The 69289-nt window shown below is 36.4% G+C and overlaps 1 protein-coding gene across 1 annotated transcript; it reads right to left on the bottom strand.

Annotated features, from left to right (window-relative positions):
• Nucleotides 1-11699: 11699 nt before the first annotated feature.
• AKAP17A (A-kinase anchoring protein 17A) lies at nt 11700-44255 on the bottom strand. Its single transcript, XM_001362178.5, has 5 exons — nt 44003-44255; nt 41448-42224; nt 40375-40523; nt 15846-16086; nt 11700-13632 (listed from the first exon to the last, which is right to left on the bottom strand). The coding sequence occupies exons 2-5, from the start codon at nt 42207-42209 to the stop codon at nt 12715-12717; spliced, it is 2070 nt and encodes a 689-aa protein (XP_001362215.1). The 5' UTR covers nt 42210-42224; nt 44003-44255; the 3' UTR covers nt 11700-12714.
• Nucleotides 44256-69289: the final 25034 nt, after the last annotated feature.

Here is a 69289-nt window from a genome sequence, read left to right as displayed (position 1 = left end):
TCATTGTAAATGGTCCATTGATCTTGGAAGTAGGATTCAAATCCTGCCTCAGATACTGTGCATCTTTGAACAAATCACTAAACTTCACTGCCTCAGTTTTCTTATCTGTAAAAAGAGAAGCAAGGCTTTTGATATCAGAGGGAGGGAGTCAAGAATCTGAGGCACAAGAGGAAAGATCTTGTCAGAATGTTAAAATGAAAAGTGTTACACAAGAAAAGGAAGAGAAGGAAAAGGACAGCTATACAATTACAGCTTATAGACAGATTTGAGGCTTTCCCTAGAGAAGACACAGAAGTATTAAAGAGGAAGCAGCTATTTGTCCTTCAAAGAATGTTAAGAGTAGCCACACTACTCGGGGGGAGGGGGGGAAGGGGGGAGAGGGGGGAGGGAGGAGGAGGAGGGGAGGAAAAGAGAATAAATTATGTAAATATGGAAAAATCTAAAAAAATAAAGTTTAAATTTTAAAAAGAGTAGAACCACAGAGTTCAGGTGAGAGAAGAGAAGCATAGCATTATGTTCTGGGGCACCTATCCAAGACATGACAGAGAATCTTCCAAGACATATAAAAACATAACTTCACATATGGGTAGCATTTATATAAAGCTTTATAATTGAAAAGAATTTACAAAATCAAAATGGGCAAGTGGAGCAGCACCATTTATTAAGATGGCATATTTATGCAAGGAAATCTAAGAACCAGAAGAGGCTCTAGTGAAGCATCTCGGTGAAAGTTAATGGTAGGAGACACAAAAGGTATTTTGTCAGGTTATACCATACCAGAAAGAGGAATTTGATATGGAATTTGGGAAATAAATCTCAAGTCCAACATAGAGACAAGACATAATTGATACAGACAACTTCAATTTTTCAGATATTTGCTGGAGTTCTCTCTCAACTTAAAGCAGAGGAGCTAATCACATGTTGATTTACTTAATGATAATTTCCTCCTTCCAAAGGGACAGGAGCTAACAAGAAGAGATTTTCTTCTGGATTTGATTCTCAGTCAAAGAGAGGAAGTGGTTACTAGAATAGAAAGCACAGGAATAAGTGGATTTTTCCTTAAGGATAGAATGTTTAAAATATGTAGTATGCAACTATAAAATGCTTTTAGAAAAAAAAAGGTCTCATTTGTAATATATATGGAACTGATTCTAGTTCTAATAATAGGCATTCTTGAATAGATAAATGGTCAATGGGGAAAAAGAGTTTAAGGGATGAAATTCAGGTGACCAAAAAAATATGAAAAAATGTTCTAAATCGTTTATTAAAGCAACTCAAAGCATTCGCCTCATACTCGTCAGATTGACAAAGTTGACAAAAAGGAAAAATGACAGATGAAAGGAGGAGCTTTAGGAAAAGCAGGAACATTGCCATATTATGGGTGAGTGCTGTGACTTGCTCCAGTCATTCTGGAAAGCTATTTCTAACCATATCTTTTGGCCGAGCGATACTACTATTGGGCCGAAATCAAAGGTTAAAGAAAGAAGGAAAGACACGACTTACAAAAAATATTTATAGTGGCTCTTTTTGTAGCAGCAAAGAACTAGAAACTAAAAGGGTGCCCCTCAGTTGGGGAATGATTGATAAAATTATGGAATATGAATGTAATGAGATGGTAGTTTGCCATTAAGGAAAAAAAAAGCAGAGTCAGAAAGATGTGGGAAGTATGGGTTATTGCAGAGTGAGCAAAACCCAGAGCACAATTTATACAATAACAATATTGTAAAGACAAAAAAAAACTATAAAAATTTTATATCTGCCCAATGCAATAATCAACCATTGGTTGCAGAGGAATTATGATGAATGCTCTAAACCTCCTGACCAATTAGCAATGGATTCAAGATGCAAAAGAAGACATACTTTTTGGGACATAACCAGTATTTCCTCAACTACACAGATTTCTTTTGAGGGGTTTTCTTTCTTTTTTGCTTTCCTAATGAGGAAGGAGGGAAAATAAATGCTTGTTAATGAAAAATAATGATTTTTAAAAGAGGTGGAGGACTAACAATGGGAGATTCTATTCAGGATTTGTTTCTCATTAATAGGAAGAAACTAACTATATGTAGAGGGAGAAATTATAGGAACCTTATGGAAAAATGACTACTGCTTCCTAGATTTGAGATAAAAGAGCAGAAATGTAGGCATAGTCTGAAATGCGTATTTCAAAATGTTCAGGCAAAAGATAAGAAAGATCCCATGACCTTTGACTATAATTTGAGAAAGCTCAGAAGGAATGACATTATCAAGAATGGAATTCTGATGACACAAAGAACTATTTTAATGGAGTTTTAGGAAAAGTAAGATAAAGCCAAAGAAACAAATATTAATTCAGAAGAAATTCACCAACAAACTTTGCCATCAAAAAGAAATGCAGGGCAGCTACCTGGCCCGGTGGATTGAGTCAGGACTAGAGACAGCTCTTGGGTTCAAATCTGACCCCAAAGACTTCTTAGTTGCTAGATTCTGAGCAAGTCACTTCACCCTCTTTGCCTAGCCCTTTCCACTCTTCTGACTTGAAACTAATGCACAGTATTGATTCCAAGATAGAAGGAAAGGGGTTTAGAAAAAAGAAAGAAATGCATAGGAGATGGATGCTAGCTAGGGCAAGTAACAAAGTATGAAAATAAAAATATGGCATGATACTATAAAAATAGAAATGCAAAACTCAAAATGCTTAAAGACAATAAGAGTAATTTCTAAGAAATACTGTAAGAAAATAAGGATTAGAAGGAGGATAGGACTTGAGGTGAGGAAGATGGAGCAATGATAACGGACAACAGAGAAAAAAAAGACAGGCCTACTCAGTTAATATTGCTTCTAATTGCAAGGAGAATGATAGTTTCACTAGGAAAAGAGGGAAAGGAAATAAACATTAATATAACACCTACTATGTATGTATGTGCAAAGCACTGAACTAAGCACTTTAAAAATATCTCTGCTACAATCCTAGAAGGTAAATGCTATTAGTATCCCTATTTTAAAATAATGGAAACTGAAGCAAATAGAGGTTAAGTGTCTTACCCAGTCATAATAAGTGCATGAGGCCATATTTGATCGTACCTTCCTGATTCTGGGACCATTGATCTACTGCATCCCCTAGCTGCTTCACAAATAAAAGAACAAAAATGACAGGCAGAACCAATTCCTAAAAGAAGGACAGAGAGAGTAAAAAGCACCTATAGCCCTGGATGAATTCAAGTCATCTGGCCCAGATGAATTACATCCTGAGGTACTGAAAGATGTGATGGATGTGACTACTGAGACATGTCAGTAATACATCACCAAGAAACAAAAGAAAAAAAAAAGGAAGTTACTACAAGATTGGAGAAGGGCAAATATCTCAACTTTGTTTTGTTTCAGGGGCAGGAGAGGTACTGTTTTGTTTTTAAGGGAAGAGAATAGCCTAAAAACTCTAGTTCTAGGGCTTGATTTTTCTGGGAAAATTCTAAAATAGCCGATAAAAGAGATGTTTGACAAATACCTAAAATGGCAAGTGGTTGTTACAAAGAACCATAATAGTTTCCATCAAGAATAAACCATGTCCAAAATTAAAAATTAAAATTAAAAAAATAAAAAGAATAAGCCATGTCAGGATGAAAAATGCTATCCATCTCCAGAAAAAGAATTAATGGAGTCTGAATGCAGATCTAAGCATCTTTCACTTTATTTCCTTTGTGCTTTTTGCATATCCTCCACAACATGGCCAATATGGGAATAAGTTTTGCATCATCACACATATATAGCCTAGTTGCTTGCCATGTTGGGGAGGGGTGTTGGGAGGGAGGAAAAGAATTTGGAACTCAAATTTTTGGGAATAAAATGTTGAAAATTGTTTTTGCATGGAATTGGTAAAAAATAAAATTTCTTAAGAAAAAAATTATAAATAAAAAAATAATAGGTCATTTCAAACCAACTTCATTTACCTTTTTTGCAGCTACCAATATAATTTATCTCTTAGCAAAGCTTTTGATCATTTATCTCATGCTATTCATGTGGAGATGAAGAGAATACATACTAGATGATAAAACAATTGGAAGGATTCAGAACTGGTTGGAGAAGTGAAGTACAAGTAATTATTAAATTTTCAATGTCAATGTGGCAGGAGGTCCTCAGTGGAATGTCCACAGGGATGTGTGCTTGTCCTTATTCTATTTAGCATTTTTAATAGTTATTTAGTTAAAAGCATTGAGAACATGCTCATCAAACTTACCATGACACAAAGTTGGGATGGAAAACTAATACACTAATCCAAAGCAAATCTTAATAGACTAGAAGACTGGGCTGAATTTGATGAGATGAAATTCAATTAGGATAATTGCAAAGCCTTACACTTAGTTACAAAAATAAATCAGCTTTATTAGTACAAGACAGATGAGGTATGTTTGGATAAGTTGTTTCTTTTTTTTTTAATATCTGGGAGTGTTTTAGTGAACTGCAAACTCACTGAAATCCAAAGTGTGGCAGCCCAAAAAGTTGAAGACTTTCTTGCCAAGGCACACTCCCTACATATAACCATTCCTGTCCTCTTCTTGGACAAATTGTCTCCTATCTCTCTACTCTCTATCAGTCTCTAGTCTCTTTCCATTTAATTGCTCCTATTCTACTGCCTCCAAAAAAAGGTTAGGTCAATTCCCTAAAAAAGGTCAATTCCCTAAAAAATCCTTGATTAATGCTATAACCCTCTCAAACTACTGTTCTATATTTCTTCCCTTTTACAGTGAAATTTTTAGAAATAGTTGCCTATTGTCATTGCTGCCTCTTCCTCTCCTCTTGATCACTTCTTAATCTTTTACTTATGGCTTTTTCCAAAGTTACAAAAGACCTCAATTGTCAAATCTGATGAGATCATTTTTTAAGTTCTCATTCTTCTAAATCTCTCTGTAACATAATATCCTATATTTTATCTTGTCTCCAAGTTCTCATGATCCCATTCTCTCTTAAGTTTCTCTTACTTCCTATTTCACTTCTCACTTTTCTCTGCTGGATTATCATCCACACTTTGCCCCCTAAATGTGTATGTGTCACAAATGCTCTGAGTTCTTTTCTTTTAATTCTCTTTTCTCTTTTAGTGACCTAAGTTTTAATGTGTTTAAATATCACCTGTATGAAGATGACTCCCAGATTTAGATATCCAACCTAAGTCTTAAATTGCTAGTTGGTCTACTGCACATTTCCATTAGATGTCCTATAAGTCTCAAACTCAGTACCTCCAAAATGGAATTCATCATCTCTCCTCCCCTCTTTTGAACTTCCCTATTTCTGTCAAGGGCATCAATACCACCCTTCCAAATCATCCACCTCTGAAAACCTCAAAGTCATCCTCAGTACCTCTCTCTGTTTTTAGCATCACAACATTTTACTTTTGGTCCCTTCTTTTTATCAATATTCAGAATATAGGTACTTAATAAATACTTCCGATTGAATTAGTTGATTCAGTTTTTAAATGAGCAATATGATCACTAAGTCAAGCAGCATGAACATTTTAGTCACTTTTTAAAAAATAATTCTAAATTGATTTCCAGAATAGTCAGATCAGATAAAACACTTCTAAAAAGTATTTTTCCCTTGGTGAAGGCATAACTTTGGAGCTGAGCAGTACTGACTTTTTGTGGGTGAGACTATGTTAATACTAAGTGTGTTTAGATCAGATGGTAGGAGGGTACTATTTCTTGAAAATTATGAGACATCAATATAACACAAAGAAGTACATGGAGAGACAATTAGGCTAGGTAACTTGAAATGAATGCTCATTGTTTCCAGTTTGTAACTCACTCCAGCTGTGTCAATGAATGGAGAAAAGTCAATATGCCCTCAGACTAGAAGCCTAAATTTTAAAAGTGCAAGAACTTGAAAAAAGGCTTTCAGAATTAAAGAAACACCATCCCAATAGACCACAAGACTGGATGCAGGGGCTATAGAAATTAGGAAGCTGAACTTTACCCCCATGTTTAATTAGGTCCCATACACTATTAGTGCTGGCACGATATATATATATATATATATATATATATCTGTTGGTCCTCTTCTCTCTGGTGATATTTCAGTTGTTCTTTCAGTAGTGTTTTTCTTTTCTTTTTTCTCTATTTTTTAATAATTTTTTGTTTTTCTTTTTTTTTTATCTTTGTGACCCCATTCTGGGTTTTCTTGGCAAAGATAATGGAAATGGTTGCCATTTCCTATACATAGTTGCTACCATCAACCTAAATCAGGCCCTCATCATCTATCAACTCACTTCTCATCTCTCTCCATTCCAATCCATCCTCCACAAATATGCCAAAAATCATCATTTTTCTAAAGCATCAGTCTCAATGTGTCACTTGCCCAAGAAACATTATTGGCTACCCATTTCCTGTAGGTTTAAATGCAAATTAAATGCTTAGAATTTAAAATCCTGAAAAAACTGGCTCCAATCTACTACTCCAGGATTGTGTATTACTCCCCTTTTGAGACTAAACATTATTCCTCTGCCATCTACTATTATCACTAATAAACTCTCTCCATCTGATTCTCTCCTTATTTATTCATTCATTTCTCAACCATCACCTAGCTGATCATCCCATCCATGTCCCAATCCAATTCTTCCCCTGCTCCTTCCCTTGTGGCGTCTAGCATTCTTATTCCACAGTAAACAAATTTGCCTTTGCCCTAGCCCTCTTTTGCTTGCACCCCATCTGTTTGCCCTCAAGACTTGGCTTTCTGCAAATGATGCTACAACCTTGGCCATCTTATCTAGTGCTGGCTAGGCTCTGCAAAACCTTCACTTGATCTTATCATCCCATCAAACTTTTTACCTTCTTAACTATACTCCAACAAAAAGGTATGAATACCAACTGCCTCTATTTCCTTTCTTCTCACTTGGTTCTTAATGTTTGCAATCTGGTTTCCACCCTTTTTGCTTGAATGAAACTGCTCTCTCCAGTTACCACTCCCAAGCTTAGGGTAATTTTTCACTTCTCATGCTTTTCAAACTATGAGCCATTCACCTCTTGGAAACTCTTGTCAGCTTTTGATTCTTACTCCTCCATTATTCTGTTCCTAACTCTTCTATCATTCATTATGAGTCTCCTTTGCAGCTCATCATCCATATTAATGTCAAATGCTTCCCAAAGCTCCCTCTCAATACTCCCCAATATTCCCTCTCTTAGCAGTGTCATCAGCTCCAACTATCACCTCTACACAGATGACTCCCGGCTCTATGTATCCAGTCCCAGTTTCTCCTCGGTGATTCAGTCCCACATCACTAATTGCCTATTGTACATTTCTAACTGGACATCCCAGAGACATCTTAAACTGGGCATATGTGCTCACCATCTTTCCCCAAAAACCCACCCTCTTACAAATGTCTCTATTTCTGGTGAAGATACCACGTGGCATTCCTCTTGTATTCCAGGCTTTCAGCCTTAACATTATCTTCACTCTCCTTCAACCACATACCAGTTCCCAAATCCTGCTCTTCCCACATCACACATCTGACCCTCTCTCGGACTTACATTGCCACTTTAGTTCAGGCCTTCATTAGTTGTCATCTACACAATGGCCTTCTAATAAGTGCCCCCGTCTCAATTTTGCCCACTCCAGTCTATCTTTCACACGGCTGCCAGTCATTTTTTAAACATAAATGTGACCATGTCATTTCCCTGTTCAATAAACTCCCAACACTCCCTTTTATCTGTAGGATAAAAGGTAAATCCCATATCCCTAGCTTTTCAGCCCTTCCCAACTTGGCCCCAAACTATCTTTCCAGCCTCAATGCCACTTTGCCTTCCCTCATTCTGGGACCCACCTCCAGTCTCCAAGGCTTTGTGTTCATCATCATTCATACCTGAACTGCATTGCCCAAGTCCCTTTCATTATGATATAGTTCAAACACCACCTCCTACATAACGCTTTCCCTAGTTCTCTCTACCTCTACCCCGCATGTATGCGGACATACACACATTCTTCTCCCTCAAACACAAGCTCCTTGGGCATAGGCATTCTGTCCATTTTTTGTGCTAGTATCCCAAGCATCTAACACATTGCTTGAGCCATTGTAGACATGTTAATGCTTGTTGACAGATGCACTCTATGTTCCCATCAAATGGTATCTCCAAATTGTATTCCAATACGTGCTAATCTTCACTCAGCAGTCTACATATCACATCCATGCCCTCGAACAACCAACTGTTCCCCAAACCAGCCATGCATTCCCTCCTCACCTCCACTTCTTGGAATCCTTTGCTTCATTCAAGGTTCATCTCAGATATCCCACTGCATTATAGAAAGTCTTTCTGCATCTCCCTAATTTGTAATTATTTATGTCAGATACTACCGACAGTATCAACTCTTTGAAGAGGTGCACTGTCTTTACTTCCTCAGCCCTGTCATGTGTGCGTGTATGCATTTTTTCAAAAATTCAGATTCGTGGTATCAACATTTTAGGGAATTCTCAAAGAGGAAACTTCTACAAATGTGGTTCAGTGCCAACTTTACCACATAAGCAACTTTTTAGAACTACACCGAGAGTTTGTGTTGTTGCTTGCCCAGGGCCACAGCCAAAATCTCAGGGTTAGGACCTGAATTCAGGTCTTCTAATTCTAAAGCCAGTTTTCCAACCAATCATTATATCATGCCCTGCACATAACAGGCACTTAATACTGTTAGACGTAGAAATGGAACAGAATAGAATTTCTTAGACAATAAAATGGTCATTTCTATTTGCCTTTACAAGAAAATGTTATGGGTAACGTTTGTCTGTTAAATATCTAGGGAGCAGCTAGGTGGAGCAATGGATAGTCAGAGGACCCAAGTTCCAATCTGGTCCCCAATACTTCCTAACTATGTGATCCTTGGCAAGTCAATTCAACATATTTGCCTTAGTTTCCTCATCTGTAAAATGAGCTGGAGTAGGAAATGGCAAAACACTCCATTATCTTTGACAAGAAAACCTCATAGGGATCATGAAGTCCGACATAACTGAAACAAACCTTTTTTAACCCCTATCTTGCCTCAGTAGAAAGAAAGTGTAGTTCAGTAATACTAATCTAGAACTTCATAGTTAGGTTGAGTCTCAGTAGATTGAGAGCCGGGCCTAGAGATGGAAGTCCTGGGTTCATACTAAGCCTGACACTTCCTAGCTGTGTGACCCTGGGCAAGTCACTTAACCCCCATTGCCTAGCCCTTACAACTCTTCTGCCTTGGAACCAATATATTGATTTAAAGTCAGAAGGCGAGGGTTGGGTTGTTGTTTTTTTTAATAATAAAACTTAAGCACACAAAAAACCGAACCAACAAAGTTTGAGGCCCTATGCACTTTCCCTCCTTCCTTCTCTCTTCTCCATGACTTGCTATGGATTTTGCCATATCAGGACCTAAAATAGAGGAAGCAATAGGAACTTAAAGATACTTCCATAATACCAATATTTTTCCTCCAGCATTTTATTTCTGCAAATGGTTTTTATCTATTTTCATTAACCAGCTCATGGCTCACCTAGATCAGCAGAACCTTCTTGAAGATAAGTATGGTATGGTCATGTCAACTGAGCAACTGTGCTGATAAAAAATCTAGACCTGAGGTACCAGAAACACTTGGGCTACATGTTAATCTGTTCTAAAGTCCTCCAAGAACAACCACAGTAATGAAATTAACAGCTCCTTCAGTCACAGCTGATATATAGACACTTTGGATATTAACTTAAAAAGGATACGACACAATATGGTTAGCCCTAACACCAGTAAAATACTTTATTATAGCTTACCATGTTCAGAAGTCATACTAATGGAGGAGCACTGGCTACTTCATATTCTTAGCTAAAAACAGGCAATTCAATCTTCTATTCAATCAGAAATTAAAACAGAATAAAATAGGTCTGAGTACTTAAACCGCGGTATCAATCATCTTGGAAATGATTCTTATAGAGACAAACTGATAAGGGGCAGAAGGGGGGAAAAAGGGGTAAAGTTAACTTCCCATTCTTAAGATATAGCAGAGAAGCTACTGAAGGCAATCAGTGTTCCTAGGATTCAGAATGAAACTGGATCTTTAGTTTCTCCCCAAAATAGGAGCTAGGAGATTGTCAATTGTTTCCTTCACTCCCCTCTTTCACAAAAGAATTTTTAAAAATCATCTCAGAACTTAAATCCCAATTTATTTCAAATGCAGCATGCTTTAATAATGAAGAAATAAAGGTAGATGCAGAAGTGACGTAAGAAACTAATTACAGGGCTTACTCTAGTAAGAAACGATCATAACATAATTTGAGGGTTGAAAATGATATTAAAAATCATCTACCTTGAAAATCCCTCAACTAAATTTTGATAAGAAAGGAAAGCAAGAAAGATGAATAATCTGCCCAAGATCATACAGCTGGCTAATAGCAGAGCTGGGACTAAAAATCAAGTCTCCCAACTTCCAATTATGTGTTCTTTCCACTATACAAATATCTATTAAACAGTAGCAAAGTCATGATGCCTCAGTGGCATGAAAGCCAGGTCTAGAGAAAGGAATTCCTGTGTTCAAATTTGACCTCAAACATCTCTCAGTTGTGTGACCTTGGACAAGTGATTTAACCCCTCACTGTCTCCCCCTTACCACTCTTCTGCCTTGAAACCAATATGCAGTATTGATTCTAAGACAGAAGGTAAGGGTTTTTAAAAAAATAAATAATAGCAAAATTAACTAAAATTTCTTTCTCCCTTTTTACACTCTTGTTTATTGTTAATGACTGTGGAATAACCAACAATAATAAGGTAGCAAAAGAATCAAAAATATTAAGGAAGTTGGATAATCTTACTCTGCATAATCAAGATGAAAGGCTATCTCAAGTCTGGGGGAAATTACCTAGGATCCGGGTTATTCGGGTTACAGTATTAATACCCTAATTTCTTCAATTTCACCTTGAGTTTCTTAATACTATTTACTACTATAGTAACTTACATGTGCATCTAACTTTTTTAACATTATCAGAAAGAAGCTATAGTTGGTATATGTTGGCAGCTGAGCCATATAGTCCTTAGTTAGAATTACAAACTCAAAAGTTGTCAGATATATCTCGTTGACACAGCAATATTATATATCCAAGTCTTATCCAGAAATGCACTTGCAAACAAATAGAACAGATTATAAAGTAATGATAATGTTCTATTCCATGCGTATCATGGAAAAAACAGGTTGCTTCTAATCTCCTTGTCTGATCGATTTTCAATAGCATAAACCTGGGTTATAAAGGAACATGCAGTACCCACAAGGGAAGATGCAAGATGATTCAATTAAATATAGGCAAATGAAGTAACTCCTACTTCAAGTTTGTAAGAGTTTATAAAAGAGCCTTTAGTATTCTACGACATATTTTAAGGCTATAAGAACTATTACTAAGTTAAAAAAATGCTTTTTATTGGCATTCTATTCATTGAAGGCCATAGGATTATTGTGAAGGAAGCACTCCATATAACTGTGAAGTCCCACGTGATCTTATCAATGTTGTTATCCTAGGAAGATCCATGACAATATTTTACAGTACTGAGTATAATGAACTGTAACACTGCAATTAGATGCATTAGTGAATATTAAGAATCACTCATAATATGAAATGCATCCAACACAATCTATGAACTCCAATGAACATGAAAATTAGATTAAAAAAATATGTGCTCGACTGCTCAAAGAATAAACAGAAATTCAATTTCATCATTTTTTTAAATATAAAGACAGGAATTTCAGATCACTGGAAAAGGCTTTTATTTCACCATAAAAATGCAAACTGGAATAAACACAACCTTTTATAACCCAAAGGTTACAACTATTTTAAAGTATTCCTGAGCTTCGTCTTAAGAAGCAAAAGATTATAAAATTCAACAAGTTTGCAGCCTTGAATCTGTTTGAAACATTGCAAGTAAAAATAATTTAGCAAAACAGCTTCTTAAAAAAACCACGCACACACTAATTTGTACTAGAAACAAAAGCTTTTAACTAACTTTTTACTCTCAATTATTTTAATTTGTAAAAAGTCACTGTTTCAGAAGTAATGGAGCATCTCCAGACCACTGTCTCATACCCCAACTTACTGGAATCTTTAAAAAGTATAGTGCATTTGCATTTTCAATTTTAAAGGAATCTACATTTCATATATGGCTTACTATGCCATGATCATTTTGTTCCCACGTCTTTCCACCACCATCTCCATGTTTTTGAATCAGTTAAATATAAAATAAAATCAAACTAGCAAGTTTTTTTCTTTTAAATGTCCTATATGTTTTTATGGTTGTTCATAACACTTAACATTTGGCAACTTATCTCGAGTTCAATTAAATTTGCCCTTTTTTCTGCAGTACATGTTGACTTCATTGAGTGCACAAAGAATTTTTAGTCAAGAATTTTGCATACATTTATGTAGTAGGTCTGGAATTCTTAAACTGTCAGTCTATACATTTCTCCTGATTAAAAGAAGATTGGTGACATTAAAGCTATCAGATCAAAATATTTAAAAGGAAAAAGGAAAGCTAATGAAAAACAAATTACCAACACAGTTGAAACTGAAGCACAAATAATTATGCAATTAAAAAAAAAAGAAAATAAATTTCCAATGTAATTGTGTTTCCTTTCATAAAGGAGTTCACTTTACATTCACTAAGCAGAGACTCAGTTTTCTTAAGGTGGTCAAGAAGCCAAAAACTTCAGAACCTCTTGCTGGTCCTGGTCTATCCTGTAAGTAGGCCTTAAAAAGGCAGAGTCCTTTACTACCTGCTCCAAGTACTTCTGTGTTTGCTCAAGGATCGGGATCTCCCTCTTCGACTGCGCTTCCTACCCACACTTCTTCTATCCCTGCTTCTATCTCTTCTACTGTATCTGTCTCTGCTGTAGGACCTCCGGTACCTAGATCTATCAGGGCTTACACTTCTCCGATGAGGACTAGAATCCTTGTAAGAGTGTCTTCTATGAAGTCGTCTCTCTTTTCTTTGTCTTTCATCTTCTTTACTTGCATCCCTTCTATGCTTGCTCCTATCCCTTTTATGCCTCTCCTCAGTACTTCTGTCTCTACTGGACCGGCTTTTCCCCTTACTTGGTTCTCTATTGCATTTGTCTTGTTCAGAAGATGACTCTTTTTTGGACACATTCTGGTCACAATTAGATGTACCCTTTTGTTGTTGGTTATTGGCAGGAAGACAAGAGAGAACACCTGAGCATCTTTTTTCTGTACAACTTTCACTTGTAATACAGTTAAGTTTCTTACTTTCTTTGCACTGAGCTTCTTCACTTAAGTTACCATTCACATTTTTGGAATTAAAATTAATCTCCTGATTTGAAAGCATTTCTCTTTGACAGATCTGAGTTGGTTGACCCATAAGGGAATGCAAGGAGGTAGAAGTTACACAGCTTGAAGACACCGACTGTATAATATCTATTACAGGCTGTAATAGGGCAGAATGAGATGCCACTGCTTCTTCCTTGCTCTGCTGTGTCTCATCTATTTTCTTGCTCAACAAAATGTTTAAGAGCCGCTCCCTTAGCTCTTTCTCTTTTCTCTGGAGTCCCAAAGCTCGCTCTTTTTCCTCCTCCACCCGTCTGAGTTCAGCCTCCTGAAGTCTTCTCCTCTCCTCAAGTTGTTGAAGGCGAATTTTTTCTTCTTTCTGTTCATGCTCTAGTAATTTTACTGCCTGAAAAAGATAAATGGAAGGAAGAAACATATTAGAAGACAAAAATTATTCTAGTACCTAGTGTTCAGAAGATACCTATAGAGATTTAATTTGAAAGAATAAAATTTATTCAATATTCTATTATTGTTTTTAACACACATTGGCCCAAATCACAATGCCATAAACAGAAATAGGTATGAATATCCTGGCTTCTCAAGTTGATATTAGCACCACACTAATGATTCCTTCTGACACTTCTGAAGTGCTATTTCTTCAAGCTATGAGACTACTATTTAATAATTACTTTTAATAGTCTAAAAAAGTAATTACTTCTGTATCTAAATCTCTCCAAACTATGTCAGCAACTTAAAACTTGTTATGTGATAAACATTCACTGAGAGAAAAGTTTATAGAAATGGGAATTTGATTTCATGAAGGCAATGGAATGCATAGCTTTCTTCAATGTCTCAACCTCCTGAATTTAAATGATCTTATTTTGCTGAAATGTATCTTTTAAATCATTACAGAATGTACCAGTTGAGACAAAGGAAATGAAAATTTCCTGAATGCATCATAAAGGCTAAAATGGAGAGCAAGTAGAATTATCTGCAGCTATAAAAATATTTAAGGAGATTCTATAATGTACCCAGCCTAGTGTTTCATGCTATCAAAGATACAGAGGAAAAAGATGCAGCCAAACTAAAAAGCCAAGATACATACAAATAAAAAGATGTAAAAATAGCTGGTCTATGCTCAGTAACACTGAGGGATACCAAAAACTAAGACTTGCTAGGCAGCTAGTGGCTCAGTGGAAAGAGCACTGGGCCTAGAGATAGGAAGATAGGAAGATCTGAGTTCAAAATCATCCTCAGACCATACTAGCTGTGTGGCCCTAGGAAAGATACTTAACCTCCCTTTGTGTCTGTTTCCACATCAGTGGATAATAATAGCATATACCTTCCCAGGTTATTGTGAAGCTCAAATGCGATCCTATTATTAATTAGCACAGTGCCTGGAACATAGTATTTAACTTAATAGAAATAGTTAAATGTTGGTTATCATTTCATCATTATCAATATTATCTATGGGAATTCTGAAGGGAAGCACAGAAGCCTGGATGGGAATGGAAAGGGACCACTGGAGGAGTAAACATGAGCTGCCCTAAGCATCTTTGAAATTCAAAGAAATCAGGAAGCCCAATACTGGGAAAAACAAGAACAGATCTATTATATTTTCCTTTCCACCCAAAGAATTTAACTATCTTTATACATATGTAAACTTTAAAAGTTCAAATAAGCACATTCTAGGTAGAGACAGTGAGATTACTCAGCTGTAAAATGCTGTCAAAGAGAAGCTCAAATATTAAGACTGAATTGCCTTTTTCAGGGATCAGCTTCCATTAGGCTCTGTGGGGTTTTCATGTATAGAGTAGTCAACATCACCCACTGGGAAGCAGAGGGGGGTAGTAATCAAAAAGAAAAACAGAAATACATGTTAAGACAATGGTACTCTAGAATTAAGGAATTTGCAAATGCACAAATAAGCCAACACACTTTCTGTAAGGGGTCAGAAGAAATAACAGTAGCAACACACATTTATATAGCACTTTAAAGGTTTGCAAAGTATTTTATCACCTTTTTACATATGAGGCAACTGACTCGGAGAGGTTAAGTAACTTGTGCTTTCAGCTATAAGAGTCTATGTTTCTAATATTGAAAAATCACTATTGTCAGTACCATAGCCTATACCCCAAACTTATCTGGTTATGAGACCTTAATTCTGAATTATTCAGAATACATATATATATATATATATGTGTGTGTGTGTGTATATATATATATATATATATATGTCTTTGAGCACATGAACTTAAGATTTCTTACCTTTCAAACATGCCCATACTGCTACTTTGACAATTATTGCACTAAAAAAATGCAAGCTTTATCAGCCAAAGTACATTATCTAACTTTGTGTTAAAAACCAAAGAAATAATTCTGCTCACTTTGTCATTTTCATCTCTACTAGTAAGGATAAATCTATTATAATGACTTCTTATCCACAGTTAATTAATATTTGTTAATTTCCTTAAAACTATGGCTGAAATAGGAGGGAAAAAAGGAGAAATAAAATGTTGTTATCCACCCTATTACAAACTGAAAAAATATTAAAACCCAAAAGAACAGTCAGTGAGAGGGGTACTTGATGCTGTCACAGAAAGGTCAACATAACATTACCTTTGCTCTGCTTAGCAGTTCTGCAATTAATCTTATTGACTGAAGATTTCTTTGAGCCAACAATAATTTTCTCTCCTCCAATTTTATCTTCTCTTGCAACTTTTTCTGTTCTTCTGCTTGTATCTTTTCTAGTTTTTTCTGATTTCGACGGACTTCACGGTCTTTTTGTTTTTGTTCTCTCTTGCGAAGCTTCTCTTCTCGTTTTCTTTCTCTTTCCAACTCCTCTAGTTCTTTCTGTTTTCTAAGTAAAATAAATCAAATGTTTTGTTAAAACAAAAGTATCCTACAGTCCCATACTGGGGGGACTTTATTTCTGTTAACTCTATTTCCTTTAATATATTATACACCATAGTTCATTAAGTATGCATGAAATTACAAAATCTCAAAACTGCCCATACCTTCACAAAATGTACCCTGAAAAAATATTACCTGGAGATAAGGCACATTTGCAACATCAAGAATGAAACTCTATTGTTCTTTTTTTCAAGGTCAAAACTGCTCTGTTACATACCCTCATATTCAAAACTTGAGAACACTGGCAAGTGTGACAAAGTACAGTATACTGTCTTAATTGTTATAATGCATTCCAGGCATGGCACTTTTATCTTTATTACTGATGTCTTAAATCCTTCCCCACAGTCCTGAGACTTCAGTGAAACATGATAGTTAAAATGGTATCACACTATGTACAAATCCAAACTCCTTCCCCTACCTACTATTTTCCAAAGGTAGAATGACAATCTGGTTTCTGCCTCAAGTGCTCTGTTTGGTTCCAGACTTCAACACATTTGACTAAACTACCTCCTTTCCTCCTCAAAAAATAAAAATAACAGGGGGAAAAATTATCCTATTTAATTGGCATTAAGAAAAATGGCATAAGGTATTTTAGTGTAGCAAGCAAGAGAAGTATCAAACTCAAATTTGGGAAGGGGCATCTAAGTGGTTCAATGAGAGAGTTAGGCCTAGAGATGGGAGGTCCTGGGTTCAAATTTGAATTCAAACACTTCCTGTCTGTGTGACCCTGGGCAAGCCACTTAACCCCTAATGCCTAGCCCTTACCACTCTTCTGCCTTTGAACCAATACACAATGTTGATTCTAAGATGGAAGGTGAAGGTTTAAAAAAAATGTAATTGGGAACTATTTAACAAAATAAATAAAAATACCAAAACACGGTAGATAATGTTAGTTTGTGTTTGGGGGCACAAAAAGACCCATTAAAACTTATTAAGACTATTCCTTCAGCTTAACATTAAGGTTTTTTTTTATCCTACTGACTTCCAACCATGAAATTAAGTGCTATTTCTAAAGTGTTCACAGATGTATTTAATCATACAATTTGTCTATAAAGTACACGCGAAAGACTTTTGAATTGAACTATCGGTCTGCCCCAACTCCCCAAAATCAGTTTCTCTGAATAAACTTTACAAAGTCTTAACTTACTATATATTATTCCATTAAATCTTTAAAAAGTAATGATTTTAGAGTAAAAGTAACTAAAAATAACAATTACTCTGGTACTAAGGAGAATTATTTGAAAGAGTTTCATAAGATGACAAGTTTTTAAATTCTGAAGTTTCGATTTAGAGATCATTTGTCCACTTTAAATCTCCAAAAACTCTTAACTTGTTACTTAATACATTAATATATACTCATCAAACACCTCCAATGACTAAAACACAATGTTAGAGGAAGTATAAAAATGAGTAAGACAGACTCTGAAGTATCTTATTTCCTTTTATTATAATAAAAAAACAAAAATTGTTTAATAGTACTTTTTAAAACATAAAACTTACAAAATGCTTTCCTAACTACCATCTCATCTTATTCTTCTATCTAGCACACATGATAAACATACACTATCCCCATTTGACAAAGCAACAAACCAAATGACATTAAATCCTTGTCCATCTGCACATACTCTGCTTAATAGGAAAAAAAAGGGTTCAAAATTAGGTCTTCTGGACCACAAAGTCTGGTGCTTTTTTTTCCATCATAGGATATTGAATACCAAGTATACAAATAATTATTTATAATGTAAAATGTCATAAATGTCATAACAGTACTATTAAGGTCTAAGGTAGAAAGCAGTTATCCAGTCTAGCCAAGGGCCTAGGAAAAAGGAAAACTTAGTTATATAGAAGAAAGCAACTATGAAATACCACCACCTTAAAGTCTTTGCATCCCTAAGCATTTTATAAATGAGAATACTGAATAACTAGCCTGTGATCAGCTATCATTCTCCCTATTCCATATTTTTACTTTGCATTAAAAAGAGACAAAGTGTCTAATACATCTGAAAACTCCCAACATTTCCTAAAACTTTAGTCTCATGAAATTTAGTCTAATGAAATTTGCCAAAACCAACCAAAAGCAGATGAGGACAGGATTTACCATCAAGTAAATGTACAAGAAGGTTAAATTGTGTTTGGGAAGGAAAAATGAATAAATAAAACAAATGATAGTGATAATGAAGACCCATATCAACAACCCACTATAAAACTTTTCTAGAAAAAAGTAGTGAAGAGTCCAGTGAACTCACTCATGTGGAAAAAAACAATACAATACAGTTCATAAAACTAGTATCTTGCATTATTCAGGTGTGGATTTATCTAGGCCTTTTTATTTTGCTGTTCATTTCTCCAACTGATTTTTCCTCCAATCATGACAACTCTGTCAGCTCCTTATGAGGAAAAAAAGGCCAAGGAAAGAGATGCAAGATAAAATAATTAACCTCTGATGATGCTTCTTTTGTCATAACCATCATACTCAACTGTTGGGATTTTTTATCTTGTTTTTTTCTGTAATCATTAGAATACTAAAAATAATTTTTTCTATGACATTTTTACAGTATAATAATAGTTCAGATCAATAAACTGAAACAAAAATAAAAATAATAAATGCTTTAATTAGTGATAGACTTCCCCTATTACTCAAAAAGAGACATGATTTCAGTATTTGTCTGCAGAGATTACAACTAACAGTGTAGTATCTTATCCTTGTAATAATTAAATTTTTGAACTTGAATATAGACATTATAGCCCAAAATAATATACTAGAATAATGAGGAAATTGATGACACAGTAGACAGAGAACTAGACATGGAGCCAGAAGGTTCTGAGTTCAAATCCGACCTCAGACCCTCACTCTAATAAATAAGTCACTTAAATCTTTTTGCCTCAATTTCCTCAACAAGGATAACAGCACCTAGTTTACAGGGTTGTAAGGATCAGATGAGATAATATCTATAAAATATTTGTGTAGTCCTTGGCATGTATTTGGGGCTATGTAAATTCTTATTACCTTCACCTACCTAGAAAAGCTGTTTCCTTTATATCTACTAAGATACCCATTTCAATCTCAAATCTCCTCATCTTGTGGATGGAGAAAGCATATTTATACAAAAATGTAATATTTACTCACATTTGAAGAGTGTACTTTGTACAGACATACCTTGTTTTATTGTACTTGCTTTTATTGTGCTTTGCAAATTTTTTTTTTGTTTTTACAGTTTGTAGCAACCCTGCAGCAAGCAAGTACATAGCCACTATTTTTCCAATACCATGTGTCTGTCACATTTTAGTAATTCTTGCAAATTCAAATTTTTTCATCATTATTATATATCTGTTAAAGTGCTATGATCAGTGATCCATGATGTATTTGTAATTGTAATTGTTCTGGAGTCCCATAAACTGTGCCCATATAAGATAGTGAACTTAAATCAATAAATGTTGTATATTCTGATCGCTCCAGAGACCCTCCATTCCCCTCTCTCTCCCTCTCCTCAGGCTTCCCTTTTCCCTGAGACACAACAATATTAAAGAATATTACATAAATGTAGTTGATAAAGCAGTAGGAAGGTTGAAAGGATTGACCCAATTTTGAAAGTTCTATGGTAGGTAAAATGCTATTTAACAGCACTACATGCTACAGAGAAACCTTTTATGAAAGATAGTCAATAGATGCAACAAACTTCATTGTTGTCTTATTTTAAGAAATTGTCACTGCCATCCAAACCTTAAGCAACCACCACCCTAATCAATCAACAACCATCAACATGGGACAAGGTATTCTATCAACAAAAAATACAATTCACTGAAGATTCAGATGATGGTTAGCATTTTTTAGCAATAAAGTATTTTTTAATTAAGGTATGTACATTGGACATAATACTATTGCACACTTAATAGACTATATATAGCAGTGATGGTACCAGACACTGCCCCCATCTCAACCCTCAAAGACTGAGTGCAGTGTCCCTCCCCACCACCAAGTCCTGGGCACACCCTGCCCCACCTTACCCCTCACAAGGGAGGGAAGAAGTTGAGCAGAGGCTGGTGAGTGAAGTGAGGAATGTCTGTGAAGAGGAGTGGTCCTACCTCCCTGCTCCCCTCCAGCTCCACTGCCTGTGAGTTGCCCATCTTACCCACCACTGTGTGCTTTCATTGGGCTGCTAGGCAGAAGGGCGGGGATGTGAAAAAAATACTATCAGGAGTGGTAGAGAGGGGGAAGGGAGCAGTTCCACCCAAGTCCCTCTACCTTTGTAGAAATGAACTGGGGTGGGGAGGAAAAGGACATACATGTGCTCATAAGAGAGTGTCCAGTGTGCCATCTTTGGCACCCATGCCATAGGTTTGCCATCACTGAACTATAATATAATGTAAACATAACTTTTACATGCATCATGAAACCACAGAAGTCTAATAACTGGATTTATTTGCTTTATTGCAATGGTATGGAACTAAATCTGCAATATCTCCACTGTGTGCCTGTACTCATATTCAATTACCATGATCTATTTTATATCAGAGTAATTTACAATTTATTATGTTTCTCTACCACTTCAGAACCTCCAGGAGAGGAGTTGTGGCTTCTCTTACATCTCTTCTCCAGCACAAGGTTCTACTTAATAAATGTAAAGTTGAACTAAATTCATAGACTAGTTGAAAATACTGACTAATTGACTCCATAGAAATAAATATCTGAGGGAAATCTCACTAACACTACCTCATATCTAACTTTAAGTAATATGTTTTGGCTTAAAAGGCCCCTTCTTTCAGAACTCTGCTATACTTTATACTGATTCTTTTCTGACATTAGGTTCATAACTAGCATTGAGTGGCAAGCACAGAAAGAGCTAAGCAGTGGAACTGAAGAGGGTAGACGATGCCTTTATGTTATGATTCCTTTCTGGAATCCAATTTCGATATACTTGGAAAGACACTTCTCATGGTCTCATTTTCAAGATTTTAATGTTACTGTTCCCTTTATCAATGGATAGTTAACATCAACTATTATATAGCACTTTAGAAACAAATTTAAGATTATTTTTAGTGGTAGTAATGATAATTGTTTTTAATAACACTTATAGTAAACCTTCTATTATTCAGCATGTGAGAGAATGAAATACCAGATCCCCTCAACTTATGTTTGGGCCAACACCATTTATATTGGTAAGTCAAATGATTTGGAAATGAGAACCCATTTTCTACTAATAGAAACAATGTAGAAAAAATGGTAGAACATTACGTCGGTCCACAAAACTACTTAGCTAGTAATGAAATATAAATTTATAATGAAAAAATAGAAGACAGTATTATTCTAATAGTTAATAAACAAAACTCAAAATAGTCTCAAATAGCTGTTATCTCACTCATGTGAGTTTACCCTCCAATAATGCAAACCATAACCCATCCATAGGATTTATCTTCCTTAAGGTCAACATGGGAGTACATCAAAAATTCAAAATACTTCATTTTTTTCTTGAAATCATCAGAACATTGGAAAGACATCATCTATAACAAACACTTGGACTCTGTACTGGGCCACCTCTATGAGAGCAGCTAAAACCTTTAACAAATACCATCACTCTGTGTTAGTCTTTGCTTGATATCAACAATTAAGATTGCTACACAAGATTATTGCCATTATATTTTTCAAGAAATCTCCTATAATTTTGGCATGTTTAAACCTTGTTGGAGAGGTGCCTTTTTTAATCTACCAAACAAAAAGAATTAACGTCATCAAACTATAACTTACAGTAGGTCCTTGTATTCTACTTCTGTCAGTCAACTGTGCAATGATAAAAGGAGTCTACCTATCCTTCTAATATTCTCAAAAAGAGAATGTATGGGCACTCTTTGCCACTCTTGATGTATGGGCAAATTATGCTCATAAAAACTATGCATAGTTAGGAAAGTAGTATGGTCACAACAGTTGATTATCTCCTTTCCAATGACCAGCCTATCGATGTATAGAGACCAGCTAAACTGGTTACTTGGTGATGACTACACTTTAATCACACTACATAAACAAAATATAAAATGATCCTTAGTTTTGTGACGTTCCCTTCCTCTTTTGCAATGATGGTGGCAGAATGATGAGAAAAGAGAGATAAGGGTGCTAAGGATCACAGTATTGTTTTGTTTTGTGGGGGGGCGGGGGGGGTAGGGTATCAAATATTATTTTATTCTTTCCCCAATTATATGTAAAAACTATTTTTAACATTCACTTAAAATTTTGAACTCCTAACTGTCCCCCCTCCCTCTCCCACATCTCCCCCCTCCCAGAGACGGTAAGCAGTCTGATATAGATTTTACATGTGCAAGCATATAAATCATGTTTCCATAGTAGTCACTGTGAAAGAGATTTCAAACAAAAAGAAAAAAAAATAGAAGTGAAATATAAGCATGTTTGAGTCTACATTCATACTCCATTAGTTATACTCCATTAGTTATTTCTCAGAGAGGAGATGGTATTTTTCATCACGAGTCTCTGGTTCTATCTTGAATCATTGCATTGTTGAGAATAACTGGGTCATTTATCGCTGTTTGCCAAAAAATTGCTGTCACTGGGCACAATAGATGTTCTGGTTCTGCCCACTTCACTTTGCATCAGTTCATGTATTTCTAGATTTTTTTCCCCAGAATCATCCACCTTTTCACTTCTTTGTTTTTTATCTTGAGGTTTATAAAGTTTCAAAAATATTATCTCATTTGATTCTCTTAACAACCCTAAGAGGTACGTGTTATCATGTCTATTTTATAGATAAGGCAGACAAGTGATTTGCCTTGGGTCACACATTAGCATTTAAAGTTAGATTTTGACTTCTGCTTCAATGATCTATCTACTGTGCCATTGGGGAGGGAGGAAGCAAAGGAGATGGGGATGATGGAGGGAAGAAAAAGAGATTCCCTATGGTCTCATACTATTCTTTCTGGAAGACAGGAAGGTGGTTGTGGTGGGAATGACAATTATATGGCTTTAGTTCTATTTGAATGAACAGATTCAAATAGTAGCAAATAGTTTGATATGGAGTTGGAAGGAAGACTCCAATGATCTATGCTTAGTCTTGTGCTAATCTTTAACATATCTGTCAATAACTTAGATAAAGGCTTAGATGATATGCTTACCAAATTTGTAGATGATACAAAACTAGGAGGGGCATGATATAATAGAATCCAAAAGATCTCAGCAGTCTAGATGGAGCACTGGGCTAAATCCAATAATATGAACTTCAGTAGGGATAAATGTAAAGTATACACAGGTTCAAAAATTCAATTTCAGTACAAAATGAGGAAGGCAGAGCTAGGTGTGTGTGAAAAATATGTGTGACAAATATCTTGGGGTTTTAGTTAACTGAAATCTTACTATGAATTAGCTGTATGAAGAGGTAATGCAGTCTAGAGTTGCATTAAGAGAGACATGGCTTCCAAGATTAAAGAGATGTAATAATCCTTTTATATTCTGCTTTTTTTATCAAAAAAAGTTTTATATTCTTAGTATATAAAAAAGTATACATATATATACTTTATATACTTTTATATACATTGACAACAAAAATATTTACATAAACAAATGTAAAAAATTATGTGAAAACTACAAACTCTACATTGTTTAACATTTGTTTAAAATATGTGAATTATGTGTGCTGATGTGAACATTCTCTGCTTTGGAATTCTCTTTGGATTTGCCTCACTTTGTTACTTTTCCCCTCTTAAATGTGGCTATTTTTTTAATGTAATCATAGTACTTAATCTCTTTTCTTCTTATTTGCTCTTCATATATTTCCCTTATTTTCTTTATATTCCAATATTTGTCATTTCTAAAAACATAATACAATCCATTACATTCAAATGTTACAATCTATTTAACCATTTCCCCCAATCATTGCATTTATATTATTTCCAATTATTTTGTCATTACAAACCTTCTTTGAATATTTTCTTACATATATAGCTTTTTAGCCTCTCAAAAATGCCCCTAGGACCTAATCCTAATAATAAGTCCCAAGCTAATGAGCATGAACTGCTTTTAATGTATCTTTCCATATTATTTTCTAAAAAAAAAAATATTCACAACTGCTCTAAGAATGTAATATTGGGCCTATTTCTCCATGTTCTCCATGTTCCTATAAATGCGATTTTTAAATCTCCATCTTGCTTAGTCTAGCACCCAAAAATTGTGCACACCCACACTACACGGGCATGTGCTAGTCAATGACAAATCAAAAATAACTAACTAACTAACTGCCCATCTGGGCTGTCCTAAGCCAAGCTTGAGCCACCATTGGCACGTGTGAGGCACAGGAAGTGAGGTAGAGAACAGCCTCTGGAGTTCGCGCACTTCCTGTGGACAGGGCTAGGCGCCAGTTAGTTCTAGGAACTCAAGCAGGGAGGAGGCCTGCAGGCAGCTTTCCTTCAGATTGGTCACATGAGTGAAAGGACTGATTCCCTTTTCTACCTTGGTCTTCCAAGGCCTAAACTCCCTCTGGCTCTGCCAGAAAGTTAACCTCTTTCCTGGTCCCCTTCTTTCCTTCTCTCCCTCTCCTTCTTTCTTACTCCCATTGTGATTAAACTACCATAAAACTCCATTCTGACTTGAGTGTTTCATTTAGGATTTTCATAAATAAAATCCTTGGTGACCTTAAATTAATATATATCAGACTCTTAAAAGTGATTCAACTAAATCCGGCCTCAGCCACTTCCTAGCTGTGTGACTCTGGGCAAGTCACTTGACCCCCATTGCCTACCCTTACCACTCTTCTGTCTTGGAGCCAATACACAGTATTGACTCCAAGACGGAAGGTAAGGGTTTAAAAAAAAAAAGTGATTCAACTATTACATAAAGATTTAATTTTATCAACTTAACTAGTCTGGTTCTCAGATAACATACATTTCCAGAACCATATTTAGTTAGATTGATCCTTAGACAACAGACACAGTGTATTGCCAGGACCATACCCTCTCCAAAACCGAGTCTTTCCAGCTTAGTCATACCCAGTAGAACTTTTAATCGCGTGCCATAAACCCCGCAGGAGTACAAGATTATCTTCATATTATGAGCATTAAAAGTAAGACTTTTGCAGACTATTTATGTGCTGAACCATTGTTGTCCTACCAGAAACCATGTTTCTATTATATGTATACTCAGGCTTAGATCTACTGCTAGCCTCAAGCAAGTACACAAGGGCCCAAAGAGTTCTCTGCATTCAGGCAGCTTCTGAGAAAACAACAAGACAGAAGATGATTTACTCTAGAGGATCCAATACTAATCTACTCAATAGTGTTAAAATTATATAAAAGAATAAAAGGAAAATATTTTCCTGGTAACACATAACTGCTTTAATTTTATTGACATTAGTGGTATATTCACCCTTTTAATGTTAGTGATTTGTTTTTCTTCTCTTTTTAAAATGACTAATGGTATATCAATTTCATTTTTTCAAAAAATCAACTGCTCAACTTATTAATTCAATTGTTTTCTTACATTTAATTTTATTGATCTTACCTTTAGTTTTTAGGATCACTAATTTGGTGTTTATTGGGTGTTTTTTTTTGTTCTTTTTCTAGTTTTTAAAATTGTATTATCAATTAATTGATCTTTTTTCTCTATCTTATTAATATAACCATTTAGAGATATATAGTCTCCTCTCATTATTGCTTTTGCTGCATCCCATGGGTTTTGGTATGTTTCTCATTATTATCATTCTCTTTAATGAGATTATTTATTGTTTCAATAATTTGTTCTTTAACTCACTCGTTCTTTTTTATTCCCATGATCCCTTACTATATATGATTTTTATTGTGTTATGGTGTGAAAAGGACACATTTAATATTTCTGCTTGTCTAAATTTAACTATAATGCTTTTTTGCTCAATTTTTGTAAAAGTGTCATGTACCACTGAATGGAAAGCACACTTCCTTCTATTCCCATCCTATTCGCTCCAGATATCTATCATATCTAAGATTCTATTTACCTCCTTAATTTCTTTCTTATTTATCTTTTGTGTCAATTTATCCAGTTATGAGAGGGGGAAATTTAGGGTTATTTCCATCTGTAACTCATTTAGTTTTTCCTTTAAAAATATGGATATTGTAATAATACTTGGTGCACGCATGTTCTAATATTTATAATGGTACCCTCAACATAATAGAGCTACCCTGTTCATCATTTCCTATTATATCCATTTTAGCCCCAATTCTGTCAGAGATTAAGACTGCTACCCCTACGTTTTCTGGATCAGCTGAGGCATAATATAGTCTACTTCAGTCTCGCATCTTCATTCTACATATATCTCATTTTCAGTGTGTAGTTCTTATAAACACCACATCATTTTGTACTGATTTTTTATCTATTCTGCTTTTTTAGTTCCACTGGTAAATTCATCCCATTCACAATCAATATCAGTTACTAGCTATACATACATTTCCATCCACTCTGTTCCTCTTCAGTTTGTTCCCCTCTTCCTTTCTTTCCTCCATATCCCTCCTCAGATGTCCAGTTCCTTTGACCAGTATCTCTCCAAATCTCACCCCTTCCCAAAAATCTTCCCTCATCCTCTTCCCTTGCCCTTCTACTTCCAAACTGGCCCACTTTTCCAAAAGTACTTCCCTTAACCCTTCCCTCTTAACTCTTAATTCTTCCTAAAGTCCCTTCCTTATCCCCACAATCATGCTGCCCTTCTACTTCTTGATATAACTTCAATTCTAAAATTCCCTCCCTTATCTTGTCCTAAGAGTTCTCCCTTATCATCTCACCTTACTCTTCTACCTCTTGATATGTACTCTCCTTTACTTATCCGCTTGCCCTCCTTTGTCTAAACCCACCCTTCCTTCTCTAAGTGCCATGGTCCCCCAAGAGGATTCTCCTATTTCTCTAAACCAGTGGTTCTCAACCTCTCAATTTGTAGCAATGAGAATATATAATGTATATCAGGTATTTACATTCCAAATCATAACTGTAGCAAAATTACAGTTTTGAAGTAGCCACCAAAATAATTTTTTGGTTTGGGGTCACTGCAACATGAGGAACTGTATTGCAGGGTCACAGCATTAGAAAGGTTGAGAACCACTGCTCTAAACATTAAGAAAAATTTTATCCTTCTAATTTTGCATATTGTTCTCTCTTTATCCCAGGTCTAATGAGAGTAAGGTTCTACTACTACCCACCCTCCATCCTCTTCTCTGCAGCACTTTCTCCACACAGTTATCCTCCATATGAGATATGCATTCCACCCTATCTCCTCCTGGTCTACTCACTACCATTTCAGTTCATTCCATTACATTCACCTCAACCTCTAGTCTTCCATTCATACATGCCCCCTTCAAAATACCCCAGGAGAATTTTCCCAAAAAGGAATCAAACAATTTGACCTTTGGGGTTGCTTATGATTAGTCTTTCATCATTACCTTTGTATGTCTCTTATAGGAAAAATTTTCTCATGAGTTCTGGATTTTTCCCCAAAAACAGTTGAAACTCCTTTATTTCACTAAATATCCATTTTTTCCTTTGTATGATTAAAAGCTGAGCTTGTTTTTCTTGGTTGTAAAACTAGTTCTTTTGCTACATAATTACATAATTGATACGTAATACTGTGTTCCATGTCCTGCATTCTATTAATGTTACAGCTGCCAAGTCTTGTGTTATTTTGATTGTAACTCCATAATATTTATAGTTTTTTCTTGTTACTTGGAGTATTTTCTCCTTAAGCTAAGAGCATTGGAATTTAGCAATAATGTGTTCCTGTGTATTGTCATCTTTGGGTCTCTAAGGTAGTGACTTTCAATTTCTATTTTACTCTTTGATTCTAGAATTTCTGGATGGTTTTTCTTGATGATTCTTGGAGTATATAGTGTCTAAACTCTTTTTTTAATCATAACTTCCCATGAGTCCAACTATTCTTATATTGTCTCCCTGACCTAGTTTCTACATCAGTTGTTTTTGTTATAAGATATTCCATATTCTCTTCTATTATTTCATTCTTGAGTTTGCTTTATTTTTTCTTATCTTAGGAAATCATCAGCTTTTCCTTGTTCAATTTTAATTTTTAATAAATTATTTTCTTCCATGAGTTTGCTAATCTCGTTTTCCATTTGGGTGATCTATCTTTCCTAATTTCCTTTGCATTGCTCTTATTTTTTTTCTAATTTTTCCTCACCTTCTCCCATTTGATTTTTGAGGTGTTTTTTAATGCTAGTCATTTTTTATAGCACAATAGTAGTATATCACAATTATTTGCCACAACTCATTCAGCCATTCCCCAAGTGATAGATGACCCTTCAATTTCTAATTCTTTGCTCCCACAAAAAAGAACTTCAATAAGTATTTTTGTTAAAATAGGTCCTTTTTCCTTTTTTAAAATGTCTTTGAGACACAGACCTAGTAATAGTATTGACAGAGCAAAGAGCATGCAAAGTTTTAAGCTCCTTTAAGCACAGTGCCAAATTATTCCCCAGAATGGTTGAATTACATCACAATCTTCTAACAATGTATTAGTGTCCCATTTTCCCTACATCCACTCCAATATTTATCATTTTCTAGGGGGAGTAGCACCTTAAGAGTTGTTTTCATTTGTGTTTCTCTAACCAATCTCACAGTTTATAAACCATTCTAGACCATTAACTATATTGCTGGTATTATAAATTTGTAACCCTTGCCTAATGGCCAAGCATTAGACATACTACTGGAGGAAATGAATTATATTAATCTTTATATTATTGCTATAAATAAAACTTATGGGCAAAAAATTCAAGTAAATGGAAGGATGACTCATGATTCTCAGAAAATCAAAATTCAATGAAATATTTGGCAGAGTTGATTTTATCATATATCAAAGGGTAACAAGAAACATCATTTTAGGGGATGCTTGGTTATTTCAAGTCACCCTCATGATTAAATATCTGCAAAAAGATAACCAAGAAAAAATTTACAACTTCTATACTAACATATAGGCATAAAGTAGAGAAAAAGGTAGAGAAATTAAGAAAATTTCAGTCACTCTAAATGAAAATATATACTTGGATACATGTTGACTTCAATATAAGCAAAAAGCAGAGCAATCAATGGCAGAAAGTTAGAAAATAGAGCTCAAGAGTAAGGGATGAAGCCATAGGTTTGTAGATTATTATGAAGAGGTTTCATACCTCTTTTTCACAATATACATCATAAATATTATCTTCAAGAAAAGAATCAGAAGAGACAAGACTGGCAATAGCACAATAAGAAAATAGAACCAATTATAAACAAGGTCAAAACTAGAAAAATAAAAATGAGAAAAAGATATGACCTAAAATGTTAAAACACCAACTTGATCTATTTGAGTGCATTAATGCCAATTATAATACTTTCATCCAGAAGTTCAAATTATATAAAGTGTGGTACGATGGAGAGAAAAAAACAGGATCTAAGGCAGTGATGGCAAACCTTTTAGAGATGGAGTGTCAGGCCCCAACCTCACTCCACAGACTGAGTGGGAGGGAGGAAGCACTCCCATTAGGCTGCTGGGCAGAAGGGCAGGTGGAGTGAGGAATGTCCTCGGTGAGTGTAGAGAGGGGGAGAGAAGTAGCCTGAGTGGAAAAAAAAAGTGATAAAATAGTTGAAGTAGGTCTAATATATACATACATGTGTATACATATACACACATATACTGTCAGGACACTGAGAAATTAATTCTCAAAGCATCTAAAAATAACAAGTATGAGAGAAAAAAACTCTTAACACTATTATAAAAAAAAGAATAACCAAAAGAACATAAATAACCACCAATCCACATTAAACAATAAAATTGAGAAAAGTATTACTTATCATGAATGTTACTCATTTGGACATAAAAAGGGTAAGTTACAGAAGATGAGATGGTACATGGAAAGTCTTGTAGAAATTCTTATGCCCAAAGAAGTGGTTACATACAAGTTTATTTCACTGGTCAATAATGTTTAATTTTCCTTTACAATTTTCCTTTTCTGTTTCTCCCCCTTTTCTGTTGTGTTGATAGGTAGCATTCCTGGACTCAACATCATAATTTTCAATATACTTAAATAAGAAAGTAGAAATGGTACTAAACAAAATAAAGCCAGGAAGCAACACTAAACTAGACCAATTATATACAGAGGAGATTCATCCTGAAACTAAATTAATTTTGGTGGTGCCAAAGAATCAAATATCAAGCCATCTGAAAGAGAAAGGAAGATGATAAACTCTTGGGGGAGTGGGTGATGGGGGAGGAAAGGGGGAGTATAGACCTTGTTATTATGTAGCAACACCACCTACCTATCTCTATGTTTACTTGTCCTATCTCTACAAAATCTTTATTAAAATAATCAACATAAATAAGAGTATTTTTTGAGTTATGAGAAGAGAAACAGGAAAGCTTTCAAACATTCTATTGTAAATCACATCTTTGATAATCATCCAAGACTAAAAGGTACAGAGAATACAAGATTCCATTGTGCTCACCATTTGTGGACTATGAAAATCTTTGATTTAGTAGAGGAAAATACCTCTCCTTTAAGGTTTCTACTAGGTGTATCCCAAATATATACCAAAAAATCATACCAGTATAATTACAGAATGTAAGAGAAATGATTGACAACCCTCTAATTATAAAAGTTAGATGAGACACACACAAACATACACACAAAAACAACACAGATGGGTGCTTATCAGTGTTTGCCAATATAATGGTGGTATCAAACTCAAAATGAAAATGGGAAGGGGAACACTAAACTATACTTAAGGATCTCAGTAGTTAGGATGATATAAAAACTACATATTAACATTATGTTCTACTGCAATCTTATTTATTAAATATTGCCCAAATACATTTTAATCTACTTCTGATTAAGTGCCCAACCTCAATGTGGCTGTGTATCTAACACCTCTGCCATATAAGATATTAGAGTCCAAACCGAAGAGGGATTGATTCTCTATAAATAGTGATATCCTTCAGATGCCTCTCTTTCTGAAAGACTTTGTAATGGTTATATCAAATCCCAAGTCTGAAAAGGCCTCAAATTAGATCATAGTAACAAAAAAAAAAAAAAAACCTTGGCTAGTCATACAGTAAAAACCAAGTAGATTAAAAGAATGCATTATTATCTAGATTATCTATATGTGATCAGACGGACAATCCACAGAGATGGTCCAGATGTACACATATCATAAACACATGCAGAAAATGAATTTATCCACTAATTGAATAAAAGAAGAAAAGCTGGCTGGATTGCTTCTGAGAAAGTATAGTGTCTTTAATAAACACAAATTCTTCACACTGAAACAAAATCCTATCTTTTTAACAGCAATATTCTCCTGCCTCTAAAGCATAAAACATAACAATGCCCAAAGAATTAAGTCATGAAAAAACCTAAATAGAAATAGAGAACTATCTGGTGGAACTAAATACAATGTTATGAATAAGGAATTTTGTATTAGAAGTCACAGAAGTCGCATGTGTCTCAGCTTTAGAGACACATGACTAAAATGGGAGATGGGTCAGAGTGAATGATAACTAATGAGGTCCTTGTGTTGCATTGGTCACTATGCAATTTTTTTTAATTAAAAATTAAAAACCCCTACCTTCCGTTTCAGAACCAATACTGTACATTAGTTCCAAGGCAGAAGAGTCTGAAGAACTAGGCAATGGGGGTTAAATGACTTGCTCAGCTAGGAATTATTAGAGGCCATATGTGAACCCAGGGTCTCCTGACTTGGTTCTCAGTCTATTAAGTCACCTAGGTGCCCCAGGTATCTGAACAATTTAAAGAAATGGGGGACAGATACCTAGTAGAAAATGTATTAGAAGCCATAAAGGAGATATGTATAGGATATATATGTATATGTATAGGATGAGAAGATGTGGGTAGATTGCTATCAGTGCTTATGAAGGAAATGCCCATGTTGATGAACTCATGAATATCAAAATAAAATACGATCATGTTAGTCAAGAACCCAAAAGAAAACTAAATGAAAAAGCACTTTATTTTGGCTCCACAAAAAAAAATCTTTCTAATTTGCAATTAATAAAACTGTCCAAAAATGAATTGAGCTGCCATAAGAGGCCAGTTTCACAGAGAGAATTTAAATTAAGACTAGATGACCATCCAAAATACCATAAAAGGGGGTTCTACAGTACAATGTGAGGATCTGTTTAAATAACTTATCTATAATTTTACATTAACTAACTTTTTTCAGAGGCAAAAGACTTGGCTCATTAACTAAATGGCTCCAAGATGTTCATTTTTTGAATTAAGATGGCAATAATCAATTCAATATAATTGCTAATATATGCTTTGCAAAAAAATATATAACAGTAATATGAAATGTAAAACCCTTATTTACATTAAACTACAAGTTAGAAAATTAATTTTGGCACAAGACAGCAGCCTATTAGTATCCAGTTACTTCAAAACTCTTGCAGTAGAGGTAAGATTTGAGCTTTGTCTTGAAGAAGCCAGGAAAATTGTAGTGAAGAAAGAAAACATTCCGGGCCTGGGTAATGGCTAGTGTTAAGACATAGGGAGGTAAGTCATGTGAAAGGACTAGTAAGCAGGCCACTGTAGGTGAACCATTGAGTAAATGAAGATGAGTAATGGGTAACAAGAGTGAAAAGAGAGAAAAGGGCTAAGTGTGAAAAGCTTGAAATGCCAATACTTTATTGCTGATCCTGGAAAAAAAGGAAAGTAACTGCACTTTTAAAAAATCATTTTGGCAGCTAAATGGAGGACAGATTCATCAAGTAAAGAATAGTCAGAACAGCTAGGTGGTTCACTAGATTGAGCCTGGCCTAGAGATGGGAGAGCCTGGATTCAAATGGGGACTCAGGTACTTCCTAGCTGTGGAACTCTGGGCAAGTCACTTAAGCCCCACTGCCTAGCCCTTACTTAGAATTGATACTAAGATGCAAGGAAAAGGTTCTGAAAATTAAAAAATTAATAAATCTTTCACCTAATCACACTAAACCAGTTACAATCAAGCACCTAGCATTTATGAAGTAGATATTATGTGCCAAGTACTATATTGGACTCTGGAGATACAAATACAAAGAATAAAACAATCCCTTACATCCTGGATAGGGGATTTAAAAGTACATATAAAATACATAACAAGAGTAACTGAGTTAAAATACAAAGTAATTTGGCAGGAAGGCCCTAGCAGCAATTGTTTAGGGGAAATTTTGAAAAGTTTTATAAAGGTGATATAAACTGTGTCTTAAGGAAGAAAAAGATTCTATGAAGTGGAGATGAAGAGGGAGTATATTTGAAGCAGAAAAGATGGACAATGAAAAGGCAAGAGGAAATATGTGAAATGCTGTGCTATGTGTAGAGAAATTTGAATAAATAAGTCTGGCTAGATCAAGCATACAATGAAGTTGAAAAGAAAGACTGAAGCAAAGGATGAAAGGCTTTAAAAGCTAAATAAATATAGAGGTTTATATCTTATCCTAGTGATAAAAGAGAGCCACCTTAGTTTAATGAGCTAGACAGTGACATAGTCCTACATGCAAAGAAAATCATTTTGGCAGCAGTCAGGATGATAAACTGATAAAGGGAGATAAAGGGAGAAACCTGAGGGGGACAATTTGTGATTTTTAGAATTTCTCCATCTTGCTTAGTCTAGCACCCAGGAAAGTACACACCCACACTACACTGGCATGTGCTAGCAAGTGACAAATCAGAAACAACTGACCTGTCCCCTGGGCTGTCCTAAGTCAAGCTTGAGCCACCATTGGCACATGTGAGACACAGAAAGTGATGTAGAGAACTGCCTTTGGGAGTTCTAGTCACTTCCTGTGGGGAGGCTGGGCACCAGTTAGATCCTGGAACTCAAGCCTAGAGGAGCTCCCTCAGACAGCTTCCTTGAGACAATCACGTGGTGAGTGATAAGACTGACTCCCCTTTCCATTGGCTCTCAGGGGAGCCCCTCTTGGCCAAGGCCTTGAACTCCTGCCTGGCTCAGTTTGAGCCAGAGCAGTTTAAATTAACTTTTTCCTCTCTCTCTCCTTCTTAATTTCTTCCTCCTATTGTAATTAAATCACCACAAAATTTCATTCTGACTTCAGTGCTTCATTTGGGATTTAAGAAATTAAATCCCTGGAGCCCAATAATTTTTACATTCAGTCTCAACCCTAAATTTAACCTTTACAAATTACAAAGCTATTTCTCATCGGCTTGGTGAAAGTGATGAATGCCTTACACCTCAGTAAAATAAGAGGTACGGTCCTCAGCTGAGAGAGATGGGCAAAGGGGAGATGTAGGAAGTTTAATGAAAGAAACCAAGAATTAGAATAGTTTCAGTAAGTGAGGTAAGGAATTCATTAGAGGGGGAAAAAATTTTCTTTACTATAGTGAGTGACCATTTGAAATTGAATAACCTAAATTTATAATGTACTCTGTCAACATGGTATAGGGTAAATTATTGATATAGCCAAAAGGACTGAACTTGATCATGATGACCTTAGATGTGGCAGAAACTGGGAGGACAAGCATGAAATATAATAAAAAAGCATTAGAACATGTTAGCAATAATATCCTAGGTGTAAGAAAAGTGACCTAGACCTGTAAGAAAAGTGACCTAGATGGGAACAAAGAGTATTTGCATTTGTAATAAGTACTCTTGTTAATAAAGAAATTACAATCGTGGGTTTATTGTATGTATCACAAAGTCCCACTCCAATGCCTCATCATGATATATGATGGTACCCAAGTTCTTGAAGGGTAGAAATTATCCCAACAGAGTTACAAATGCTGTTCAAGTATTACTGAATAGGATGAGCTAGAGAACTTCCAGAAAAAGGCAAACTAAATGGTGAAGGGTCTTGAGTTCATGCATTATAAGGATCATCCAAAGGAACTGGTGATTTTAAGTTAGCTTCAAGAAGAAAGGACAAAATTAGAGGGAGGAAGAAGGAAAATAGCTTATTTTAAAAATCTTAAGTACTGTACTGTCAAATGGAAGAGATACTAAATTTAGTTTTATAAATCTAAAACTAGAAGACCTCTCAGAAATCATTAGTGCAACCCCCTATTTTACAAAGTAATTGGGCCCATGGAGATTATGTGACATGCCTACAATTATTTGCCTATCCATCAGAAGAAGGGTTCTTTGAACCAGTTCCTCTTATACAGGGGCCTGAGATTCACTTTATTATACCACACAAAAAGAACTAGGAGCAATGGATATACCTGCCAAGGCAACAAACTTTCCAGAAGTGGGATGAACATACCTCCAGAAGGAATGGATTCCCTCTCAGTAAAGAATGTATAACAACAGATTAGATGTAAATCAAATTATTTTCCAACTATGATATGTCACACATCTCTACCAATGCTGAATTTCTCCAAGTCTATGAAATTTAGGCTCAACATTGGGTTATACTTAGTTGTCCAAGGCCCATGCCAAGTTTGAAAAGGCTTCTCACTTAGAATTTTTTTGACTGAGGGATTGAAATTCCTATAGGTAAGAGCACTCACATCAAGATTCATGTATTCTTACAGTATATTACACATACACAATAAAATTTAAATTCTATAATGCTAAGGTCATTTGAAAGTAGTAGGGAGATTGCAATCTTACGTTTGGAATGATGGGAATAAGATGAGGACTTCTGAAGAATTATTTTCAGGCAAAATAATACCTGTCAACATGGAATCTAGGAATCCCAAACTTGTGGCCTAGTGGGATCTGATGAACCCCAAGTTTCAGGGCTAGCTTATAGGTTGGATATCCCAAAGTTTGTCCTTGTTCCCTTTTCCCATGGGAATCTACCCTGAAGGGAATCCCAGGCTGGCAGTTTCAGACTGAGTGGGAGATCCTCAGGGGAATGACAATCCACTTCAGCTGAGAGCTAAACCCAAACCAGAGTGACTCTTCTTCTCCAGAAGCATTTCCCACTATATCACACCCTTCTTCTGAGGATCAAACTTGGGACCTTCAGCTTACAAGAAATTGCCTATAGTACGAAAGAGTCACTGGACTTGAGCTTGGGCTTGGCTCCCACCTGAAGTGGATTGTCATTCCCCTGAGGGTCTCCCACTCAGTCTGAAATTGCCAGCCTGGGATTCCCTTCAGGGTAAATTCCCATGGGAAAAGGGAACAAGGACAAGCTTTGGGATATCCAACCTATAAGCTAGCCCTGAAACTTGGGGTTCATCAGATCCCGCTAGGCCACAAGTTTAGGATTCCTAGATTCCATGTTGACATACCTAAATAGAGAGAGTATTAAGTCAAGAAGCATTTAAGAGACTACAATATACCTGATATTGCATTAAGAGCTGGGGATACAAAGAAAAGCAAAAGACAAATCCTGCTTTTGAGGAGCTCACAGTTTATTGAAAAAGACAACATGAAAATATGTATATACAAGATAAATTGGAGATAATCAAAAGAGGAATTAGTAGTAATAAGAATCAGTAAAATCTTGTAGAAGATAGCATTTTTTTTTAAACCCTTACCTTCTGTCTTGGAGTCAATACTGTGTATTGGTTCCAAGGCAGAAGAGTGGTAAGGGCTAGGCAATGGGGGTCAAGTGACTTGCCCAGGGTCACACAGCTGGGAAGTGTCTGAGGCCAGATTTGAACCTAGGACCACCCATCTCTAGGCCTGGCTCTCAATCCACTGAGCTACTCAGCTGCCCCACTAAGATAGCATTTTAACTGGTATTTGAAGAAAGGGAAGCCAGGATGCAACAAGAAAGAGGAAAAGTATTTCAGGCACAGGGGATAGCCAGTAAAAATGTCTAAAGACAGGAAATAGAGTCTTATTAAAAAAAACAGCAAGGAGGCCAGTGTCACTATCTCAGGATACATTGGTGAGTAAAGTTTAAAGCAACCAGAAAAGATTAGAAAGGGGCCAGGTTGTGAAGGATTTTGAACAACAAATGAAGCATTTTAGATTTGATCCTAGAAATAACCCTATTATTCTCAAAGAGGCTCAACAAAATCCAATAACCATTTCAAAAGTACCTTTATACAAAGCATTGTGCCAGGTTTGGGGTTTCAAAGACAATGGCATAGTGGAAAGAGTACTGGATTTAGAGCCAAAGAACCTCGGTTTCAATCCAAACTCTGCCACAACTACTTGTGTGACCTCAGATTAAGTCATTTAACCTTTCTGAGACTCAGTTTCCAAAATCATAAAATGGAAGAGTAGTTTTCCCTCTCTAAATTAATGATAGAACAAAACAACTTAACTACTCTCTTACCTTCTACCACTCAGCTTACTCTTTAAAAACTTACAAAGACCTCCTTACACATGGTTATAATCTTCAAAAACATAACTATACTGTTCTAATATTTTAACAAAATAGTGACTCAAAACAGCAAATATTATTCAGTAATTTAAAAATATAAATTTCCAAAATCCCATCCACAGAGAAGCATACAAGGCAATCTGATTCATAGGACTCAATTTGCATAGCCTTAAAGACATTAAATTCTACCAAATTTCTCTTTACTGTTTCTAAGGAGAAATATTAAAATGTTTTAAATAACATAAAGCTTTCGACAAATTGATGAAAGAACTGTCAAACATGAATGTTCAGTAGTATTGCCACTTCTTTCAGAAGACTAACTCTATTGCTCCTCTTTACTAACACCTCTTTCTAGACCTTTACACTTTACTATCTTCCCTTAGATTTTTTGGAATTTAAAAACAAAGATTTCTATTATTTTTGTAGTTCTCAACAAGCAATACAACTCCAGAAACAAATTTAAAAAACAGCAAACTTCAATTTTAATTCTCATATGTTTACAAAAGTAGTACGAGGATTGAAATTATCAAGAGTTTAAACTTCTTCCCTGAAACAGAACCTTTACATACAAATTAAAGTGGATAATTAATAAACTTATAGTTCAGTTATGACAAACCTTTTTGGGACCAAATGCCCAAAATGCAACCTTCAAGCCACATGTGAGCCCCACCTTGCTCCAGACAGGGGAGGAGGAAGCACTCCCATTGGGCTGCTGGGCAGAGAGGTGGGTGATGAGAGAAATTACCAGGCACCCGTGGAGAAGGGGAGAGGAGCATAAATTACCTGTGGTACATGTGACATAGATTTGCCAACACACTTGTAGGTCATTAAAATTAAAATAGAGAAGTCAATAAGTAAGAAAAATATCTTTGCAGCAAATTTCTATGAAATCAATTTCCTTTTATAGCCTCAGAACTTAACTGTCTCTTACACACATCAGACATTTAATAAGTGCATGGTGACTTTCCTAACATGTATAGGAACCTCATTCAAATTTATAAAAATAAGAGCCATCCCTCTATGGCAGGGGTTCTCAACCTTTCTAATGCCGTGACCCTGCCATACAGTTCCTCATGTCACAGTGACCCCAAACCAAAAAATTACTTTGGTGGTGACTTCAAAACTGTAATTTTGCTGCAGTTATGATTCGGAATGTAAATAACTGATATGCATTATGTATTCTCATTGCTACAAACTGAGAGGTTGAGAACCACTGCTCTATGGACTAATAAAAAGTCAGTTTTCAGAAAAAGAAAAGAAAGTTTTCAACATCTCTATGAAAAAATACTCAACATCACTAATAATGAGAGAAATGAAAATTAAATAACTTGGAGGTTTTGCCTCACACTCATCAGACTGGCAAAATCGACAAAATAGGAAAATGAGAAATGTTGGAGGGGCAGCAGGAAAATGCACAAGTTAATGCAATGTTATGTTTGAGGAATTGTGAATCAATCCAGACATTCTGAAATGTAATTTGGAACTGTAATTAGAAAGTAGCTCAACTGTCTATAGTTACTTTGGCCCAATAAAACCAATACTAGGGCTATACTCCAAGGAGATGAAAGAAAGGGGGAAAAGACCAATATATACAAAAGTAGAACAATTCTTTTTGTAATGGCAAAGAAGCGGAAACTAATAGGGTTCCCATCATAAAAAAAATTATGACCTATGAATGTAATGGAATACTAATGTGCTAAAAGAAATGAAAGGGAAGGAAATCTTGGAAAAACTACAAATTGATAAGGAATGAAGTAAGCAGAACTCAGTAAATAATTATACAATAACAACATTATTGTAAAGACAAACAATTTGGAAGAATTAAGAACTCTGATCAATAGTTGTCAAACAAAATTCTCTTCCTAACAAAGAGATGATACATAGAATGGATGAATATTGAACATTTTTTCTGAATGTGGCCCATGTCTGAATTTGTTTTGTTTCACTATGCATAACTGTTACAAGTCAATTCCCCCACCCCCACTAAAGGGGGGGTTGGTCAAGAGAAAATATTTGTTAATTGGGAAAAAAAATAAAATATGACTTTAAAAGGTTAAAATGTTTTATCTTTGTCAAGTCTTCAAATCTGAATTCACTTCCAAAATTATTTCAACTCTATATTAATGTGAGGAAATAGAATAAATCTAAAAATAGAAGCATGAAATGGCCAGGATACTTTCTTCATTATGTAAATAAATGATAAAAAGATTAAAATCCTACAAAAATTTTGCAGTTCCAAAATTTGGTATTAGTCATCTAATCTGAATCTAGTGGGAAAAGATCACATTCATATCTATTTTCTGAAATATTTCAAACTTCTAGGAAGGGAAAAATTATTGTGAGGTAGGCAGACAATTTCTAACTTGCAAACAGGTTTTATTCAATTCGTTTTAACAAATATTTGACTATTTTTAACAAAACTATGTTTACATTCTACTGGTGAAGATACAAGTACACAAATATATACAAAGTACTTTCAAGTGGGCGTCAAAAGGTTGGTGGGTTTATAAATCAGGCTCTCAGAATACATTTTCCCATAGAAACAATGTTCTAAATAGGCAGCAGAGTTCCTAAGTCAGCCCACAAAAGTCTATTTAACCTATGATGGAGCCAAAGTTACCATTAAAACAACCATATTTTGTTATGGGAGAAGGTATTACTAGTTCCTAGTAGGTACACTTAAAGGAAAATATCTTCCTCTTACTCTAACAGGATTTTTGTAAGGAAATGACTTTGTAAGTAGTGAATAAACTACAGGGCCACTAAGTCTCCTTCTAGTATGAGATACCAGGGATCCAAACAAGCAAGTTGGAAGGGCAGCATGTCAATTTGAGGCAGAACAGAGAAAAGACTGTGGGGAAGAAAATCCTAAGGAATTGGAAGAGTTTAAAAAAAAAAAAAGGAGAATTTCTGTGGCACGTCACAGAAATCCAGGTGAAGCTCCAGTCAGTGACAAATTCAAAGCATAAGAAGTACAGAGTACATTGATGAAAATGTACACTTACCTTTCCTCTTCTTTTTGCCTTTCTTCAGCTTCTTTTTCTTTACGTTTTTGTTCTTCTCTTTGTTGTTCAAGTTCTTGAAGTTTCTGCCTTTCAAGTTGGCGTTTTTTAATAGAGGCATCACTAAGGTGTTTGGTTGAATCAAAAGAAACCTTTCAAAAAATAAGAAAAAATAAAAGTATCAAAGCTAAGTGTTTAATTTTTAATCATCAAAATCCATTCTTTAAAACATAACTTTACTTATATTCAATATAGGAATATACTAATAGCATGAAATAACAGAACTATAAAGCCCAATTATTTCAAATTAATTCAATTAATGAAAATCTAACAGAATTTGGACTTTTTTAGGATTTTACTAGGACAGCTATTGGTGAAATGAATAGAGTGCAAGGTCCTAGAGTCCAGAAGACCTATGTTCAAATCTGGCCTCCAACATTTACAAGCTTAGTGACCCTAGGCAAGTCACGTAATCCTGTTTGCCTCAGCTTCCATCTTTTAAACGAACTGGAAAATGAAATGGCAAACCACTCCAGAATCTTTGCCAAGAAAATCCCAAAATGGAGTCATGCAGAATCAGACACAATTGAACAACAATAACAAAGGATTTTACTTAAGTTTGTTTTCCTAATTCCTAATAAAATGTTTTTAGAAGATCCCTTTTTTTTAAACCATGGTGCTGTGAAAAAAGTATGCTAGTTTGGAGTCAGGACCTGGGTCCAAATCTTGGTTCCACTGACATACTGGGCAATACAAGGAAGCATTCAGTAGCAGTCAAAATAAGAGCTACTTTAGATAAACTACTTGAGAATAAACTGCTTAAAGATTATTTTAAAATACAGTCTAATGCTATTATTTACCAATTCCAATGAATAAAATCTCCATAACTATTTGAAATCTAATTAAAATTATAAGAACATTCCATTTGGGGGTAAAGATGTTTATCTGTTCTATAATTTCTCTATAATTTTTTTCTAAGTCTGAAATCAAAACCATAGGTTGGCCATCTAGCTTTAAATTTTTTTAAGTACTAAAAAGTATTGGAAATTATAAGCAAAAATATTGCAATTTCTCACCTTTATATTGCAGGCTACTGCTTTGCCATCTTCACCTTTATACATTAGTTTCATACCACGCAAGGCATTCATAGCTTTGATGAAGCCAACATATTCTCTATACTGAACATAAGCTTCAAAGTTCAAATGTCCACCAAAACTAAAAGTATGAAAATTTCTGCCAGTCATTTCTTCTCTATAAGGGTCCAACATTGGAATGTCCACATTCCGTATTTCTCCAAATGTCTCAAATACCTTAATGAGAACTTCTTCATTTGGTTTTTCTGAGCCAGATTCTTTCAGTGCAAACCACTTACAAGGTAATCCTTCCAAATGAATTGTGTCTGGTCTCTCTCCTGGCAGAGTCTCATTCATATCTTTTGCATCACGGAAAAAAGAGTCCCAGTCATGCCGAGTTGGGAAATCTATTTTAAACTCAGCAGCCCGAACTTTTAAAATATCAGAGAAACCACTAAGCTTTATTGTTTTGCCATCAAGGCATGCAAGAAAAGATTTAACCAAACTCTTATTTTCAACTTCTCCTTCAAAACGTATGAAATCCATAGTGCTTTTAGAAATTCGAAGAGTGGAAAATTGATGACTCTGTACCATTCCTTTCAATCTTTCCATCACTTCCCAATTAGAAATAGATTTTCCAGGTTGCTTCAATTGTGGAAGTGCCACACTAATTGTCATTTTTGTAATTGGCTTGAGGTACAATCCATATAAACTACAAAGTTCAACTGCTTCAGATGTATCATGAACTATCGTAGCAGCCGCCATAGCCAAAAGTTAAACCTAAAAAAAAAAAAATTCAAAAGCACATGCTGAATTTTTAAAAGTTACAACACTGACAGGCATTCCAAACTTCAGCAACAGAATAAATGTTGGGGGTTTTTTGGTTTTGGTTTTTAAATTCCTCTGAAAAGAGAATGGCTCAACATCTGAACTTTATAATGAGCACACAAATAAGAAATAATTAACCATACAAAAAATCAACAGTAAATTGTAACATAAGAAGGGGTATGACTTAAATCTCAAAATTAACACCAACTCCAAGTTACTAACAAGAGAGTCAAAAACTATAAGAACCACAAGATTTAGAGTAGGAAGACTTTCAAAATCAGGTAAAGCAATCAATTGTCATTTCACAGATAAATTGAGGCTTGAGTTGTAGAAACTTGCTTCAAATCACAGAGAGCTCCAACTGGAAAACCAGTTGATTCTGATTCCATATAAGGGTTTTTCCCAATATATCATGCAGTCTCTCTCATTTTTAGAGAAGGCTTCTCTACATCTTGACTAAGATTAGAACTAAGATAATGGGGGCTAGGGGGAGTTGACAGATCTAAGACAAATGAAATTTGATAGAAAGGCATTAGACCATTTATCTTACACAACCTCTATTCACAAAAGATTTCTGTACCATTCTGACAAACTCATTAAAGTCCTTCCCAGCTACATCCTATCAGAAATCCAGCTTTCAAAGTTTTGCATGAAGAGGTCAAAACAATAGATAATTACGAAATGATATAACCACACCTAAAGAGAATGACATCCAATTCCAAGGTTCAATGTTTTCAGCCAAAAGACTGCTGAACTCGGCAAGAAAAGGTCTTTTCTGAAACGGGCTTCCCAAAAAAAGGAAGCAAAGGGGGGGGGGGGGGGTGACCGGTGAGGAGACCCGCAGTGGGGGTGGTTAATGAGTTATACACACTATTTCATTCCTTCTAACCAAGTAGAGGCTTCCGAAAACCTGCCTCAAGCATCTCTTAAGAACACAGTAAAGATGTGAAAGAAAAGTGATGTTCCCAGCACTGGGAGCCCCTTCACCCTGCCACCTCATCCCCATTGTACCAGAGGGGGACAAAAAGAAAAATAAAGGAAATTGAAAACCAAAGACTGCTTAAATACGATTTACTTAAGGTCACCATGAGCTGGAATTCGAATCCAGAGATCCTGATACCAGATCCCGTGTTCTTACCAAGATTTAAGTTTTAGTGGCCAGGTGCAAAGACAGAAGCAAGGATGATGATAAGCAGACTACACCAATGAGGAAGATCTAGGGAAGGCAAGGAAACAGACGGCGCTTGGGGGAGGGAATAATAGGGCCCCAGAACACCTGACTCCTCGAGATCATCCTCCGCTTTTTTTTTTTTAAGAAAGTAGGATAAAACCCATGCACACCCCGAAGCGAACCGAGAGACAAACTCCAAAAAATTGCTACCATACAGATGCAGTCCCTTTTCCATCGCCCCCCTAAAAAAACCAACCCCACCCATCCAGTTGCGCCGCCGCCTCCTCCTTCTCCTCCCAGAGCCTCCCTGCCCTCCCTTTAAACCCCACTCCCCTCAGGTTCCCCCCCCCAGTCTCTCCAGGTTCCGCGCACGCTCCCGCGGGGATGTGGGGAGCAGGGCGCGAGGCTCGGGGGATCCCAGGCTCCAGCGGGGCCGCGCGCTAGCGGGGGTGGGGGGGTGAGAAGGAGGCAGTTGCCAGGGGCGAGGGGGGAGGGGGAGGAGAGAACGAATAGACTGGGGTGGGGGGTGGGGGCGACCTAAAAGAAAGCGAAGACTCACCTGCTCTAGGAGTCTCTGACTCAGACTCTTCGGCAGTCGGAGGTTTGCTCCCCTGCATTCAACCCTCCCCCTGCCCCCCCAACCCTCCCCCAGAAACCGGGAGCGGCCCCACCCCCCGCCCCCCCAACAACACTTCCCTTTCCCCTTCCTTTAGCCACAGTTCTTCGGTGGCTCCCTGGTCACATGACCCCTTCGCCACAACCAGCGCCTTCCCCTGTGACGCATTTCCGCTTCCTCAGAATCCGCCGCGCTGCTGTGCTCATCTCCTCACGCGTCTCCCGTCTCTTCCCCACCCCCGACCCGGGCTCTCTTCTTGCCCCTCCCCCAACTTCCCCAGCACCTTGGTGCGGTCCTGTCTTTTAAAGGGACCGTGCGACTTCAGGATGAGCTGGGGGTTCAGAGTGCACTGGTAGTCAGCTCATGGGATAAAAACCTGGGGGCCAAACGATGTGGAAACTCGGCCCTAATGTCCACGGGGGAGACCGAAGCTTTCCCTTGGAGTTGCCCTAGTTCCATAAATGAGACCCAGATTGATAAGGACGTGAAGTTCAACAAACAACCCCTGCCTTGGCAACAATGGCGACTGACAGGGGTGCGGGGGGAGGGTGGGAGAAGGAGACGGGGGCTCTGTTATGAACTCCCTCTGAACTCTGCTTCTCAGTCATCCTCTATCTTTTACGGGCTGGGTGACCCCAGAAAAGTTTCTAAACCTTTCTTTATCTGTAAAATTAGAGAACTTGCTTGCTTAATATTTGAGGACTCTCATAGTTTTATCAAGCAAGCTCAGGAGATTCTTTCCCTCTTCTTTACCCTTTTCTTCCTGCCTGCCTTCCTCTCATTCTTCCTTCCACCTCCTTTCTTTTTTCCCTCTTTTTTCTCCCTTTTTTCTTTCCTCTTCCTTCCCTTCTTGATTTCCTTTCTCCCTTCCTTTTTAATCTATATCCTTCAAGCCTAGAACAGAGCTTTGCACATAATAGGTACTCAAAATATTGAATATTGAATTGCATTGACCATTTTTATACTGTGTAGCATTCTATTAAACTCTTCTACTTTCCTTTCCTGGCCCAAAAAATAGCTCCCCATTCTGGCAAAGTTCAAGAGGAATAGAAAGAGGCCTAGACTGGGAAATTAGAATGCCTGGGTTTGAATCAGGACCCTGCTATTTATTATTAGCCTTGTGACCTTGAACAAATCACTTATTACCCTCCAGGCCTCAGTGTCTTCCTCTATAAGATGAAAGTGGTTGGTTCCTTTGTTCCAAACTCTCTCAGTGCAATAATTGCCTTTCCCTATCCCTACCTAAATAACATCAGACTACCATAGATCAAAAAATGATATTGCTCCCCATTACACTGCATTTTGCAAATTTTGAAAATCTGGGTTTTGAGGCCTGTTTTTGTGTTCCTTCTGAAAAGTATTATTTGAGTATTTGCTTTGTATGTTGACTTTTTTTCCTATGGGAGAATCAAGATTTGGGTAGAATGTTTTCTAACTTTTCCCTCTAGAACAGTGATGGTAAACCTTTGAAAGACTGAGTGGCAAACTTTAACCCTCAGGCAGCATGTGAGCCCCACTTCTCCCCTTATCCCAGACAGGGGAGGGAAGAAGTGCTCCCCACTGGGCTACTAGACTGGGAGGGGTATGATGAGAGAAATATCCTCAGGTGCTGGTGGAAGAGGTAAGGGCTCTCACACTTATGCCAACATGGCTCTAGACCAGTGATGACAGACCTTTTGGAAACAGTGCCAGATCCCACCCCCAGACCTGGTGCCATTCCTGACCCTGACAGAGACCAAGTGGTCCTCCCCTGCATGAGTGCCAGGTGTATCCCTACCCCTTACTCCACACAGTGGAGGAAGAAAGTGCCCCCATTGGGTTACTGGACAGAGGGGTGGGTGAAGTTAGGAATTTCCTTAGCAAGTGTAGAGAGGGGAAAGGGAGTGATCTAAGCCCTCTGCTTCCATCCAGCTCTGCCTCCCATGAGCCACCCACCTTACCCCCTGTGCACAGTAGAGAGGGGGAGGGGAGCTGCTCTGCCCAAGTCCCTCTGCCTTTCTAGTAATGAACTCTGGGTGGGGGGAAGGCAGCTACATGCCCACAAAGAGCACTCTGCATGCCATCTTTGGCATTTGTGCCATAGGTTTGCCATCACTGCTCTAGACCATATGCAAGGTAAAATAAAGAAATTAAGAACATTTCTTTGTTATTGGCCAAAGTCAGCCTAGGAAACAGTCCAAGCGATGATTATAATTAAGAAGATGCTTGAATTCTTTTAAAACTTTTGAACAAAATGTCCTTTGCCTGGGGACACCTTGACAGTGGAAGGAAAAAAAAAGCAAGAAAACTATTTCCTATTTACTCCTAATCCCTTTCGACCTAAACAGAAGACCCTCTTAGTCATTTCAATATTATTCATACATACATCATTAGTATCCTCAACTATGTAAAGGCCATGTCATCATCATTAAAAAGATTCATTGACCAATGAGGAAGTAGCTAGGTGCCTTAGTGTATAGACCTCCAGACCTGAAGTCTGGAGGACCCAAGTTCAATTGTGGCCTGAGCATCTTCCTATCTGTTTGGTGGTAGGCAAGTCATTTAACACATGTGCCCTTCTGTCTTAGAGTTGTTACTAAGAAAGGAAGGGTTAAAAAAAAGTAAGGAAGAGTGAGACAAGATTAGAATGACAAGATTAACTCCTTTACAAGGTTGTTAAACTGTGAATTCTCCAGTCCTAGGTACTTTCTTATTTCCTTAAGTCATTCAGAACAATGGATCTTAGACTCTTAGACCCATTAAAACTGAGAGTAAAGAGAGTGAAAGAGATTTTACTTGTCATCTGGAGGGCAGACCTAGAGATCTGGAGAGTAGGTCTGTTCTAGCAATTCTATGACACCAGAAGCAGTAATGAGAACTTTCTAGGTTCAGCCAGGAGGGAACACAACTTGGTGGAGGGACAGAACAGTCCCAGTAGAACCCAAGGAATTCCTGAAGCAGCATATGCATACTATGGGGAAGATACCATCTTTTATGTAAACTCTGCAAGGCGGGGTGAGGGGAAGGGGGAGGAAAGGGATAAAGAAAAGTGAATCTGAAAGCTCTTAGCCTAGTAGGAAATCTAGGTTAGTGCTATCAGCCTAGGGCAGTAGAGACAAAGAGAAAGATATGCATATGTTTATGTGTGGGTTTCCTACAATTCTGAGACAACTAGAAATAACTCAATTTTGTGTGTGTCTGTGTGTGTGTGTGTGTGTGTGTGTGTGTGTATCCTTGAATTTATAGTATTAATCTGTATTTTCTACTAAGGGACAACTAGAGATAACCAAGTTTTTTGTTTTATATTTATATGTAGGTATGTATGTTATCAACCTGAAAAAACACAGACCCACTAAAGCAGTTACAAAGAACATGTCTTTAATCAGGACAAGGAAGACAATGTTCTTATGGCCACTACACAGTCACACATACATACACCACCACACAGAGTCAAGCTCTGAGACTAGGAACAATATCTCCAGGGAAAAAACACCACATGTGGGAGTTTTCCTTCTAACTTGGGGACTCATAATATACATTTCAGGGAGGTCAACTGATTGGCTCACATGATGGGATGCTAGGGAAAGAGAATTCATAAGAGAAATTTAGAAGACAAAAAGTTATTTAAGGCTTAAGTACCTCTATGACCAATTCAGGGTGCTTAATAGATGCTTGATGGCTCTGTCACTCTGTGGATGGATTTAATGTTCATGATGAGTCATTATTTTCAGAAAAGCAACTGATTACATGAAGGGAAAATATTAAAGTAGAAAATATAAAACATCCACTGAGGAATGGAATAGATTCCATTGGTAAGTAATGAAGTCCCCATGATTAGACATGTTGAAGCAGAAACTAGGAACCCTGTCATGGATTCTGTATTGTATGAAACAATTCTCTACATTGTATGAGAGATTATACTAAATAAACTAAAAGGTCTCTTCCAACTTTAAATTTGATTATTCTGTAAAACAATAGGGAGACAATTCCACATAGATAGCTTAAGTCTGTGCCAAAGGAGTGACAAAAGACCCACTTGTAAATAGACTTGGGGTAAATGACTTCAGCAGGACAGTCTATGATAAACCCAAAGATCCCAGTTTTGGGGACCAAAACCCATTTTTTGATAAAAACTGCTGAGAAAATTGGAAGACAGTATGGGAGAGATTAGGTTTGGATCAACATCTCATACCCTACACCAAGATAAACTTAGAATGGGTGAATGACCTAAATATAAAGAAGGAAACTATAAGCAAATTAGGTGAACACAGAATAGTATACGTGTCAGATATTTGGGAAAGGAAAGACTTTAAAACCAAGCAAGAGCTAGAAAAAAATCACAAAATATAAAATAAATAATTTTGATTACATCAAATTAAAAAGGTTTTGTACAAACAAAACTAATGCATCCAAAATTAGAAGGGAAGTAACAAATTGGGAAACAATCTTCATTACAAAAACCTCTGACAAAGGTCTAATTACTCAAATTTATAAAGAGCTAAACCAGTTGTACAAAAAAATCAAGCCATTCTCCTATTGAAAAATGGGCAAGGGACATAAATAGGCAATTTTCAGTTAAAGAAATCAAAACTATTAATAAGCACATGAAAAAGTGCTCTAAATCTCTTATAATCAGAGAAATGCAAATCAAAACAACTCTGAGGTATCACCTTACACCTAGCAGATTGGCTAACATGACAGCAAAGTAAAGTAATGAATGTTGGAGGGGATGTGGCAAAGTTGGAACATTAATGCATTGCTGGTGGAGTTGTGAATTGATCCAACCATTCTGGAGGGCAATTTGGAACTATGCCCAAAGGGCGATAAAAGACTGTCTGCCCTTTGATCCAGCTATAGCACTGCTGGGTTTGTACCCCAAAGAGATAATAAGGAAAAAGACATGTACAAAAATATTCATAGCTGCACTCTTTGTGGTGGCCAAAAATGGAAAATGAAGGGATGCCCTTCAATTGGGGAATGGCTGAACAAATGTTGGTATATGTTGGTGATGGAATACTATTGTGCTCAAAGGAATAATAAAATGGAGGAATTCCATGGGGACTGGAACAACCTCCAGGAATTGATCCAGAGTGAGAGGAGCAGAACCAGGAGAACATTGTACACAGAGACTGATAACACTGTGGCACAATCAAATGTAATGGACTTCTCCATTAGTGGCAATGATCCTGAACAACTCGGGGGGGATCTCTGAGAAAAAACACTATCCACATCCAGAGGAAATACTGTGGGAATAAAAACACCAAAGAAAAACAACTGCTTGAATACATGGGTTGAAGGCATATTTTGGGGGATGTAGACTCTAAATGAACTTCCTAGTGTAAACAACAACATAGAAATGGGTTTTGATCAAGGACACAGTAATACCAGATGAAATTGCATGTTGGCTGCAGGAAGAGTGTGTGGAGGGGAAGGAAGGAAATAATGTGATTATTGTAACCAAGGAATAATGTTCTATATTGACTAAATAAACTTATTCAAATGGGTAAAAAAAAGCAAAACAAAACAAAAGACCCACTTGTTCCTAAATGTAATTCCTCCCCAAATGTAATTCCCCGTTGCTATTGCCCCCTTGTTGGTATGTCATAGTGCTTGAAGATTCCCAGAAAATCATTAAGGTTCTTTGGAAAGCTTGTTTTTTGACTGTTAAAACATATAATGCAGAAGGTTAAACCTTTTAGAGAGCTAAATTAGGAAAGCAGATTTGTATGATCAAAATTATCATTTAGAAAGCAAGATTCTGAGGATTTAGGAGTCAAGGCTAGTAACTTCTGATAAGAAGATAGTGCAGAAAGATACAGAGCATCAAAAACTGCTTGAGTCCTGAGCAGCTGACAATAACATAAGGCACTAGCCAGACAATTATTGGAAGGAACTCAAGAATAATACTTAAGGAGCCAAAACAGAAGGGAAAAGATGATTCTCATCAGCTTCATAATTTTGCCAGGATCCAGCTCCATTGAGAAGAGTGCTCACTGTATCTCAAAGTTAGGATGTACCTCACTCAACAAAAGGGAGAAAAAAGTGGGAACAAAAGTTAATGTGCATGGAGTATCCAAATACCCGGAGAGCAAGGAATCATACATAGTTCATTTATAATGATAGACCTTTCAGATGGCATTTATTTAAGGTTAATACATATAACAATCCATACTTCTAATCTAGCTCAGGTCCCAAGTACCAGAATTCTTTTTCCACTGCTACTTCAGAAGTTGAAGAATACTCCACTAAGAGTCTCCTCCTTACTGATGAATTGAACAAGAATCTCCTTTATAACCTATCTGACAAGTGGTCAACGAGGCTTTCCTTGAACACCTCCAGCCAGATATAACGGAATATCTCCTTTGACATATACTTGGGAAAAATTCAATGAATAAGTAATTAAGGAAATTTTTAGGGAATTCTGAGAATACAGGAGAGGAGGAAGTGCCAGAAATATTTGAAGTATGACATGTTATCCCAGAGTTAACTTTGAATTTGCATTGATCTACATATTTAGTAAAGATAAATCATTGAGACAAACCAAAGCCTGGCCTAAAAAAGAGCTCTCTGCTGTAACTGTGGGAGTCACACACTAAACCTTACTACATGTGGAAGATACCCCCATTCAAACATTTAATGCTATATATGATAACCCAATTAAGCTTTATGTCTTCTCTAATGGGGGGAGAGAAGGGAGAGCATTACCAGGGTATTTTAATGTAATGAACCTAAATAAATTTAAATAAGAAAAGTAGAGTAAAGCCTTTCATTGCAGAGATGGAAGCTATAATTGTAGAATATTTTCTTAAAAATTTATCCATAGAAAACTGTATTTGGTAGATTTCTTTACTTCTCAATTCCTAATGTCATGAAATTTTCTTTTTTTTTTTCATTGCTTTCTCTCCTATTATTGGAATTTATGTTTTGTTGTTGTTGTTGTTGTTGTTTGTGATTTCCTCCATCCCAACCCCCAATTCCAGAAAGATCATTTGAAATTTCTTGTACTTGGTTTTGCTAATGACAGATTGGAAGAAAATGTGTCCCATTCCCTTTTCTTATGTCTTGGTCTTGGTCAGCTAATGTTAAATAATCTTGTGTCTGTTTATTTTTTTTTAATGTGACATTTTTAAATAATAGGTTTGTTTTTTGGTTTTGATTTGCTTTGTTTTTTGTTTCCTCTTTTTATTTGGTTTGTTTTACCCCCAGTAGTATTTCTATCTCACCACATTGAAAATCTTATTTATAAAAATAAAATTTTCAACTATGAGGATTATTTCAGTTCTGTTTGAATGTATTTTCTAATTTCTTTGGTTTTTAGTTTTGAGATAAACAGATTTCATTATACTTTTAATTTCTACTTTAATTTCTTTAGTTGTTCATTCCAAGAAAATCTGCTTTATAGCCAAGTTTATTTTCCCCTTGGTTAAGTGTTGTATACAGATCTCCTACAGAAAAACCTTTGTACCATAATCTATCTGCCACTAACACTAAAATACTATTATACAAAGTGTTTTATTGAACCTATTAATTGATGTAATGAGCTATCAGGTTTAACTATCCCAGTGTTTTGACTCCTTCCATGCCTTTTGTTATATTTTGTTAAAACAACCTTAATTCTTTTTCTTATGACCTTGAGATTATTTCTGCTACATTAGTATCAATTTGCATATTTGGTACTGTTTTTCCATCCAGGATTCATAGCAGATAGCCTTGTTTATTATATTATTATGATACTGCCTAATGAACTTACTGCATAAGTTAATATTACTAATTTTGTTGAATATTTCATTTAACATGAAGTTTATCTTTATCTTTAATAATGGGTTGAAAAGTATCAGAGTATTATTGATGCTGAAATGCATAGAGATTCCCAGACATTAGGAACTGATGCCAATTATAAGTCTGATGATATTATAAAGACATTAAAAAAGAAGGGTAAAAGAAAGGGAAAATGGCAAGTGATATTTAGTGATTTCAGGTTAGGAAAGATCACTCAAGTAGTACTCTATGAATTATGAGCCCCATTTGAACATTAAACATTCCTGATGTATTGACATTTAGCAATAGATAGGACCTGAAAATTAAGCTTCAAGCCACTCTCTGATAAGGAAGTAGAGCTGCCTAAAAATTTAAAAGCTTTCTTTAGGAAAAAAAAAAAAAGCCTTTCTCACAAAGAAATTGAGAACTCTGCTTAATTTTGAGAAGATTTCCCTATAGGCCAGATCTGTAATGTCAGAAAGATATTATATATCCAGGGTAGGGTTTTTTTCAAGATAATAACCATCCTTATCCTCTACTCCCATGAGAAAAGTCCTATATTCAGATTCACTACTTTCACTTCAGTAATTGGCAAGCACCAGGAGCAGAAAAGAGGAAGTCAGTCTTAAACCAGAAAAAAAGAGACAACAAACAGAGCCTAAAGGCCACACAACCAGGAATATCAAGACAAATAAGTATGCAAAATCTAGACTTGCAATATAACAGTTGTAATTTTATTGTTCAGCATCAAGGAGAAAAATCTTCTGACGTCATGATCAGAATGGATATAGTATGCAATTACATAAACCAAATCAAAGAAATGCAGCAGCACCTGAATCAGACTTCAACAAACATAGAGGCCAAAATACAATCCTGAGCTTTATTTGTCAACCACTTGTCTAGAGTCTCAGGTACATAGCTGCCACTATTCACCAAGGTGAGGCAAATACAAAGATGGAGACTCATAGTACCTCTGCAAAGAATCATTTAACCTTGACTAGGCCAGGAACATGGTCCATAGTAACAAAGTATGAACCATGAAAGCAAATGAGCCATAATGCAAATATGAATTGGAAGGCAGAAGCCTAGAAATGGTTATGTGAAGAGATGAAGCAGTGAACAAACCTATTCTCTTTGGAAAGGCAAGGGATCAATCAGGACAATGGAAGCCACAAAAGCCAGGTACAAAAACATTTCCATCTAGACATAGCCAGAAAGATAGATGTGTCTTCTTTTGCAATAGAACTAAAGTGGACCCACATTTTATGCTAAAGTGTCAAGATACTTTTTGTTGTTTGCTTTGTATCCAGTGATTCTCAGTCTTAGATTTACATAGTGGATGTTATCAAACACCTCCACCTGAGAAAGACAAAGAAAAGACTATTTTCATATGTCTAGCAGGATTTTAACAGTTTGAGCATGTACTTCAATGCATTTTTAGGGTTCTGCAACATTCAGATGACTTATAATGCAATTGGAGTTAAGAAATACTGGAAATGTTACTGTGCCTAGAGGAAATCATTACCTTTGGAAAGGCACTAGAGACTGGTGAAAGGGCTAGCTAGACTGGTAAAAGTATTAGCTAGGATAAAGGAGAATTACTTTGAGATTTCAGTAACTAAGTGCCAGTTTTTCAAAAGCTATGTCAAATACAGGAATCAATGAGTGTCTCAACAAAATATGACTAAATTACCAGAAAAGAGAGAAATTCTCCTGAATTTTCCATATCCATAGAAACTTTGAGATTTAAAGACTCTTCTAGGACTTGTAAGTTGATAATAAAATATGTTGTGATTGGGTAAACCACTGAATGACCTCACTCATTGCAAGTATAATTGAAGAGACCCAGAAATAGAAAGGCAGGAAAATGAAAATTGTTTAAAAATCCCAGTCATTAAGAGATTACAAATAAGACAAATGGCAACAAGATTTCAAAGACAATCAATTGCCTTATACCTGCAGCAAGGTTAGCCTGTATAGATAGAAGCAAGTCTGTCATGAACACAGATACCAGCCTCAAGGACTTAAAATCTATCCTGTACCAAGAAATTAATAGTCAATAGAGACTAGAATGCATTCTGAAGCAGTGGTTTCGCTGATCATTAAACTCAATATGGGAGAATCTCTAGCTTCAAAAACTGGAGATCTTGGCTTTGAAGTGGAATGTCACTGAAAAGGTAAAATATTTTGTATGTAGGGTGAAATTTGAAATGTGAACTAAAATGAATCCACTACTATAAATTTGACTGGTGCCAAGTGGGGTTCTACATGTCCAAGATGGGTAGCAACATTAGTTCTACATTCAACATATGCTATAGGCCACAGAAGGCTACTGTGTATGCATATTATCCCCCAAAAAATATGAAAAACTATAGTGACAGATATTAAAAGAAGGGAGGAAGACTATATATGACATCTATAGAGGTGGGCTACAATCAAGAAGTGTAGCTGAGAAGTTGGGACTTCCATCAAAGAACATACCAATGATATCTGTGCTTAATTTCATTGAAGCAACCTCTTTTATCTATAGGGGACTGGCAATGAGAACAAATGGTTGATGAAGAACTTAGAGAAATAATAAAAGCGAACAAGTAAGGAAATGATGATAAAGGACTTAAGGTCCAATTATTTGAAGAAGCCTTGTTCTTGAGACAGTGGTAGAAGTTGGAGTTGGACAATTTACTGGACTGGACTGTGTCTGATGTTGCTCTTGCTACCAAGAAGCACTTGGGGCTACAAAGAGCATATCCCAGCCATGAACGCACTACAGGATGATTTTGGATATATAGAACAAGAGAGGACTTTGAAACTTGTTAGAAGAAAATTTTATTGGTCCAAAATGGCAGCAGATGGCACAAAAACATGTCTAGAGAATTGTAAAACTTGTGCCATGTTGTGATGGGCTTTGGTCAAGCCCTGCTTCAACCTCCATGAAGACCTTGTTTCTATACAAAGATAAGTAGTACCTTAAGATCAGTGGGTAGAGTAGGAATTTAACTAGGTAGAAACAGGTAAATTTGATTATAAAATAGAAACTGGGGGAAGTAAAAAATTGTAAAATAGACTCTGACTGAAAAATTGCCCAAAAAACCCTCAGCCTAATACAGCATCCTGCATTTGGGGATAAAAGCATTTGTAGGAAAGAGGGTCTTCACTCTTCTGAAACACTCAATTTATAATTGGCTGCTATGATCAGGACAACCCTGCCACAGGGAAAAGAACAAGACACAGAGAGTAAAAGTACCAACTGTATCTCATTTTGGATCTGATTTACATCATATATCCTTGGCCTGGGTTTGACAACTGCAGCCTTTTAAGCTAAGTAAACCAACAATTTTTAAACCCCTATCATCTCTAGATTTAGTAGTAGACAGATACAGCCACTTCCACCTAAACCTCAGATATGGAGAGGATGCAAATGACTGTAGCCTTCTACCACACCAATGGGGGGAAAAAACAACAACAATGCCTACTCTTGCTACTTATTTGGAAAATATAAGCACCAGCAAATCTTTGGAATTTGACTACCTTGACTTTATCTATGGAACAAGACAATAGAAACATGTCACTCAGTAACGACTAATCATTTCACCAGATACATATAAACACACCCAGCCAGGATCCAGAAAGCCTTCATGGTTACTGAAGTATTGTTAGGCAATTATTTCTCAGTGTATATATTCTTTGTGTGTGTGTGTGTGTGTGTATTCTTTATAAGGATCCATGACCAAGGCAGGGTCTTTGAGAGCAGATTACTCAATATAATATTTGTTTTGGGCAGCTGCAGAAGTCTAGTAACATATTTTACCATCCATAGGTGAACCTACGTCCCAAGCATTTCAACTGCAACCCATTGGGCATATTAGAAACTAAGGAATTAGAACGAAAATCTCAGTGGAGTCAACATGTCACATTTCAAATACAAATATACAACCACAGCAGGAATAATGATACATAATTTATAATATGCTTGTGTTTGAGTGAAAGTCATGCCTACCTATTGACACATACTTTGAAATTTCAGACGATGGAGGTAATACTCATAATCAACACATCTCTTAACTGAGAAAGAAAAACTAAAATGAGCCTACAAAATAGCCACAGCTCAGATAGCTATGATAGAAGCAAAGAGTGGGAAGATGATGCCCAAGTGCACTGTCAAGACCTTCAACAAGGAAACTAAATTCGTCTTGACAGATTTTATGTTCTTGTTAACAGAAATTAGCAAGCTGAAAGAAAGATAACCCATACAATGTTGTTAGCATGCTGGGCAACTTACCTGTAAGAGGACTATCAGGAAATTTTGCTATAACTACTTATTTCCCAATAAAGAATTAGTTGGATGAATAGTAGGAAGAAAAGTGATATCCACTTTACCTCAGTAGACTAAGCAAAACAGACCTCGTACTATTTACAAAGACTTTGAAGGAGATGCTGGCTTGGAAAGGGAGATTTCCAGTGTAGATATGACATGCTATTTATTACCTGAAAACCTTGCTTCAAAAAAAAGGTAAATCCAATCCAGATAGGGCAAGAGGTCTAAACCCAAAGGCAAGAGGGATTAGATTGATGAATACCAAAGAGATTGCTGGGAACAAGAAGTAGTGGAAGGAAACAGCTCCCATAAACCATTCAACTCCGAGTTTTTTGTTCTCCTTTCTGCCATCTCGAATAAAAAAATGATAATGAGAAGTCAATTCTGTTTCAGCAGCCAGCAAAACAAGCTCTTCCCTATTCAAACAAATGATTCCTCTCCTTGCTTACTATTCTTTCATTTTTTTTTGATGCCCCTTGTAAAGGTTAAAATTAATGGTTGATCAATAATTTCATGAAATTATGTGGTCACCAATATTTATTACATCTCAAGTCAGAAATTTATTTATAAATATTTACAAAATGGAGAGGAAACAATAAAATTGAGAAATGTGAAGAGGTTAGAGAGGTTATCTATCCTATCAACCTAAATGTTTACTCCAGGTCTGCTTAATCCCGGTAGAGATTAATTAACTCTCAACCAGAAAGGCTGGTGGTGGGTAACCATGCAGCCTCCTCCAAGATGGAAGCTAGTCTCTTAGGAAACTAGGAAAGGAGTCAGCCTTTCACTCACCCAATGAAGTAGTCCTAGAGTCAGAGTCTACGTTGAAGTTGGGCTCCAAGCCCAGTATCCAAGCCAAAGTCTCCTGCAAAGCTCCTTTGAAGACTATCTCCAGAAGACATTCTCTTCAGACTATCTTTTCAAAGACAATCTCCTCTGAGGGAGTTTGGGGCTTGCTTTTATTGTGATTTAGTGTCCCTTCCACTTTTCACAGGGGCCAAGCACAGTTTCCAAATTGTTTAGCACTGCCCAGGGGGCAGTATCTGTGGGTTTCACACCTCTCATCCTCTGAAGGTGTCAACTCTGATCATAGAATTCACAAGTTTGGGACTGAGTTAAAAGGGTGAAGCTCTCCAAGTAAGTGCCTGTTAACTCCCTTTAGTAGTGGTAAGTAAAGGTGTTTTTAAGCTTCTTGGTTGATTTACTCAACATAGACAAAGAGAATAAAGAATTCCTTTTCACACCCTATACCCCTCACCCTGCAACACTCCACCACATCCCTTTATATAAAAGAAAATCTGATGACTGCTAACTGATGCTAACAGACTGATGACTAATCCATGTTTCTGTGATTAATGTGAAATTTAGTAGAAATGTAGAGAATTGGGAGAAGATTTTGATCTCTGTAGAGGAAGAAATATTTCCACTTTAACTCAATTGAGACTCAGCAAAGGGGAGGATGAGCAAACTCTAGCTCCATTTGGAAGTCACAAACACAGTGAAAACACATTGAAATAATGTTCCTAAGAAAGCAAAAGTTCCCCTAAATAGTATTCTGAAAGAGGCAAAGCATTAATAACAAACTGAGACAAACTTGAGAAAGGAGGTTTCTATACAACTCATGCTACATGAGAGATGACATGGGCATTGTACCCCCAGAAACTCAGGCAAAGTATTATGGACAGAGAGATGTACCTCCAGGCTACACCTCGATCCTATCAGGCTACATCTTAAGATATCTGTTTGTTAAGGAATCTTTATGCCTCCAGGCAGACCCCAGTCAGATGACCACCTCACCCCACCAAATGCCAGAGTGACTAGCACTCTAGGTCACATCCACACCATGACATAGCATCTGTTGTAAAGTGTATAAAATCCCCAGAACTGATGTCCTCTGGGGGACAGCCTTTCCATTCATGCTGTCCTCCCAAGGAACTGCTCCCCATATTGCTGTTCCACCTTGCTATCCTCCTGACCATTCTCAACATTACCTCCTAAATTAATAAATTTCTCTTTTTGTTTTTAAGCTAAGTTTTTGAGTCTTGCATTCTTGCAAAAGATATCCTTTCCAAACCCCAGGGGTATGCATCGGAACCCCCATAACATCTTGGTGCCCATTTTTGGCTCTCCTAAAAGCTACTCCTGTACCCCAGATCATCCATGAGAACACAGCTTCTCAGGTAGGAAGGAGCCTTTTCTTTGACTCCTGAAACCCCCATCTTTTGGGTGATATCTTTGTGGGAACTCTTTTGTGCTCTCTCTCCCATCAGCCTCAGATTAGTCTGGCCACTGGATTTTGGGGTCTGTCTATCGGCTTCCTCTTCTGATACTAGAAGATGTTCTGGTGTGTGGGAAGTCTCGCCTCAGTGTTAAACTGAGTGCTCTTGGTCTGGCAACCTCTGTGGACTCACAGTTGTTGACCCTCCAGTGTAGAATTGGCCATTCTGCATCTAAATGGGACAGAGACAGAGCATACCCCGAGATTCCCCTTTGGGGTTGTGAATTTTAAAAGTCTCCATCTTGGTCTAGCACCCAAAAATTGTGCACACCCACACTACACGGGCATGTGCTAGTCAATGACAAATCAGAAATAACTAACTGCCCACCTGGGCTGTCCTAAGCCAAGCTAGAGCCAACCATTGGCATTTGTGAGACACAGGAAGTGAGGTAGGGAACAGCCTCTGGAATTCGCTCACTTCCTGTGGAGAGAGCGAGACGGGAGTTGGTGTTAGGAGCTTGGACAGGGAGGACGCCCGCAGACAGCTTTCCTTCAGATCACTCACGTGAGTTAAGGACTGATTCTTTCCACCTTGGCCCTTTGGGCCTAAAACTCCCTCTGCCTTGGTCAGAGGTTGAGTAGCCCCTTTCCTTTTTCTCTTCTCTCCTTCTCTCCCTCTCCTTTCCCTACTCCCAGTGTGATTAAACCTCCATAAACTTCATTCTGACTTGAGTGTTTCATTTTAGGAATTTCATAAGTAAATTCCTTGGCGGCCATTGTTCAATATTACATAAATCTTGTAGCCACATTTTTAACCATTACAGTGCTCATAACCTCTCCCAGAAGCCTAAAATTTCAACTATTACAGGGTGTATATTTTAAAAATTGGAAAAAAAATGGCACTAAACAGCTTAAAGAAAAAGCAACTAATTTCTTTTTGTAATATTGAATGGCCATGTTATATCCTTGGTAAGCAAGAGGCATGGCCTATCCATGGCACCCTAAAATTGTAATACCATTCTCTACTTACAATTGAATTTTTTTTCAGCCTGAGGTCAAGTCAGATAGGGACTAGCCAACCCAGTTAAGACAAAGGGAAAAGCATGCTTGCAGGTCTCTCCTGTTGGGAAGAGATCAAGTCTAAGCAGCCTGAGAGAAAATTCAGTTGGATTTTTTATTTGTTTGTTTTCTCTCATGTAAATAGTTGAGCAACATCAAGAAAAAAAAAAACAAAAACAAGGAAATTGGCTTTTTGATACCCTAAATTCTAACACCAGGTGGCAATTGGACATATTTTATGGACAGAAACTCCTTACCTTTTAACTTTATCCCCTCACTAGGCTCCCAGTTCTCCAAACTCAACTCTTTACTTGGATTCTAAGGCAAGGGCCCACCGAGAAATCCAGGCGGAGATGGGAAAAAGGAAAACGGGAAGCTATCATCAGTTCAGTGATCAGATCTGCCTTCCTACTCTTCTGCAGAGAGGAAGAGGGTTGATTCTGAACAGAAAGCCAACTGGTGAGACACCCTTATTTTGAGGATTTTTAAATGTCTTACACTTTTAAAACTAAGGTTTCTTTCAACTTGTAGAACAACCTATTAATTATCTTCTGTTTTAAGATAAACAGGGAGAGATAAGAAGATCTGATAAATCTCCTTTCCCTGTCTGCTAGCCAAAAAGAAGTAATGCTTAAATCTGTCTATTAGAGGTATTTATTGGCATTTTATTTCAAAATTGTGATCATGTATATATGTGGGTTTAGAAAATAACATCCTAATTTTAATTTTGTCAGACAGTGAAATTTCAGTTTGTATAGAAAAGCCACGGAGCAGTTTTGTAAAATAGGTTTAGCAGTATAGCCTCAAAAAGAGGGCATTCCATCCTTGTCTACTTTCTATCATAAGAGGTTTAAGTGTTTAAATTTACCAAAAATGGGTTTTTGTTTAAAATTATCAAATAGTTTCATATCAATGATTTTCATCCCTGTGTATTAAAGTTGGACTAACTTTATTACTACATTTAACTTCTTGGTCTCAAAAATAGATAATCAGCCTGCTTGTCAAAAGTCTTGCTTTAAGGTTTACAGTCCTTAAAGGGTTTCAAATCTCTAAATTTAAAATAGATCCTGTAATACTAAATGCTTTATGAAATTTTTTTTGAAATGTTACTCGAGTTGCTGCTAAAATGTGTATTTTAAGTATTGTTGGGTGTAAACAAAAGCTCATTATAAACTGAACTGTATCATAGATTTTGTTCAATACTCAGTGGTTACCTCAGTTTACCAATTTGTTCTATGAACTAAAATTTATAATGGATGAGCCCTATGCTAAAGATGGTTCAATGATGTAATCCTTTAAATCTGAATTCTTTTGGGTTACTGATTAGCAATTGAAATGAAATCAATGGAATGTTTGTTTGACTTATAATGGTAAAAGCAAGTCAGAGAAGGTGGAGAAGGTACCTTGGGTTTGAATTCAGAAGAAAGAGGGACTTTGAGCTAAAGTCCTTAAAGCTTGAGTATACAGGTTTGTGAAGGAAGAACGGAAGTTGTGTTCTGCTTTTTAAGCAGAGGGTTTTGAAGGAAAAGAAAGAAAGAGAGAGGCAGACAGAAAGAGACAGAGAGAGAGAGAGAGAAGGTGAAAGAGAACAGATAGATGTTCTGGTCTCATAATTGGATCTTTAACTTTGGGATAATTTTTAGAATTGATGTATGTGGAAAATCACAAATAATTCTGGAATTTCTCTGAAAATTCCTTAGAGAGATTCCTGAATGATCTTGTTTTAGTTCCTTCACATGGCCTAAGGTCAGGATTTGATCTAGCCCTGATTGGTATTTACTGTAAAACTAATGAATTCAACATTCCTGTTCAAGTTTTGTGACTAATTTGTGATAAATTAATTATTGCCAAAATATGTAAGAATAATTACTACAATGTAGACTCATAGGCTTTAAGGAATCCTTAGAGAGGGCAAATGGTCAGAAAAGCTTGTTTGATGGTATGGAAATTTGTTTCTGGACTGCTGATAAGCAGAATTTCTCTGAGCTGAAATGGGTGAGACTTGTCCTTTAAGGAATAAGAAAGTTTCTGGGATCTAATGGTGACAATGTTCAAAAAGGACAGAGAACGTCCTGGGATGGTTACAGAGGCAGATTCAGGGCTCACCTGGGAATGAACCTCTTCTGACCATCTAGGCTGTTAATCCTTGAGTGATACAATGACAGCATGAGCCAGTGATAGCTTTGGCCTGTACTATGTGTCCTTTGGGACATGAGGAAATATTTTCCATTGGGCTTCTTCCTTCATGACAAATGCCCATAATCAGCACATAACACAAATTGTAAAATTAAAGTTTCCATTTCCCCAAACAACCTATTAGGTTAATAATTGAAAATTCTCAAATTGTTAGGGAACATACTTTGAGAAGTAGGTAAAGTTTATTAATTGATGGCTTGTATTTGTAGCCTTAATTTACCACAGTTGAAGTTTGGATCTTGAGCTTGGAATAACTCAAAGCTTTCTTGAATTTTCCCCAGAATCTGGGGTAAAGAAATTCATCTGTAAAATATTGTTACTCAAGTGTTTATAGATGTTATAGTTAGTGTGTACTTTGCAAAAGGATATTCTTTAACAGAAACATCACATACCAACTCTGCAAACAACTCAGGAATCCAATTTCTTAAAGGGATCTATTCCTGTCAGAAGATGATTTCTGAAGATGAAGTCTGTTGGCTAAGATACCCAAATGCAAATGTATAATTCCAATTGCTATTGTACTTATTTTCTCTGTTTCTAACTGGTGTTCTAGTGTTTTCCCTAGTCCTGGTTTCTACACTTCTCTCTTAGGGGTAATTCTCCCCCTTGTGACCTGTCTGCCAATCAGGAGAAGCAGTCGCTGGACATATTCTTCACATCTCCAAGCAGGTTCCCAGCTACCTAGGACCAGGCATTCACTGAGGACATGTCCCTAAGACCCTGTGCCCACAGCCTTTCCCTCCCTGTTATCTTAACTCCTTTTACTTTAACTCTTAACTACCTGACCATAACTATTTCTTTCCTTAAATTTTCGGTCTTTTCCTATGTTTTAAATCATGCATACCCAGACAGCTAAACATTTAATTCTCTGATTCATCTCTCTAGTTGCTTCTAGGGTAAAAGCACTCATGGGAGCTACTCAGATGCCAGATGTCACCATAACCTCAGCAACTATCCCAGCCTGATGCTCTGAACATGGACTACAGTCAATACCTCTCTCTCCTAACATTAGGCAGGGACAACTTTACGCCCAGTCTCAGCTCTGAAGAAGTTACTGAAGACTGAGGCCATCGCCTCTTTTCCCTTACATATTTTTGGAGAGGGGGGAGATGACATGGGCATTGTACCCCCAGAAACTCAGGCAAAGTATTATGGACAGAGAGATGTACCTCCAGGCTACACCTCGATCCTATCAGGCTACATCTTAAGATATCTGTTTGTTAAGGAATCTTTATGCCTCCAAGCAGACCCCAGTCAGATGACCACCTCACCCCACCAAATGCCAGAGTGACTAGCACTCTAGGTCACATCCACACCATGACATAGCATCTGTTGTAAAGTGTATAAAATCCCCAGAACTGATGTCCTCTGGGGAACAGCCTTTCCATTCATGCTGTCCTCCCAAGGAACTGCTCCCCATATTGCTGTTCCACCTTGCTATCCTCCTGACCATTCTCAACATTACCTCCTAAATTAATAAATTTCTCTTTTTGTTTTTAAGCTAAGTTTTTGAGTCTTGCATTCTTGCAAAAGGTATCCTTCCCGAACCCCAGGGGTACGCACCTGAACCCCCACAACAAGAGCCACCTCTCTATCCTATTGAGTACTATATATTTTATATATGTGTGTATATATACATATATATATATATCTTATTAAAATTTACAAATGGGAGGCTTATCCTCCAGTAAAATGTGATTCTTGGGGAATCTCTCCAAGATTTGTTAGAGGGAGAGGTAACACATTGTGTGTTATATAAGTAAAATATTCATCAGATGAGTTGAATATGTGACGGTTCCTCAATTTTCTTCTCAATCTCTTTAGCCATCTACCCTTTGGTACTATAGGGGTCACCATATATATATATATATATATAAGGATTATATAGAGCTAACATTCCTGCCAAAGGAAAAGCAACCATGCCCAAGGTCTTCAGATCATTGTGCTCTGACTTTTGTCATATCTAATTAGATTAGCACTTCTAAGCCCAACAAGAAAGGAATCAAGGACTTTGGGTTTATTTTGTAATTTTACTGTATTCTGACTTCAGTTGAAAACCCATGGCTCAGAACCACAGGTGTAGCATAACATGGAACAGGTTTAATCTTGGATGATTCTCACTAAGTTAATCTCTATGGTCTGTGCCTGCACCTGGGATTTCCTCAGGGAACATCAGAATTTGGTTTGTTTGGCTGCAACTCAAGGAATCCCGTGAGAATATCAGAATGCTGCTTGAGTCTAGTTCTCCATAACAAGAAGAAAAAAATAACCTCAGCTCCTGAATTGAATTGGCCAGAGATTGTGGCAATGTAGTAAACAAGCAAAACATTTTGTGTTTGGCAAGGTGAATGAGATAATTGGTTGTTTGCTTCCACCTCTAAAGTCTGTAGCTCAATGAAAAATGCTTTGATCCTTTCAGCATGAAAATAAAGCAATACACACACACACACACACACACACACACACACACACACACACACACACTGAAGTGTCCTTGGTTCTACTTTTACTCAATGATTCAAGAGAGCTGCATACTCATAGCTACTAGTCTTGCCTTAAATGGAAATATTTCTATCCCTCTGCCCCAAATATGATTTATCTTTATTTTCCCCAGAGAAGCATGGTATAGTAGCACAATTTTTAGAACTTTCTAGTTTAGAGGACCCTACTTTAAGAGTATTTTCTTATATCCTTCAATTCTCAGTCTTTGCTTTTTATAATTTTAATTGAGTAGGAGATAAAATATTATCTCTTGCTTCTGCTTCTAAATAGATATCTTACACTAGAATCTTTGGGTACTGGAGTTTGTTGTTGGAACAAAAAAGGAAAAGCTCTAACTTTCAAAGTGGTGCAATGAATAAACTATTGGATTTGGTGTCAGGAAGACCTGAGTTCATATCCGACCTTAGATATTTACCAGCTATCTGAGACCCAAGTTTTTGCTATGGTCTCTGAAGAACTTTGATATCATGGAAGATGTAGGAGATACTAGCATATGACTGACATTCATGCATACCTATACCAAAGAAGCCACTGTACAATAATATTCCATCATAGTCATATACTGCCTATATTTGGGGATACACAGAACTAGGAAAACAATTTATACATTATAACGTCATAGAGAATAACAACCTTGAAAGACTTTTGTTAATTAGAGCTTTGATCAATGCAAATCAATGCATGGCAAACCATGATACAAAGAAAAAAAGGAAGATGAAATATGACATGCCTCTTAATAAAGAAAGATGAAAAAATATAGAAAGAGAAATACATTTTCAGATATGGCTAATATGGAACTTTGTTTAGCTATCTATATTTCTATGGCAGTGAGTGGTTTATTTTGAAGGGTTTTGTTTTGTTTTTAATTTGTTCCCTGGAGGTAGTGAAAGGAATAGATTATTTTTTTATTTTAATTGAAAAATAAAAAATGATAAATTACTGAAAAATGAAACAATGGGGAAAGGCTAATTTTTAATAACTAGAAAAGTAAGTAAAGAACCAATTGAGAGAAATTGTTTATTACAAATTAATTAGGGTTCTCTAATACTCCACTTTCCACTAGGTGGAACTCACACTAATTTTGTGAAAGCCTGAAAATGCTCCTGTATAGCTCTTTTATTTTTAAATCAGGTCTTATAACTAGTAGGGATCAAACAGATTACTTAGTTAAACTCTATTATTCTGCAGAAATGGAAACTGAGGATCAAAAAAGGATAGGGACTTATGATTACAAAGTTTAAAAACTTTGAAGGGACCTCCTTTTCTTTTGGTTAAAATTGAAATCTGACCTAAACTATACCATTCTGATTATGAATATTATTTAAGAAAAAACCCACTCAGAAATTAATCTCATTATGCAATTTTTTTACATTGCTCACAGACTTTAAGAACTCAACTTTTCTAGTATATATCATGTTATAAATTAAAAGTATCTTTATATTGTTTTGGGTTATCTTGAATGGATGGATTCTTCCTTGATCTTCCCTAAATGCTAACTATTGGAAAAAGCAATGTAGGCCCCTCCCAGGCATCTGTTGCAACTGGCAAAGCTAAACTAAATCTTGAAGACATTAGCTCTGAGATAAGCTTTAGTGTTCAGGCAGAATTGTCCATCAATTTATCTCTTACACCAGCTTATTTGGAGCTATGGACTAGACATAAATTTATCTCTTATATATGAGAAACAGAAATGTTCACAGTGCTTTAAGATATTCCATTTAAAGTTGTAGGGCCACCTCATCATTTTGCAACAACCTCCTAATTAGATGCCTGGCTTCTGGGCTTTTTCCTTTCCAATCCATTTTCTTCATAGCTCTCAAAATCATCTTCCTAAAACATGTGTCAGGAGCTGTTTTCATTGCATGACATCTTGTTATTTTAATTTTATCTTCTAATCTAATGCTGATTCTGATCTTTGCTGGCAAGCTGATCATTTGACCACAGATGGACAACTAATTTGCAAATGACACTCATATCACTTCTTTCCTAGTGATGAAGAGATAGTTTCAAGTTGGAGGAATTTATATATATATATATATATATATATATATCCTTACCAAGCCTGAAAATTCTTTTCTCAAGAAAGCATTCAAGATCCTTGGTAGTGACAATTCTGTATTCTACATCTCTGGTTTGTATTTTCTTGACCATGAGTCAGTTTTTCTCATATAGTTTTTTATTTCAGCCTTTATGACTACCTTTATCTTAAAGTCATCAAGCATAAAAATCTATGTGTTGACTTATCTGGAGAGTCCTATCACAATTATCATGGCATCTCTTTGCCCCCTTAACTCCTCAACAGATCCTAGAAAATAAGCTGCTATTATTACAATGATCTTTTGACATGCACAAGAAAGAAAGAAACCCAGTCAAACTACCATAGATTATCAGGCAAAGACCCTTAGGTCTCTTCCTTTTATTTATGCTCACCTGCATTTTTCCTCTGTGACCATACTGGCCCTTGCAAATCCTCTTGCCCCATGAATATTTTCCTCTTAGTATCCAAGATTCCTTTGTGTTCTGGGCTCTCCTTCTTTGATCCAGCCACTATTTCTTCCGCCTCTTCTTAGCAGCTATGTGGCACAGTAGATAGAGTGTCAAGTCTGGAGTCAGAAAGATTCATCTTCCTGAAATCCAATCTGACCTCAAACACTTACTAGCTGTATGACCTTGAGCAACTCACTTTACATTATTTGCCTAAGGTTCCTCATCTATAAAATGAGCTCAAGAAGGAAATTATTAAGTCACTCCAGGATCTTTGCCAAGAAAATCCCAAATGGGGTCACAAAGGGTCTAAATATATATAAAAAAAAAATCTGTTCTTAGAGATCCCTGTTAGGTCTGGCTTTTGAAAGGGCTGGTATTTTTGCCATCTGGACTATGTATGCCAAGCTGGGGAAATGGGGATAAACTTGGGGTTAGCAGATGTGGGGGATTCAATCAACAGCAATTAAATGAGACTACAGGAATATGTAGAGAACTAGTCTACACACAAAAACAGTTCAGAGCTGAGGGAGGCAAGAGATCAACATGTTCAAAAAGCAAACACAATCAAAGGTCAAAGTCAATATGTCCAAAAGTGGGCTTAACAAAAAAGAAAAAAGAAAAAATTCATGTGCTTAGCAGAAAAATGAAATTAAAAATGGGGAGACTAAAAAAAAATAATTTTTTTTAATTTTAGAAAGGATCATAAAAAGAGCAGAAACAGAAAATGGGTAACTAATGTGTAGGAGTGAGCTTGTCAGTAATAGCTTTGCTAAATATTAGCATTTTAAGAGGTTTCAATTTTTTGGATCATGGAATATTTGCTATAATTCTCCATCAGCCAAAGAGGCACAGCTATATAGTCCAGAACACTTACTTGCAATCCTGATGCATTTCTTTCTGATCTCTTAATATAATAGAAAAGTACAATGATTTTGAAGCCATAGGATCTGGACCTGAATTCAGATCCAGCCTCAAATACTTGCTAGTTGTATAATGCAAAACAAGACTCTTCAGTTTACTGAGTTTCAGTTTCTTCATTTGTCAAATATGGGGAGAGAGGTGAATTTGATGATTTACAAAATCTCCTTTACCATTTTAATCTATGATTCTATGATCTGTTTGGTTTATAGACACATATCGATTGAGTAACTGGTAACTAAGGCTGCTACTATGATTTACTTGATATTAATTTCTCATTTTTGCTTTATTTTATTTTTACCCATTGCATTAAACTGTCATACTTTCTCCCTAATAGTTTAAACCATAGTAAGAAATAGAAGACCAAAATTACCACTTGTCTGGTGCTGATACTTGGTCCCTCTTCTAAAAAGTCACTGAAATTTCCTTCTCCTTCTTCACCCAGGCTCTACCTAGCACACGGACAGTACATCAGTTTGTTTTAAAACTCTTACCTTCCATCTTAGAATCAATATTGTGTATTGGTCCAAGGTCACACAGCTAGGAAGTATCTGAGGCCAAATTTGAACCTAGGAACTCCCATTTTTAGGCCTGGCTCTCAATCCACTGAACCATCCACTTGCTCCCCGGACAGTTCACTTAAAGTGGCTTTTCCATATTTGAATATATTTTCTGAGAATGGAACACCATATTAGATCAGTTTAATTTTCCTGAGAATGTAATTTTCCTACATTTCCTAAATTTCTTTCTCTGTATTATTAATTAAATGATGATGACAATGATAAATCAACCACTAAATATTTATCCATTGACTATGTGCCCAACTGGAAATATGGATCTGGGAGTCATTTGTGTAGAGATGGTAACTGATAAGGTCACTGAGAGAATATGGAAAGAAACCAACAGAAGACCTAAAGTAAAGCTTAGATAGGCTAATCTGGAACTGTTGTTCCTAACAGATCTGATTGTGAGTTTTAAAATTAATATTCCACAACTAAGTATTATATTTTAAAAGTTTTATTAATAATAACTAGGGCAAACTACAAAACACTCTCCACTCTAAACAATTGGAAAAACATTGAATGCTCATGGATAGGATGAGCTAACATAATAAAAATTACAATCCTACCCAAATTAATTTACTTACTTAGTGCCATACCCATTGAACTGCCAAAAAACTTTTTTACTGAATTAGAGAAAAATATTACAAAATTCATTTGGAAGAACAAAAGATCAAGGATATCCAGGGAAATCATGAAAAAAAAATGCGAAGGAAGGGGGCTTTGCAGTCCCAGATCTCAAACTATACTATAAAGCAATAGTCATCAAAACAATTTAGTATTGGCTAAGAGACAGAAAGAAGGATCAGTGGAATAGACATGGGGTAAGTGACCTCAGCAAGACAGTCTATAATAAGCCCAAAGATCCCAGCTTTTGGGACCAAAATCCACATTTGATAAAAAAAAAACTGCTGGGAAATTTGGAAGACAGTATAGGAGAGATTAGGTTTGGATCAACATCTCACACCCTAAACCAAGATAAACTCAGAATGGGTGAATGACTTGAATATAAAGAAGGAAACTATAAGCAAATTAGGTGAACACAGAATAGTATACATGTCAGATATTTGGGAAAGTAAAGACTTTAAAACCAAGCAAGAGCTAGAAAAAAATCACAAAATGTAAAATCAATAATTTTGATTACATCAAATTAAAAAGGTTTTGTACAAACAAAACCAATGCAACCAAAATTAGAAGGGAAGCAACCAATTGGGAAACAATCTTCATAACAAAAACCT

This window comes from Monodelphis domestica, chromosome 8 (genome assembly GCF_027887165.1).
Source record: "Monodelphis domestica isolate mMonDom1 chromosome 8, mMonDom1.pri, whole genome shotgun sequence".
Classification (NCBI taxonomy): Eukaryota; Metazoa; Chordata; class Mammalia; order Didelphimorphia; family Didelphidae; genus Monodelphis; species Monodelphis domestica.
This window is presented reverse-complemented; position numbering and strand designations above follow the sequence as displayed.

Coding starts and splice junctions, on each gene's coding strand:
- AKAP17A (XM_001362178.5), bottom strand. CDS start 42,209: ATGGCGGCTGCTACGATAGTTCATGATACATCTGAAGCAGTTGAACTT. Junction 16,087..40,374: donor AGGCAAAAAGAAGAGGAAAG/GTAAGTGTACAT, acceptor TATTTTACTTAG/AAAACAGAAAGAACTAGAGG. Junction 13,633..15,845: donor AACTGCTAAGCAGAGCAAAG/GTAATGTTATGT, acceptor TATCTTTTTCAG/GCAGTAAAATTACTAGAGCA.